We start from the raw sequence: 67984 nt of genomic DNA, 5'->3' as shown, positions 1-67984 counted from the left end.
CTTTTGCAACTGCATCGCACGTTGTCTGCTCCATCACTGGAAAAGGAAAGATGATAAAGTACAATTGACACTGTTGAGAGATTATGTTCTGCAAATTGTTGCGAAATAACAAAGGTCTGCTTGGTCATGCCTTTCATGGCAAAGGCTGAAGTTGAGAATTTGAGGATGTCTTCAAAGAGCAGATGAGTTGATCAAGAATTCTCTAAGCCTTGAATCATGCAGAATGTGCAATGAGACAGTCCATGCCTTCCAGAAGTTGGGCATAGATGACTTCAACCTGGACAATTTGCTCTCATAGAATCTTGATACAACACATCCAGAGAACAAACCTTGTAAACCTTCACAACCTAATTTGTGCCTCTACTTCAGGGGAATATAATATGGTACATTGTCGTTATTTCCAGCGGATATACATAAACTGTGCAATTAAATGCTTTGAGCTCCCTACACCAATGGCTAGCCACAGAATTCATTATCATGTTCATATGGCAAGAAATGCAAAAGTCATTGTTTCTGGAAGAATTTAGAACCAATGCTCCACTGTGTACAGCCCTATACAAGTGCTGTGACTTCAAAAACACATGCAGGGAACGAGCCTAGAAGACATTAACTAAGTAAATTTCCGATAAATTTTCGAGTATACCCACACGGCTAATATTGTTTATTTAAACTCCACAACCAAATCGTCTAAATGGGAGCATTTAGTCACTCAGACACAGTTATTTAGGCACTTTTGAAAGTCATTTGCTTTGACACCAGAATCACATGATTTCCCAATCACAAGTTTTGCCCAAATGCAATGCTCTTGAAGGATGTTTCCCATGGCAGCATTTTGCATTTCAATGTGGCAGTGTACCTACATGAAATAGTCCCGTCTATGCAATGATAATACTATTTATTGAAGTGATTGACTTCCACATATTTGTAGGTCCTACATGAAAGTGCTCCAGCATGCTTGAGTTTGCAGGGTAAAGATCTTAGCAGCACCAAATATGGGTCGAAATCCACATCTTGAATTTCAAGAGTGGCAGCCAATGCGAATAATCCATTATTACAGAATGTATGATTATGGTGCGTGTATGTTTGTAAAAGAATGTACAATGTACACCTCCATAAACATTGATATGCCTAAAAGTTGCTTGTAACCATAGATATTAGTTGAAAAGCAGCCATTTTGAATGATAAAATGGCAGCCTCAAAAATGATCTGCAATTTTAACGGAGGGGATCAAAGTGCATCTGAATGTTCAACATCATGAGCCTGGTTTATGCTCGGAATGTGAACTTTCTGTATTGTTTACAACATGAAATATTGGTCAAAATATGCATTCTGGTATGGTGGCCATTTTGAATTTCAAGATGGCCACCTACTAGTATAATATCAAAATGGACAGAAAAAGATGTTTCAGAAAGTCTGATAGCATACGCACGCTCTTTGCCCCTAGTTAGAACCTTACACACTGCATACAACTCCAGATATAGGCCCAATTACATATGCTATGGTGGCCATTTTGAATTTCAAGATGGCCGCTAACCAAAATGATCCATCATTTAAAACAAAATTGTATATATTAGCATGTCACATCATGTCACATGTCACTTGTCACATCGTAAGCATGCTCTTTGCCTCATATTTATACTTTCCATAATGCTTACAACCTGAGATACAGGTAAAAACACAGTTAATTATGGCGGCCATTTTGAATTTCAAGATGGCAGCCCTCAATTGTATCAAGACACTCTACAATATCAGGAATGGTGTATCAGAATGTCTGACATCATAAACATGCTTTTTGCATCAAATTTGAACCTTCATTGATGCTCACATTATGAGAACTGGGTCAAAATAACCGTTTGCTAAAGCGGCCATTTTGAAATCAAAATGGCGGCTGAAGACCGCGGTCGAAAAAAAATGGAACCAAAGTTTTTTGGATTCAGCACCCCAAAATTGACAAAGTTAGCTAAAAAAGTCAATTTTTGGCATGAAAATCTCACGGGATCCAATATTTCGACATGGCAGACCGTACTAAATTGTCGCATGGAATATTTCATATCGATATCAGTCATGTTCGTTGATGAAATGATTATTTTGTAACGAAATCACAACATTTTGTAAGTAACTGAACATTTCGTCCACGAAATGATAAATTTGTTAACGAAACGGTCATTTTGTCGACGAGATGACCAATGTCGTAACAAAATATTCCGTGCGACACTTGGCGCTCCATGGTTTTTGTCCATGCTTTAAAAGAAACCTGAATTCTAATATACATTTTTTGATGCCTACAACTGAAGAGAGGATTCTAAAACCCAGGATAAGCCTGTAATGATTTTTTGAAAAAAATGAAAACGAGCAAGCCAAGGAACGATCCACACAATTTGGCATACGTCACAGGTGCCAACCTCCGACTTTAGCAAAACGAACTACACACGTCAGTTTACTGATGAAATCTCACATGAAGTACTGCACTAAAACTGTTAGTTAGTAAAATTGCAATAATGGAGCTGAAATAAACATGTTAAACAATATTTATTAATTTTAAAAGGAATTTCTTCTAAAGCTTTTTATTTAGATAAAATTTGTGGGGAATATCCCGTTATGCAAATGAAATTGGCATCATTGTCCGAACATGCTGCCCATAGAAAACTGTGTGTAAGTAACGTTGCACTAACTATGCATATGAGCGATAATGGTTCGACAATTCAAACTAGATCTATCTAACGAAGATGAGGACCGAGTGATTCTTAAAATCTAAATCCAAAATATAGTCCACGGCAATCACGGTTTACGCCTAGTTAGAAGAAAACGGCACCCAGTACACATAGAGACTCTAGACTAGAACTAGACTAGGACTAGTGAGCAGTCAAGGACCGAGAAGATTCTACGTGGCAGTTCAAGTCTTGATGACTAGGCCCCTACACTGCCCTGCCGACAGCTGTGTGCACAGCGCTAATAATAGCACAGCAGAGTAAACGTTATACTAGTACATACCCCTGCTGCCAGAACTTGAAGAAAGTCCAGACGAAGTCCAGACTCCAAGGTCTAGCGTTGCCGCTAGATCTAGGCCCTTGTGCTGCAGGCCCTGTTGTTTCTGTGCTGAATTTTGCAGGTAAGGTATCTGCTTTATGGATTTTCAATGTTTTGGTAGTCGAGATAAATCCCATGGTGGTCGTATTAACACCAAGGACTAGATCTAGTTTTAGTAGGACCCATACCTCGGAAGAGTGGCCTGACCACGTAGATACAAACAGTCCCGCCGCTTCGCGATCCAAGCGCTGGTGTAGGTAATAGTGCTAGAGTACTTCCGTATCCATGTAAATATCTCAAAATTCACTTAACCAAATTGCACCAAATCACAAGAAATATTTTATGACTCATGTCCACTTGCTCACGCTAATTGGAACCAAATCGTAAGTCGGAGAAGCGTAAGTGAAGTTGTCGACTTTCCTGTTGTCGCTAATAATAATCTGCTCTGTAGAACCTCTACGACTAAACAAGAGTGATCGCGGCGTAGTAGCCCTATCTGCCTGCGCACGCACAGACTGAAGTTAGCCATCTAATATCATGAGACAAATCTTTCAAGTAATCGGGAGCAAAAAAATCAATTTATAAATTATTTGAGTTAAGTTGAATGAAAAATATAGTTCGTAAATCACACAAATCACCAAAATCATGACATTTTTTAGTTAGTTCCCGCGGAAATTCCCCGTTCGCACAGTACTAGTCGGACTAACTTTAGCTCTAGATTGTGCATGTCGCGTTTACCAAGATCTCTCGAGAAGAGTTAGTTTTTTTTTTTGAGTGACAACTTGAAAATCGGCGTCAATCTTGATACTTTCTCGATTACCGATTTCGTTCAAATATAATGCAGTATTTTGAAATATGCTTAGAAGTATGTCCTGTAATTTTGGTGCGATTTGTTCAGGCGAAATTTGAGACAGCTGCATGGATAGGACAGTACACAAGTGCCGCCTGCTAGCTAAATTGGGCCTAAGCGTCGTCTTGCTACTCGGCACGATTTAACGCACGCGTATGCGAGGGCTTGTAATCAGTGATATATTTGGCACCTGTGACATCACGACATCTGGGCTCGTCAGCTCATTAGCATAATTCTCACCCAAAAACGTTCCATTTTTAAAATGAAATTACGGACTAAATCGTTGTGAAATTTTTGATTCTGTTTGCACCACTGGGTCTTTTAGAATTAAAAGAACAACATATAAAAAAAATAAAAAACCGCTACAATGCCCTTTTAAACCATGCTTTCATTTATACCACCTTCCGTGAATTCAGGCCTTTGTGTAGAAATATGGTAAAAATGCTATTTTCATAATAATTGTTTTTATTCAAACCAATGATGTGACTTTAAAGGTATATGACATCTGCATGTATTATCTGGCCGTGTTCTGGATCTGACATATCTTGGGTATGTATCAGAAAAAATCCAGGAAGTCTGTGAACACATGAAATTACAGAGAACTGTTGAAATATCAAAGTCCTAAACAGATGAATGTCCAAAATACTTCTATCTCTATCGCTAGCTTGCAAATTCTACTTTGTTGTCCCAATAGTAGCGTATGCAAGAATTTGGTGTTCCACCTAATGTACATATCCTGCAAAAATTGTAGCTCTTCTGGCTGTACAGGGGACGTAACATTCTTTTATGTAAGATTATACTCAGTTTACTTCACGGAAGTATGTTCGCTCTGTACTAATAAGATCATAGCCCACTAAAACATTATTGGTGATATTCTCAGCAATAATCAAATAAGATCTATCCACATGGTAATATGTATGTTTGAATTTCTGTCCATCCGTTGTCAAATGCCAACCGAAATTACATTTTGTCAAGCCCCCGGAGGTGCAGGGAGACTGAGGGATCGCCTGCGCCGTCTGTCCGTCCGTCGTCCGTACCGTAACGCTACAAAACTTGAATAACTCTCAACTGAGGACTTCACTTTCATTCAAACTTGGAGGGAAGAATGTTTATACAAAGTTACTCATTTTACCAAACATGAAGGTCACCTCAAGGTCAAAGGTCACAGACAGGGGTCAATGAACTTTAGGACCCAATGTTAGTTTTTATGGCGCATTTCGATTATGGCTCATAACGTTTGATTTATGTGTCCATTTCTGACCAAACTTGATGGTAGATGTTCCTTTGGAGTTGAAGGTCATCACAAGGTCAAATGTAACAGGTGGGGTAAACAAACTTTTAGGGTCCAATGTTAAAGGGAACATAAACCCAAAGAGCAATGTGGATTGAGTGAAAGCAGCAACATCAGTAGAACACATCAGTGAAAGTTTGAGGAAAATCGGACAATCAATGCAAAAGCTATGAATATTTTACATTTTGGTGTTGGAAGCACTGGATGAGGAGACTATTACAGGTTATGACGTATGAGTGGACAACAATACTAAGGTAATATAAAGAAAATTCAACAAAAAATTCACTTTTCTAGCGTTTTGAAAGAGCACTTGACTATTTATTGACTTTCAGGAAGCAATGGTGATAATTGCTACCCTTAACATTTTCGTCAGTATCAAGTTGATGGAATTTGTAATTTCGTGAAAAATGAGTTCTGTGGAATTTTCTTTATATATTCTTTATATTGCTGTCCACTCGTACGTCATACCCTCATGTAGTCTCCTCATCCAGTCGGTTCCAACACCAAAACTTTAAAAATTCATAACTTTTGCATCGATTGTCCGATTTTCCTCAAACTTTCACTGATATGTTCGACTAATGTTGCTGCTTTCACTCAATCCACATTGCTCTTTGGGTTTGCACTCCAGAGAGGGTCTCCAATTCGGGTTACTGCCAATATGCAAATACCTTCCAGCAAGCCCTGTTTCAGATGCATTGTGGATGGCTTGGTGGCAAAGTTTGATTCGGTCTAGGATGCATCTCACCTTGCCAGACCAGCGCACTAAGGGCTACGTTCATGTATGTGACCAGGATAAGCTGGGGAAGAGTAAAGTAGAACTTGCCAACCAACCGACCAACCCATGTCATGTCTTTCATTTTGAAGATTTCCTTGCTTGTCATTGCTGTGACCAGCACATTGCAGCCTTACAGGGGAAACCACGACATAATTGACCACAAATCACTCAAACTGAAAAACTGTAATCTCTTTTATGCCACATTCAAATCGAGTAAAGAGTAGTAATGAACAAAATGCATGCACTGATTGCATTACATCGTGTGTGGACTAAGATGCAAGCTAGACAACTAAAAGCGATAATGCTACCAAGCTATCCAACAGTGCATCTGTGACAGGGCTCTACTACAGTGCTCTGCATATTGCCGGAACCCCATATTGTTGTAAGTTTAAATAATTGCAGTTATCATAATATTCAGCTGGAAAACATTCAATCAGCCACAAACTTTTGAGTGGCTGTTGGTGTCGGTGCAATTACTACAACCTCCAACACTGGCGTGATAATGGCTCTGGGACGGTTACATAATTTGGCTTTTTAAATCTACTACTCCAAAATTGACTTGCTATGGCATGGACATAAGAACAAGGGATAAGCACATACTTACAGTACATTACACTGGGTATTTTTGATACATACCATACACAGCTTAATAGTTTTTGCAGTATCTGACATATGTGTTCAAAGTTTTAAAGCGTACACAATTGACACTATGCGATTTTGTTCTACATGTTGTACGCTGTGATCAATTGGATGTATGTGGTGAAATACTGCATATGCCATATATTTAGCGAGTCTAATTTTCTGCGACGCAAGACTTCTTGACAATTTTGTATGTGGTTAAATTTGCGATTGTAGAGTCCAGTAATGAATGGAGAGATATATGTATACACACTGAATTCACGTCAAGATCAGAGTTAATGATTTTGTGTGTCGTTAATTTCAGAATTGCACCTAACTCACAAAATTCGCTGAAATAAAGACCTCACAAAATATATGGCGTATTCACTAATGGATCTGCACAATTCCAGAAACAGTACAATTGTTGAGTTCAGTCAAACAATTGTTAAGAAAAAAAAAAAGAAAATACAAATTCATCTGTAACATTCTGATAACCTTTCAACATCCAGCCAAACTTATATAAAACCTAGTAAATTAAAAAATAAAAGAGCCAACATCATAGAGTGATTGCCAAACTCGAGAAGGAATTCCTACTCGTCCTGGAGGCCAGGTATCAGCTACTTTGTGAAAAGCAGACAGGAGCCACACAGGCCCCGACGTCAGAAGCCAAGACCGTTACTGCTTCCTCCTAGATGGGTCTGCCCGTACCAACGGTGGATCTACGATGAAAGCTAGCCTGCTCTATGCATGGGATCCGTTTTTTTGTTAATCTCACACAAACTCCTTCTTTCTCTCTCGCTCTGCTCACTACACATTTCTCTCCCTCTTATATTCTCTCACGCTCCATCTCTCCGCCTCCACCCTCTCTTACGACGACGTTGGCAGGGCGGGCTGCAGCTCTTTGATCTGCTTGATGAGATAGTTCTTCTCGTCGTTGAACTGCTCGTCCTCACGTCCGAGTCCGTGTGGAAGTTGGTCAGGAATTCCACCAGCTTCTCCTTGTTCTTCAGCAGGATTTCCAGGATGGGCTTGGACTTGTTGGGTTGGCTACAAATACCTGCGAGGAATGACCATCGTAATTGAGATCAGACATAATCAAACAAATAATGCACATTACACAGGGCAGTAGTGAGAACTATCTGCCCAATAAAAAACTTTGGAACAGTCAGAAACACACAAGGTGAAGTCGACTATGTTATGTGCATTATTTGTTTTATAAAATGGTGACATGATTTGAATTCATTAGTGGAAAAATGAGCAAAGAAAATGGGATTCCATCGGGATTCGAACCCGAGACCTCCAGATACTAGTCCGGTGCTCTATCGACTGAGCTATAGAAAGCCCTAGTACAGTGTTCGTCCCAAAAACCCTAAATTCTCAATGCTTGGATGGTCAGAAGCTATGGCAGTGTGTTTGTGTGTGATACACACACACACACATGATTTAAATTTGAATAAAAATGAGCCAAGAAAATGGTTTTCCACCAGATATCAATCCCGACGCCTCCAGATTGCCAGACTGGTGCTGTTACTGACCGAGCTATGGAAAAACCCTTGTATAGTGTTCATCCTGAAACTCCTTAATTTTCACTTGCTTGTGTGCTCGTAGAAGCCTTCACAGACCTGTCATAAACCCAAAAGATAGAGATCAACTTGAATTTATTATGAATTGATTGTCTTCCTATCTAGGTGGGAGACCCAGCTTGGCACAAGCTTAACTCCACTGAGGACAAGTCCCAAGTATACGTTGGGCAGGTATCTATGGGAAATGCGTGCTGTAGCGCAAAATCAGCCTGTCCTCAAAAGGTTGAATATATTTGAGTGGTGGCATCAAAGATGGGAACAAAGGAATGAGACAGCTGTCACTCCATCTTTTGAATCTCTCGGTCCAGCATACATTGTACCTGTAGACATCTTCAAGCTTTTACAAGTGTGTGTGACTCAAATACATTGTGGACTTGTACGCTGTAGCAATCACACGCACACCTACATACACACACAAACAGCACACAACATACTAAACAGACAAACAGTATGAGATGACGCAGCCGTGCTCACCTTAAATACATGAAATGCCTCAAACTGGATGTTCCGGCTCTTGTCTCGCAGCATGTTCATCATGAGTTTGAGATTTTCTGGGTACTGATGTACTTGGTCATGGTGGTGAAGTTATGCCTGTCTAGCAGGAGCTCACCAAGAAGCTGTGAGGCATGAAAAAAAAAAAAAAATGGATGACAGTATGCTGACTTCTACGCCGAACAGAAAAAATTCTTTCATTACAGCAGATTTCGAAGGCTCCCACATTCTTTGATACTCCTTGAGGGATAAACGATTTCACATTCTTCGTTAAAGTCAAAATCTACCCCATGTTCAAGTTGACTTTTGTTTATATTTTCAGATGCAAACAAAAAACAGAGCAGAGTGAGGTGATGACATCAGATTTTGAGAGATATTGCTTCTTAGTGGGAAACTGAGAAACGTCTAATATTCTCCAGCCTTCTTTGTTTGCATGCTATCTTAATGGAACCTGTACACAGGTTTGTTTGACTTTACTATCAAAGTCACTTGAATGTGAAGTGCAGTTAAGGCTGCAGAAGATCAAAAGTTGCAGGCAGACACTCATGAACTTTCCTGCATACTTCACACACACACACACACGACACACAAAAAAAACATTCAGAGTGAGCCCTCTATGGAGGGACCTAATGCTCCCATTGGACCCAGCAGTCATCTTAACTCCACTCAGGGCTACCAACTCTTGTGTAACTAGCGTGAGGCTCACGCAATTCACCAAATTTTAACTGTCTCACTGTGACGAAAGAATTCTTATGCTGAACCCCAGACACAGAAAGCAAGAAAGAGAAATGTCCCCAAAATCCCTGATAACCCAAACACTCAATATGCCCAAGCCCAAATTTTACAGGTTTTCCCACACGCACACACTCTCTCTATGCATGTGTTGAAATCTTTACTGAAGTATGCATCACAGTGCACACCAAAATGGTAAAATCGTCAAGGCTCCCTTCAGTGAGAAGGGGGGCGGGGGGGGGGGGGAGAGACACTCCCCTTCCAAAGCATCCTAATGCCCCCCACCCCCCTTACCACCATTTCTTTGATCCCTTGGTTTGGTCACTCATTCCCTTACAGTGTCTCACTCCAAACTCTCACTCAAGGTTTGCAATGCCTACCTTTAGTGATTGTCTCCTTGTTACATAGTTCTCAGAGTTGAGGAGTGCTGGTAGTGGTCAAAGACCCTTGTGTAGTTCTCCTCCAAGAATTGAGCCGCTACTAACTTGTGTCGAGTCAGCAACTCCTGTATGAAAGAAAAAAGAATGACAAAATATGACCAGTGTTTTTATCAACAAAGAATTGCCAAATATGTTCAGCTGTGTGGAAAAACAACAACAAAAAAACAACACAAGGGTAATATTTGTTTCATTACAGGTAGCTGAATTCATTTGTGCATCATTACCAAGTTTCTTCCAAAATTCGATTAAACACTTGCTAAATTGGCAATGCACAACACATTTCTCCGTCAATCTCCTTTCACTGCGTTAAGGTCCAAAAAGATTCAAGATTTCATGGTGTCAGCAAACTGCCATTAACCCTAACTACAGTGCTTTGGTCAACAATTGAAACAGATGTCTGGAAACATGCTGTTGATGAAGAAAGATTACCTAATCCACCTAATCCACCTAATCCTTCTAATCCCTATTGTGTCGCCATGGTCTTCCTGCCCAACTGAGGCACAATGCTATACCTGAGTGGGCTTGCTAACTTTACAACTACAATGTAGGTTAAGTTGGACGGATTACTGAATGCTCATGAAAGAACTTTGCAAGTACCCGCTGAGTGCCTATGCACCTGAAGGGTTAAAAATGCAAAATACCATATGTCCCAAAAAAAAATCACAACGGGACCCTCCGCAATGACAACTTTTAAAATAGACAATAAATCCAAATACAATTTAAGGATATGTAACTATGACTCATCGCCCACATCTTACAGAAAACCCATTCGATTTGCTCCAGTGATCAAAGAGAAATGAGGAGTTTTGTAGAGCATGTCAGGAATCCTTCCCTCCAAGTTCTGTCCATTATCTTTACACATTAATATGCAGTTTCAAGAGCATCCAAGTGCTAAACTTGGAAGAATCTGACCCATGACATGCTTTACAAACAATCCACATTTCTGTGTGACTACTTAGACCAAATTGAATGGGGTTTTCTGCAAAATAGAGCTAAGATGTTATATTTTAAGACCCTGAAGTAGACGGTTTAATCACATTGGGAGTTATCAATGCCAAAATTTGATTGTAATTTTTTTATTGGGGGACATACTGTACAAGGAATTAGGAAGGGGTGAATGGACAAGGCTGTAAAAAGGTGTATTTATCAAACTCCCGAGATGAGAACCATGTTTCAAAACATATTTTGAATGGCATTTACGTATGAACATGGTTTGAAACGCGATTCTCAGGGTGCCACGTTTATCTAACCATCACATAATCGCCGATTTGAGTGTTGTCACTGCACAACTGCTTTGCGTTGTTTGACCCAGGACATACATGTAGAGGTCAACTGTGTACCACTAAACATGCTTTCATCATTCACACAACAAAACATATGGATAGAAAACACAAATGGCACAAGCTTTCTCCGCAGCCAGAAACAGCTGAAAGTTGATCTGGGCAGCTCAGAGATATAAACATGTTTCAAAATTTTAATTGCAGAAAGGGGATCTCAGTCTCGAATGTGTTTCGAAATCACCCTTTGAATGGCGTTGCAAATAAGCATTTCTAAACGCGTTTGAAAACACAGTTGCTTTTATCTATTGCCCGTAAAAAGTGATTGTGATTCTGCCTCAGAAAATTTTTAGATAAACATACCCAAAGTCATCTTGGTATGGGCGGGGGGGGGGGGGAGGGGGGCAGGGAGGGAGCACACCCTAGTTTTAACCTTGACGAGGAAAAGGCATCAGAAGCGACGTCAAAGGTTGACACCTCCACGTACTGGAAAAACTGTAGAAATCCTCGGACTGTAGGATCTCTTTGGCCATGGCGATCGTGGCGGATGCATTCCCGCAGCATGAGGCCAGAGTTGAGGGGCCACCTCCGGGTTCTCGTACCTGGGACAAAAATTCAAGGAGGGATTAGCATAATGGAGCATGTTTCTACTTGAATGAGTACAAATTCAATGAGTGATACGAGTGATATGAGGTGGATGCATGGTGATGTGACGTAACACCTCAAATTTTTCCTCAGGAGAAAGAAACACATCTGGTAGGTGGTAATGCATTAGGTAATGCAAGGTGAGCTTGTCACCCACCTCTCTTCAGGTTGTTAGACGAGAGGGATGATTTTCAGTAGAAACGAATGGATCGGACGTCCTGGACTCTCATTGGCTGATTCTGTGTGTTTTTCAGATGGATACCATTAGGCAGTGCGCCTGCGACCTTATCTGGGCATCTTTTAAATCCACAACTTTCTACTCTACAGCACTTTGCAAGTTCCCTCTCGACATTACCGGGCAATCACCGCATATTCTAGTTGCTCAGCATAAAACAATTTAGGTATAGTTGTAATAATACCATGTGATGCAGGCGACAAAGTCTGCTGAGATGCGAGGCAATTTGAGGTGTCCAGTACAAACCACCACATTAATACTTGCCCCACTTTGCCCAATGTCCAGTGGCTGCTTTTTCTATTCATTGTTGACATCTAATGTTGATGACAGACAGACTGAAGGCAAAGCTATTGAATGCTAATCTAATCTTTTTTTTAGGCCCATTTACACAGACCTAAAAATAAACACTTCATAAACACTGAATGTCTGTTTTCTAAAACATAATGAGCAGCCTGATAATTCTTTTGAAACCTCAGAATACTCTGCCACCTGAAATAAGAGTGAACAGAATGCAACAATGAAATACCAAAGTTCTTAAACCTATGCTTGGACTCGCTGCACTAAGCCAAGGGCCCCATTTCATTAAAACTTGCTACAATATACAGCAACTCTTTGCTGTAATGGCAAGTGTCGTGGTAGTGACAAGAATCCAGCTTCCTGATTGGCTGTTGCTATGGGAAGTTGCTATTCTCGCAAGAGTTGCTATCCTACCATCTTTTATGAAAAGGGAAGAAATGGTACCCAGGTCATGCTCTAATCACTGTTAAGAATAAACAGTATGGATATTTATCATGCTTTCCTTGCCATGAAATAATTGGTTTGTTTTGTTTTGTCTTTTTTTTTTTGCTGATGTGTGAATGGTGACAAATGACATTGATTTTAGCTTATCAAAAAACAAACAAACAAACAAACAAAAACAAAGGGTGATAAAAGTAAGCATGCCATCTAGTTTTCATCCATATCCATTCAGAACCTTGGAGTAAACAGAGAGACAGAAAAACAGATAAACAGATGGACAGATGGATGACAGACAGACAGACAGACAGACAGACAGACAGACAGACAGACACACACACACACACACACACACACAAACACACACACACATACACACACAGACAAACAAACTAACTCTGGCAAAACCGTAACCTAATTGGTGGCAGTGAGATATTCAATAACATGGCACCCACTTTCATAGTAGCTTACCCTGTGACCAGCATCAAGAGAATTTCTCTCTTGTTCATGATGAACTCTACGGTGGGTGACCGGGAGCCAATTTGGCGACGAAGGACATTGCTGAATATCTGTACTAAATCTTTCTTGGCCTGCATTTCAAAATGAAGAAAATAAACATGATACAAGAGAAAAAAAAAAGAGAAACACAATTAGAAACAATGCTGTCATCATAATAACACAAGAACATACACTGTAAGTATGGGTTCCTTTCTTGCTGATATGAAAATGTAAGAACATATCACAGAGAGAATGATGTTACAAGATTATTTACTGAAAGAGGCCTCCAAAAAGGAATACAAGCTACTCCTGTTATAGCAAAGTCCTTGGGAATGGCAGTTTTCTTTTATTATATATCAAAGTCTTGCCCTAGCCGTACAAATGAAATATATACAGATAACGATAATGAGGAGAGTGACAAACATGCCACTAGTACTAGGTTGTTTTGTTTTTTTCAATGCATTAATGATGTAAGGATCTAATTACTGTAAACATGATAAATTCGCGGCACAAAATTTTCGCGAATTGGAGCCAACGGCCTTTTTCGTGGCATGAAATTTTCGCGAATTGCTACTGGCGTTCAATGCATATAGTGTAGACAAGAAATTTCGCGAATCTTGGCGCTCGCGAAATTCGTGAAATTAAAATGCCCGCGAACATTCCTCGTTTTACAGTACTGAATAGCAATTACAACGTTTATACAAATCTTATAGTGTAACTGTTATATAGAGAAATCTATAAACAGAGCTAAAACTATGCAGAAATGTATGCTTTTTCTCCTTAAAATGAGCCATCATGACATTATTTGGAAATATTCCAACTATCATACCACCTAAAAATGGGGATAATTGTTCTTAAGTGATTCAAAACTGAATGAAAACCATTTGTCCTCATGTATTGTACATTCTGTAAGCATGGAACAAGCATAAGCACCACAAGATGTGGTCAGGGAAGGTTTTTTTTTGGCGGTCATCACCTCAAACTCGAGCCTGGACATGTTCTCGATGAGCGGGAAGAGGTACTCGTAGATCCCCATGGCGATCTGACTGACTATCTCCACCTGGGGATCCTGTCCATCTATCCCATAGAGGCATCCTTGATCTGCGACAATGTTTTCCCCATTTCCTCTGTCGCCTGCAGATGGAAAATGGGAAAATGGGAAAATGGTAAGACGATACGGGGGTTGAGTAGCAGCCACACATCTGGGGAAGACCTTTGTGCAATATCAGCACATGATATCAGCTAGTCCCCCTCAAAACACACATAGAAAAGAGACAGGAATAACTAGAAATGTCGCTATGGCGACTGATGCCTCCGCCATAATGCATGATTCTCCCAATAGTTGTATGGTACAATGTCTTCACAATGTGTGATGACAGTTTCACATAACTGGCAAAATACTGATATGACAGGTCTGTCAGAAATGTCTTGAATGTTCACTTTCCTCAAACTGGGTTTGCTATAACTGTCTAAGAGTGCAGGTACACATATTTGGGGAATTGAGGATTTTTACTTGACTTCTGACCAACCCTGTTATAAGTTTATGCATTGAGTAATTTTCAAGGTATGAAAAAAGAGTGTAATTACAGTACAAAATATTTTTTTTTTCATTTAAACCTGACCTTTGACCCTTAACCTTTGACCTTTGTCCTGCTGGCTGGAAATTTCCCAGAGAATCTCTATTAGGTAATACATGTATATATTAAGTTTTAAAACTAATAATGCTAGCATTGCAGTGTATACTAGTATATGAGGGAAATGGTAAAATTTTTGAGGAGTTGACCTTGACTGTTAACCCCTGAATATTGACCCATGACCCCTAAATTCCCTAGATAATCCCTGCCAGTCAGTACATGCATATGTACCAAGCTCCATGAAGATACATTGAACCATTTGCGAGAAAAGTGAAATTGCCACATTTTTACCTAACCTTTGACCTTTTGACCTTTGACCTTATGACATGAAACTCTCTCTGGAGAATCTTTACGCAGTAGTACAAGTCTACACTAAGTTTAAATAAAATACCTTCGGGCATTGCATAGATATGGGGGAAATAGCAACATTTTTAGCATTTGAACTTGACCTTTTGACCTTTGACCTCTTGCCAAGTCACTAAAATCTCCACAACTAATTGCCCCATCATACATCATCCTTGGACCAAGTATGGTGAAAGCTGCTCCATCCAGTTTTGAGTTATCACGTAAACAGATAAATTTTAGGATTTGACCTTGATCTTTGACCTTTGACCTCTGTTCGATTTCACCAAAAAACTAATCATGTAATTGTCCCATCATACATCATCCTCGGACAAAGTTTGGTGAAATTTGCTTGATCCAGTCTTGAGTTATCGCGTAAACAGATACAATTTCATGATTTGACCTTGACCTTTGACCTTTGGCAGATTTCACCCAAAATCCAATCAAGTAATTGCCTCATCATACTTTATACTTGGACCAAGTTTGGTAAAATTCCAGTAAATATTTCTCAAGTTATCGCGTAAACGAATGCGGACGGACGTACGGACGTACGGACGGACAACCAGAAAACATAATGCCTCCGGCACCACTTCGTGGCGGAGGCATAAAAAGTGTATTAGATGTACTTTGAAGATTACTAGAACATTCACTGGCATGTATGAATAGTTTCAGCTCTTGTCAGCCAAACCTGAAAAATGCCTAGATGCCTGAATAACACGTGCAATTTTCCTCATTCACTTTTTCACGCCGGGAGCTCATGAAAACTATATTACCTGAATTCTAATATTGTTATGGAACACTTCTTCCAATCCTACTGGACTTAGAAAAAGAAGAATAAAGAACTAGAAATGTCGCTATGGCGACTGATATGCCTCCGCCATAATGCATGATTCTCCTAATATGTTCAGTTTAAAAAATCTGAGCTGCATGGTCCTAAATGCTATCAGAATATCTGATAAGGTGTAAAAAATGAGCTGTGAAAATATTTTGCTTCAAACTTATCATTTAGTACTTCAAAAAAGTAAAAATTTGAAATCACCTCCATACACTACTGTGCTAGAATTATTCTCAGACCAAGAATAAATGCAATTATCATAGATATCTTCATAGTTAATGTGTTACTTTCATTAGTTTTGCATTCTTGTGTCATCCATCTGAACATAATTAGACTGGTCAGGCAGCTCAGTTTTATAATTTTTTAAATCGATCAAACACAATGTTAATAAGTGGCTTTCATGGGTCTAACATCTGTAATATTATACAAATATTTTATTTTTGTTATATCATAAGGACCTTTGTGACCTTTGACCTTTGACCCCAAAATACCAGTGAATATTTGTCTTGTCATACTCTACCCTCACACCAAGTTAAACGTTTATGTCTCATAGTATGTAAAATACTGTACCAAAAGTTTTTTTTCACAAAATAACCTGTGACCTTTGACCTTTGACCCCGTGACCCTAAAATCCAAACAAAGTATTATCCCCCCTGGATATACCCTCATACCAAGTTTGATGTAAAACCACCACACGGTTCTTGAGATATCGACAAAAACAAAACGGGACGGACGTACGGACGGACGTACGGACAGACGTACGGACGGACGACCCGAAAACATAATGCCAACGAAGTGGCATAAAAACCCCCCATAAAAACAACAAAATACCAAAAACAGTTGCAAGGAAATATGCCCTGCCCTCACCTTTTCAACCTTTTTTCCCGAAGCTTTTGTATCCGCCATTACACCGAGGCTCGTCCTTAGAGACTGCAGCAACTCGGCCGGGCTCATCTTGGACCTTCCAAACAGAGGCATGGTGGAGGTGCCTGGTTTTGTGTTTTATCGGGAATGACGAGAACACAAGAGAAGCACGTATCAAAACTCTTTGAAAATACTCATTTGTATGCATGTATAATATGTGTAAGTTTGGGGGCCCGTTTCATAAAACTTGTCATCAATGACAAGTTGTCATAGATGTGACAAGCTACTGAAATCCTTGCATCTGATTGGCTGAGAGCAAATTTGTCATAGAAATGTGGAAGTTGTCACTGATGACAAGTTTTATGAAACGGGCCCCAGAACACCATTATGTGGATTTTTTTAATTTCAATTATTATTACTATCTTTTTTTTACCTCCGCCACGGGAGGAGGTTATATTTTCATTACTGTTAGTTTGTTTGTCCGTGTGCAAAATAACTCAAAAAGCTGGGAAAGGATTTGGATGAAACTTGCAGGAAAGGTTGAGAATGATGCAAGGAACAGATGATTAAATTTTGGTAGTGATCGGGAAATTTGTATGGACTTTATGAAGGATTTTTGATATTTTGGCAGGTAGGGTCAATGAACATGGGAGTTCAGGCTGCGCGTATTTGAGGTTTGCATGTGCGCACTAAAGTGCGTGCTCTAGCTTCTGCTAGGGCGAGGCGCGCCATGCAGGTGAGGGTTTATGACGTAACAAAGGCTTCTATATTGGGAAATCGGGCGACTTTCAGCACACAATGCTATAAGTACTTATGGGTGGAAATCACTGATCTCTATGGAAGAACAAGATTATTGGTTGAAATTAGCTGGTTGGCGGAGGTCTACGCGGAGAGTGGAGGAGAGTGCTTCTCTACATTTGGTCATGGATTTTGCAGTATGGAACAGCTCCCATAGGTGCACAGAAAGAATGGGCAAAATATTCTTGTCTACTTTTATGGTGATGTCCTTCTGTAACTATGCCATCAAAAGTGATTTTTTTTTTTTTTTTTTGGGGGGGGGGGAGGGTTGGGTGGGGAGGGGGTATTTATGTGGTTTTTATTATTGCACAACAGCAGCAACACTTGGCATCTTTTCTACCCACTTTATCCAGGAATGACACAGTAAAATTATGTGAGTGCTTAAGTAAAGTGACGGGAGTGCAAACCATTTGCATTATTCCGAAATCAGCTTACGCCAGAGACATAAGCATATTACATAAAAACATAAATATTTCACCATATATAGTTTTACAAAACTGCATTTGAATTTTATCTTGACTAAACTGAGAAAATGACACCAAATTTCTATACAAATGAACCCAAAATATAAAGATTCCAGGCGTAGATCTTTTATTTCTACTTTCACCATCAAATTGGTAACAATTCCCCTAGTGCCACGAGGACGGATAGGGAAAATTCTGGCTAATATCTAAATTGAATACAATACCTGTGAGGGCGATACAATCTGCCGAGACAATCTGGTGGGTTGCAAGGATCTTGCCGCTTTACTCTGGGGGTCCGGGCACGTGAGGAGCCAGTGCTTGTGCCTAGCTGGAGGGAGCCCCTGAACGCAGGGTGCAGAGACACAGTGGCAGCTGCATGGAGAAACATGAAACAAGACATAATCATATTAAAATGCTGTGTGTAATCATATCGCCCCCTCCAGTACCGTATACAAAGAGAGTTTGGCCAACTTGGTTTTTAGCTTATGAGATGAGTTTTGCAGCCTGCAATTGGTCAAAAATGGTCCCGTGATCTTCGTAGAGCCATGTCGTTACAAAACTGTGCTCACACAGAGTGCCCACTGTTAACTACCCTTTAATTGGCTCGCTTTCATTATGACATCTGAGCATACACACTAACCTTCTAATGCACAATATGCTGAGTAACGAAATGACATCCAATTTTAGATAGTAGTTGTCTAGATTCTCTATACATATGGTACAGGTCCCCTCTCGTAAGAGGCTAAACACTCTGTCCCTTTGATAGGACATGAAATGGAGGTCACGTGTGTGAGCCTCACAACTCAATCACGTAAAAGATCCCACTTCATTCAGTCGTCGCTAAGAGCAAGGTGCACAACCCGGTGAAGTGGTCTTGCCATACATCTAACAGTACCCCACGGAAGACCAGCTAGTGCAGCTGAATATGGGCTATCCAGCCATCTTCTCAGATGGAAGAATGAAATGCATAAACAAACAAACAAACAAACAAACAAACAAACAAAAAACAATTAAAAGATATGCATTTAAATCATCTTTACCATCAGTTTTTGCACAGAATCATCACCAAAGCAATGTTTGGATTGTGATCAAAGTCTCACTTGTTGTGTGAACGCCTGGCAAGCTGGAAAATTGCGACTTGGATCATGATCCAAATCATACTAATTGTGTGATTTTTCCCAAATACAATGTAATCATGATTGCTCCACATTATGTCCTCTCAGAAATGTGATTTCAACATTGATGTTTTTTTGCATCAGTCTCACCACAGCCAGCCGATCTAGCCACATGTAAACAGGTCTGCAGTGAGCATATGCAATGCACGCTGATGATACTGTATGGGTGTGTGTGTGTGTGTGTGTGTGTGTGTGTGTGTGTGTGTGTGTGTATCCAGGCCGGGGCCTGTATTGAGGTACTCCAGTGTGTGAACGCATGTGACAAACACAATCGTGCTAGATGCCAGAGAGTAGCTCTAGGGCTGCAAAAAAAACACAAAAAAAAAAACCCCAAAAACCAACAAATAAACAAAGATATTGATGTCTTGACTGCGATTATTCAGTGGAATATTTCACTTGTTTGAATTTTCCACTCGTTTGAACAGTGATCTAGAAAGCGAGCTTTGGGTCTCGTCTCACTCCTTCTGCCATTGAAACACACCTACTGTAGTACACATTTCAGACTTACATGTACAAGTGTACCTCTATACCTGGCTGTTACCTCTTGCACTGTAAGCTATTCTAGTAGGAAGAAACTTTATCTACAGCAGGAATTACTCTGCTAACAACAATGCCTTTCAAACCAAAAGGCAGTCAAGCCGAATGAAAACCAGAAAGCAGAACATGTAAATCCCCTATTTCAGTCAAGTGTTTACAGTACTTCACCTAACTAATACTAGAAAATATATGGAAGCCCTTCCAATGACCCACTACAAAACTTTAAAGATAGAATGAATAAGGCGCCCAAGGAGGGTAGAGATTTTGCTTTCCATCTCAACTTTGTCCCCACCGTTTTAGTCAACGATTCACCAAGTGTTTACTTCATCTATTAAAGAAGTTGAAATATATGGGAACTCTTCTAATGACCAAAGTACTACAAAACTTGAAAGATAAAATGAATAAGGGGCAACCCTTCTCTCCTCATCCCAACACGTCTTCAAGGCAATGTCTTTGCAATTTTATTTTGGTGTTTCATATACTGTAAAACATGATATATTCGCGGCATGAAATTTTCGCGAATTGGAGCCGACAGCCCTTTTTCGTGGCATGAAATTTTCGCGAATTGCCACTGGCGTTCAATGCATGTAGTGTATAGACAAAAACTTTCGTGTGCATTTTAATTTCGCGAATTTTGGCGCTCGTGAAATTCGCGAAATTAAAATGCACGCGAAAATTCCTCGTTTTACGGCATCTTTTTGACTGTCATTCAGTGTACACATAAGCTCATTCTTCCATTCCTTTAAATTTCTGTTGCAAATAATATGGTCCCGTCTAGTCCTGAAATGAAAGAGGTCTAATCACAAGTGATATCAAGTCCAATCATTGTAGGTTCAGGTGAAAAAAGGTTTGATTACAGATTTATCTCAAGTGGCATGCAAACATCACATAAACATGTTTCAATATATCACTTTCATTATAGAGCTTCACCAAGATGGAAATGAATCAGCCAGATTATAGAAGACTCAGAGTGAGCCTGCACCAAATGATTATTCATACATTGTACATCCACACAATATGACTTGCGGGGTGCAAAGAACAAATCACATCGTTTCTATTTTTGTCACAGAATGGGGGCAGTACACTCGTGCCTGGTACCCGTCAGTTGTATATGGCACAATGGCAAGTAGCGGTAATCATTCATCCTACATCCATAAATATGTGTACAGTACAGCTCCTTTTCAATTTGGGCAAGTGAAATTGTCCAGGGCTCTATACAGCCGTATGTACAATGATAAGAGTCTTGATGCCTCATACAGACAGCACAGCCAAATCTGCTTCATTCTACATAGTGTGTATATGTCTGAATGTAACTGTAAATACAATGTTTTGTACAATGTATGCACTGTACATGTATGTACATATAGTATGTAAATGTATACATGTACAGAACTGTATGTACATTTGTACAGTGTATGTATGTATCTCTGTAGGTAAACGTATTTATCTATAGATCTATTTATCTTATCTATCTGTCTGTCTGTCTGTCTGTCTATTCTATTTACCTATCAATCATCTACACGTATCTATTACTGCGTATCTACCTACAACTTGTATCTACAAATGTAGATCTATAATGTATCCATCTATTATTGATTAAACATGTCTGTATTCAGTATGTATACAATGTGTTAACTTATATTAGTACACATACATCAAATGTATGATACTCAATTTAATCCAAAGACTATTTACAGTATATGGTCTCGGAATGCCAAGGAGTGGAAAGTGCTCTGCGTGTGCATACCGAAACCCCATTTCACCACGCCCCGTGGAGTTTAAATTTGGCCAGGTACACATTTGACGCTTCCGCATGCCAGCAGACTGGTGCTGGGTTGATTATGATGTACGATGTCGGGCAAGAATGGTAACCATTTGTCAATGAACATCTGATTAGCCTAGAAAACATGTGGCAGCTCCACATGTAGTCTCAAACAGGCAGAACCCATCTGTGTTTGCTATAAACAACCGCTTGAACACAACAACACATATCCCAGTATGTACTTTACACTTTGCAAACGACATAATTAACCATTTGCAGATGAAACAAAAACCCAGCTTTAGTGCTTCAAAATAGTTATTAAGTGTGAGTTAGGGATAGAAACAACCAATGTAAAAATTTCAATCAGTATAATCAATGTGAAGTATTGTTAAATACTCAAAATGTGAACCATCTACAGTTATGATTTATTGAGAAAAATAGTGATATCTCCTTAATATTTTAGGCTTTATTGCAAAATTTCAACATGGTACGATGTTTTGTGATACAGCTGACCTACAGTACACATATAATGCATCAAATGTGATATCTCAAACACTTTTTAAATCACTGTTCCCAAAGGTAAACAGGACCTTTAAGTGTATGAAGAACACAACTTGCTGACATTTTCAAGTCAAGCTTCAATAATTCATGACTGTACTTTTCATAGCATACACGTACAATATGTAAATTGAATAAAAATGCTGCTCTGATGCCATCAAACAGGCTCTCATTACTTTGTCGTGTCAGGAAAGTTGAAAAAAACCCTGTCTATTGTTAGATTTGTTTGTTTGTTTGTTTGTTTGTTTGTTTGTTTGTTTGTTTGTTTGTTTGTTTGTAAATACTTTCTAGGGGCAAAGGGGAAGATAATAATATCCAAAATATTGACAATTGACTGTCTACAATGCATTTACTTTGCCGGTGAATGATCATTGAATTTTGATAGTTGGTGCACATGTATTCAAATGCTTCAATGTGTTAAAATTCCTTTCCTTTGAAAGTACAGTGATGTATAATGTGCATATTTGTCACCAGAAAATATCTGAGAGGCTTTGAGCCATCTGGTCCTACAACAGGGTAATTCTACTGGAGATTTTATCTTCTTTTCCTCATGAAATTGCCAACTACATTAATTTCACTACACATCCTATTAAAACATGAAAGAAGATAACCGGCAGATGGAACTCGTTAAATTAATTAATTCAGTATAGAAACAGAAAAAACAAACAAACAAAAAAACATGCTTGTCTGAAAGAGAAACACCTTTCGGTACTCCTTGAAAATATGTTGCCAAATTAAGGATCAGTTACAAATTAAATGATTGAGGGGCTATTGAGAATCATGCAACTGAAATAGATAGTACATACAAACGATGAAAGATGGTTACTATATGATTAAGAAAAAGCTCAAATGAAGGAAGATTTTTCTTACAATTGGATTTATAGTAGTTAATATTAAAGAAAAACTATTAATTATACTTTTAAAAATATACATGTATGATAAAACCTACAGTACCAAACTACAGAAATGTGATTTCTTAGACTTAGGCCCATATGTAGGACCTAATGGATCAACCCAGTGTCTGAAGCAATGCCAAACATCTTAATAATAATAATAATAATAATTGCATTTATATGGCGCTTCATACTGACGTATGGCTCACATTCAGACTCAGACTTAGGGGTCCTAGGGCAGGAGTCAACACTTCAAAGCACTTTAATAATGAACCCAGATAGTGTTGGGAGATACAAGTATTTACCGCTGGGGGCAGCTGTAGGGACACTGTCTAAACTCACCAATAATTCATCATGCTCATTCCAACAGAGAAACATTGCAACCAGGGCCGGGCTTTTTCTTTTGCTATATCGAAATTTCGTTATAACCGAACAAATAAACAATGGAAAAAGATGGAGAGCAGATAATGTTGCAGCCCGAATATCAACTTCATTGTAACGGGAATTTCGTCATAACTGTGTTTGTTATAACGGGAGTGCACTGTATCAGTGAGAATGACTCCCTTGTCTTGCTACACTGTAGGCCAGTACAGGGAGCATTTCAGACTTGAAATGTCAACCACAATCTACAACTTGTACCATGCACACAGGTACAGATGCAAAAAGTCAACACTACTGATCTACTGAACTTGTGAGAGTGTTGCACTAAAATGATATCAAATCCATATTTTAATAACTTGTGACCCTCCATTTACTTTCACAGTACGGTACCATCTTTGCATTCCACTGACAAATGTTGCATGCATGCAGGTTATGATTGGAAGTCACTGGCTTTTAATAATGCTAATGATAATAATAATATTAATAACATGAAGAATTTATAGAGTGTTTTTGCCTAAAATGTTTCTATGCCCTTTACAATTAACAAGCATTAGAAACAAACATATTTTGTTATAGACTTTGAGCACAAATAATCCATAAATTACATAATCATTGATATATCAATAAGGAAAGAACCTACATGTACAATGTAACTGAGACCTTGCAATTAAATTGTGTGTCAGAATCAGTGAAGTAGAGCCGTGACTTTGCACTGTCAAAACCCTTTTTCACACTGATGTGATACTGTACATCAGTCTCATGAATCTCTTAACATGATGAAAATGTTCATAACAGGTATGTACATGTACAATGCACATATATACATTGTACATGTACTTGATGACAAATGCTTGTCTTCATGTCTTTGCACACAAAGTATCAATATTCTCATTAAGGAGAAGGCATTTTATAGAAAGAGCCTATATTAAACCATTTTCACGCTTACAAAAACCCTTACATTACAATCAGCATTATAATAAAGGGGGCGATAATGGATTACTGCACCATAAACTATCCTCACCTTACAAATGACTGAAAAAGACCAATTACACAAAGTGCACACATACACATGTAGCAAAAAATCTTGTACTGTATGGCTAAAAAAAATCCTGTTACAACCAGCCATGCTACAAAGTACATATGTACATTGTACAGTTATATGCTTAAAGGACAAGTTCACCTTCACAGACATGTGGGTTGAGTGAATGCAGCAATATTAGTAGAACACATCAGTGAGAGTTTGAGCAAAATCAGACAATCCGTTACAAAGTTACTAATTTTTGAAGTTTCTGCTCAGTCACGGCTGGATGAAAAGACTACTATAGCTTGTGATGTCACATGAGTGCAACGATATAAAGAAAGAATAAAGAAAATTCATCATATTTCCATTTTTCTTGTATAACAAAAGAACATTTGACTTCTCTCTTTCAGAAGGCAGGGGGAATAATATTACCCTTTACATACATCAGTAGCAAGTCGAAGAAATGTGCGCTTTATTCAAAAAGTAAAGTTTTGTGAAATTCTCTTTTTATTTTCCTTATTAAATATAGTTGTACGCATGTGATATCATATACTGTAGTAGCCTTCTCATCCAGCAGTGACTGCGCAGATACTTAAAATATTCGTAACTTTTGAATGGATTGTCCAATTTTCCTCAAACTTTCACTGATGTGTTCTACTAATATTGCTGTGCACATTCTCTCAATCCTTATGTATATGAAGGTGGACTTGTCCTTTAAAGTCATGAGTCCCTGTAAAATCATGAGACAAAATCACTCAGGACAATGAAAACATACAAACTTTAAATTGGAAAATGGTTCTCAATAAAGAGATTCTCACGTAATCATCCTTTCACTGTATACTCTCCCTCATAATCTCACTCATTATACACATCAAATGTATTATAATACATGTATGTACAGTGTACATTCACTGTCCATACCCACACAACCATCACACAAGATTGCTATTGTCACCCGTTGTAATGCATCAAAATTATATTTCCCTGATTTACTGGATTGATGGATCTGGGAGGGCATTTTACATCTATACGATCAATCGCACATTTCCCCACCACATGGCTAAACACAGTAGCTATAGTTACCAACTAATAATTCCACAACTAAAGGTCATTAATACATGAACTTGTATAGTGACACAGAGTAACTGTGGGTAGGATATCATGTTTCTGTAAGTGTAAGCCAATTGTTAGCTGTAGACTTTATATCACACTTATTAGCCACAAGGAAATGTAAACCATCCGAGTTCCATATTTCTTCTAATGGGCCAGATGTGAACGCTGACGCTTCAGAGTCAAGATGAATTATGGAGGCACAACTGCCCCTCATAAAGTGGTATCACTGCCACTCTACATTCAGCGCTCCACAGCTGAGCGGCTTTATACAGATTAGCACTCCATGCACACATCAATCTAAGATATCTGCTATTAAAGCCTTCCAAAGTCAGGCAACTGAAACTACCATGTAGATTAATTGCCATTGATTTCAGACTTGACATGCACTGTAAATTGTAATAATTGGCATTGCAGGAGATCACACAGCTACTTTCAGAATATGGGAATCAGAACTGTTCGTTACTTGTCAACTGGTCTATGCAGTAGTACTAGAAGCCTGAATTTCTGGCCAAGGAAGATGGGTCTAGCAGCCCTTGCTGTGTAACATTGACCGTTTTTTACACACAAGCAGAGAAACTAAATTGTAATGCTGTTTTACAATTACACTAATATTACAATTATCATTTGCACACAAAACCAAGTAAGGCTTCAAGGATTGTGAAGTTTCAAATTTTTGCATTTTAAAGAGATCGCATAGTTTTGGTCAAAACCTAACTTCAGGTTTCTAATATTTTTCGTGAGATGATGAGAAACCTCTCATAAAATGTGAAAGAGCATGTAATTCCATGAGGAATTCAACATTTATTCGATGAAAATTGGTTTTGAAATGGCTGAGATACCAAAAACAGAGCAATCCTAATAAAAGGTGGAACCCACCTTTTATTACGATTGCTTTGTTTTACATTGTTTTTGGATGTCTCAACAATTCCAAAACCCATCTTCATCAAATAAACTTTGAATTCATAAATAGAATGGTATGCTCTGACCTATTTCATAGGTGGTTCCTTGGTATCTCGCAAAAAGTTAAAAGCCTTATCCTCATCTCCATCAATACTATACTATCCCTTTAAAAGGGAGGAGAGGGGGTGTGGCTTCTTTCCCGGTACCCATCAATCACTCTTCAACAAAGTTTGCAATGCCATATGAGAAGTACAAATTTAGATTTCTCTTTTTGCTGTTCGGCAAGATTCATTAGTAGTTGTAGCAGAATATACAAGCAGACTCTAACTTTATTGACCGCAGTATTGCTTCTATTGTTCGTTCTTTCTTTCATAAAGAGGTAACTAAAAAGGCTTTCATGCACAAAATTCAACATTCATACACACATGTATTAAAATCTGATGACACCAAAAATCAGGCTCGGCCTCCCAAGTCATAATACCGCACAGCTGCACAGCTTCGCATGCAGTACATGCATTTGATGTGTGCGGGTTTTTTTCTACAGAAGTGGTTGTAAGGTCACTGTAAGCTCCGCCCCTTAAAACATGATTTGGAGGTCAATCCCTACACATGACTGTTTCATTCCGTCATTCAGGATCATCTTCACTGGAAAACAACTCCAGACCATCAATTGAATTGCGCGATACAAATCACCCTCCGTGATACTAATTTATGCACACAAGGCCAAAATACATCATAAGAATGATGATTATAGTAAAATATACTGTAAAACGAGGAATGTTCGCATGCATTTTAATTTTGCGAATTTCGCGAGAACCAAGATTCATGATGTTAAAATGCACAAGAAAATTCTTGGCTACACTACATGCATTGAATGCCAGTGGCAATTCGCGAAAATTTCATGTCGCGAATATATCATGTTTTACAGTATTCACTAGAATCATCATCTGTCGGATAGGGCTGAAGAAGCAGCTAAAGATATATTGTGCCACAGTTCTCTCTCTGGAGTGGACCCTTTTAAAGGACAAGTTCACCTTCATAGACATGTGGGTTGAGTGAATGCACCAATATTAGTAGAACACATCAGTGAGAGTTTGAGGAAAATGGGATGACCTGCTCAAAAGTTATGAGTTTTTGAAGTTTCTGCACAGTCACTGCTGGATGAGATGGCTACTGCAGCTTGTGATGTCACATGTGTACAACGATGTAAAGAAAACATAAAGAAAATTCAACATATTTTTACTTTTCTCACATAATAAAAGAACTCTGGACTTGCCTCTTTCAAAAGGCAGGGGGAATAATATGACCCTTAAAATACGTCGGTGACAAGTCAAGGAAATGTGAACTTTTTTTCAAAAAATAAAAATATGTGAAATTCTCTTTATATTTTGTCATGTTGTTGTACGCATGTGACATCATACACTGTAGTAGTTTTCTCATCCAGCAGTGACTGAGCAGACACTTTAAGAATTCATAACTTGTAAATGCATTGTTCGATTTTCCCCAAACTTTCACTGTGTCCTACTAATATTATTGCATTCACTCATTCCACATGTCTATGAAGGTGAACTTGTCCTTTAACCAGACAGAAAGTTATCAAAGTTAATAGATCAGACTTTTGATTTGATCTAATCCCTTAAAAAGATAGATATTATACTTGTAATTTTTCCCTTACCTTTATAGAATTAAATAGTGTCAAATGTTTGAAGAAAGTACATGTCCTTCCAGAAGAAGATTTTGTGCTTGTAAAATCATTGCGCATAACACAAAATGCATCCCTAATGAGATTTATGGACTTCACAAGAGACATAAAACAATTATTGTAGTATACGAGTACACCATTGAAAAGCATGTCCAGTATATTGATGAAAAACTCCAGTGAATGAAATGGATTCATCCTTTTCAATAGCAAATTTGACCACTTGTGACACTGCCATATAGCTTTCATTTTGCAGTCTATCTTATGCTTGAAAAATACAGTGGATGGCATCATAGAGTATGTTGCATGTGACTTCTGTCAATGTAACACATTCTTCTTCTTTGTTTAACTTTCTTTTTTCTTTCTACCATGCTGTATTCAAAGTATTTCAAATCTGGAGACTTTAAAACGCATCTTGATATTTTGAATCTATAATTTTTGCAGTTTGGAAAATTGTTAGAATCATGAAGTGATGCACAAGATGACAAAACGATCAAGTTTTTATCGATCCATGTACGTACATGTATGTGGAAATTTTGTTTCCACTGGCTATACGTGGTACTAAGCACTACAGGAGTTTGGAAAAGGAAAGCTATTTTAAAAGGCCTAAACCACGATAAACATGCCAACGCAACTCCCAATTTCTTTTAAAATATGTGTGTGTGTGTGTGCATCTTTAAATCTCTAATGTGATTAGCGGTGTGCTCATAATCCAAATGAAACTTGACACGAGGATATGCCGACTCTCATCCTAGATAGAGTCGGGGCAGGTAACTTGTCTGTCAGACAACGCAACACCTTTTTCCATATATACACATTACAACTTCTAGGGTGTGTGTCTGTGTGTGTATGTGTGTGTGTGTGTGTGTGTGTGTCTGAGGTGGGAAACTGATTTGAAGGTTAATGGGAGTTCACACCGAAGAGTGACGGCTGACTAAAAAAAGCCGAGAACCACATGGATTATGAATCATGTCCTGGAAGAGCACAGACAAGAGCTCGGCGTTTTAGTGGGTACTTGCCTCTCATTTAGGTCTCGCTTTACTCACTTTCAAGGATGCCTGGGCTTACAGCTGGCTGCTTCGCATGGATCCTCGTGAAAACGATCATTAAAAATGCCTGCAAGCACTCATTTTTGCGTTGCAACCATACACCCAATGAGCAGGCAAATTATTAATATAGGCCTATTAGCATCATCATACAGGTTGTATAAATATAATAATTATTTTACATGACTATCTGTTGGTCACAAACATGAACATACACCTCAAAGTATGATCCCTCATTCAGGTATATACCTAGATACAAAAACTAAGCTGGTTTTCAACGATGAAAAAAAAAAAAGAATGATTTTCTCCTTTTTCCTACCCCCCCCCCTCCCCCCACCCACACACACACACACAAATATAACGTTATATTCAATATACAGTTGTATTAAAGTACAGCAAATGTTTACAGAAAATCTGTAAAGTTTTTAATTGTCCATACAACAATGCAAAGAAAAATAAAACAAAACAGAACAGAAAGAGCAAATTTATGTTCACATTTACACCTTTGGAGAAAGATGATATCTGATACAACCATGTACTTGTACTTGACTATAACTGACACATGTAGGCCTATAAACAATTATGATGCAGGCTACTCTAGGGGCACTGGGAAAAATGGCTATGGCTATAAATGTTGAATTAGATTACCTGGTAGGCAAACATAAGTTGCACAGCAGCCTAGCCATGCATAGAATGCTATGGCAATTAAAGGGATAGTACAGTACTGGTGGAGATGAGAATTGGTCTTTTAACTTTTTGCGAGATACCAAGAAAACACTTACGAAATAGTACAGAGCATACCATCTTAAGAGGAATTCAAAGTTTATTTGATGAAAATCGGGTTTGGAATGACAGAAACATCCAAAAACAAAGTAAAACAAAGCGATCGTAATAAAGTGTGGGTCCCACACTTTACTAGAATCGCTCTGTTTTGGATATCTCAGCCATTTCAAAACCAATTTTCATCAAATAAACGTTGACGTCCTCATGGAATTACATGCTCTTCTTATTTCATAAGAGGTTTCTCATTATCTTACCAAAAAATGTTAGAAACCTGAAATTAGGTCTCAACCAAAACTATACGATCCCTTTAAACCATTGGTCAAAGGATTCGTCCTCCTCCTCCCCCCCCCCCATGCACTTGTTCGTCCACATGCCAGGGGAAAAGAAAGCTTGACTAATCTGATAACTAGGCACTGTCAAAACTCAGCTCGGCAGTGACTCATACCTGATCCTATCACTAGGTGCAGTGCATTCACACTGGAATGACCGTGGTACTAAAGGAAAACCATAGTTCTCACACCATCACATGCCGACAGACACTGTTGAATTTCACTAAAAAATGGAGACTATTATATGCATATGAAATGAGTGAAATCACGCTAGGTGGTAACAAGATTTCAGTCCGGTAACAACAAAAATGTGAAATATTACCTAAAAATATATACCAGAAGTATTGCAATCTTAGAGCTTAACCAATTGTGGTTGCTACATGTTTTATATTCCATCACATTGATTGTAATATAATTGGGCCATAACAGCATCCATCCCGCATGAGTGAATTACATGCGGCAGCTTAATACAATTTGTACACGTGTAGCTGTACATGTACAGCCTGTATGTGCGATTCAATACTAGTTACTGATACGGCATGATCTGATCATCATGTACCAGTAACATTCTATCGACCCACTGCTGAACAGGGAGGGCACTTCAGGAATAAAAGTTGTGTCCTACACTGTACGTCAGAAATTATCTTTTACTCTTGACCTAAAAATGCTCCAAAACAACTCATTATCCTGGCAAATCGCATCACCCATTTTTTAGAATACATTGTAGCCTTTAAATATAATACATAGCATGCACATTCCAAATTGTGGAAGATAAATTTTGAGCCCTACTGAGAACTACTGTATGTTTAAGCTTTAAATTCCATTGCTCAACAATCTATTGTCACTGTTCCCATCGCTGGCCAATGTGACAGTAGTAGATTTGTGGTATTTCAGTTTGTACCATTCTCATTCACGAAACACTAATGTTTGTGGCCCAAAACACACCTCTACAAGCATTCTTGCCACAATTATCCTAAGAAGCATGTTACCTTTCTCTGAGGAAAATGACAATTTTGTACAAGGATTTTTTCTTTTTCTTTTTCATGTCTTTTTTTGTGTGACTGCCACAAGTACATGATATACAGCATCTGACCTCCAACTCCATACTCATACACAGTTACACTTTCTGAGGTTGTCTTTGAAACAGAAGATTTGCTTTGCATGTTGTTTTTTTTTTTAAGTGTGACTTGCTAGAGTTGGATTGTAGGGCTTAAAGAAAATATAACCTTGACCTTATGAATGAAAAGTCACTCCACATTCAAACTGAATTTCACACACTATACAGCTGAAGTGTGAAAGGTCAGCCACAGAATAGCAAAGGTCCATTATATTCATAAGGTCAAGGTTATTCTGTATACGCCCGATATTTCGCGAGGTTTTTATTTTCGCGAATTTCGCAAGTCAGCTGCTATTCGCAAAATTAAAAACATGTGAAAATATTGGCCCTGATCCCGATATGAACGTGACGTACGCGTACACATTTCTCCGTTCAGTACAGGACTCCACGATCGCGAATTTAACCACTCGCGAAATAGTCGGGAAGTCTTGATTTGCGAAAATTTAGACTCGCGAAATATATGGCGTATACATTTTTTTATATAACTGAGACGTGTAAATACATCAAGGATGATAGGATGATCGAATACTCTTGTAAGAATATTTACTGACTGCCATTCTTACTATCAAACCGTTATCATTGAGTTGTCCCTTTGGAGTCTGGAAGAGAAGGGCCTTAAATCTCTGCATTGAGTTGGAGAAGATGCCATAGATATTTTGTGGCTCTATGTAATGCAATCTAAACAAGATGTTGATTTGCACCCATGCACAATCAGGGAACATCTGGTACATGTAGCCATGGCTATAATGAATTTTAAAGTTGCTACACTCTAATCCCTTGATTGACATACAAAATGTGTAGCTCCTAAAACTCTCTTCCCATGTTCACCTGTCCTGGTACTCTAACCCTCCATAATCTCCATCACGTCATTTGTGTTATATTCTTAAAGGACAAGTTCACCTTCATAGACAAGTGGGTTGGGTGAATGCAGCAATATTAGTAGAACACATCAGTGTGAGTTTGAGCGAAATCGGACAATCCGTTGAAAAGTTATGAATTTTTGAAGTTTCTGCTCAGTCACGGCTGGATGAAAAAACTACTTTAGCTTGTGATGTCACATGAGTACAACAATATAAAGAAAGAATAAAGAAAATTCAACATATTTCCATTCTTCTTGCATATCAAAACAACACTCAACTTCTCTCTTTCAGAAGGCAGGGGGAATAATATTACCCATAACATACGTCAGTAGCAAGTCAAAGAAATGTGCACTTTATTCAAAAAGTAAAGTTTTGTGAAATTCTCTTTTTATTTTCCTTATGTACAGTTGTAGTTGTACGCATGTGGCATTATACACTGCAGTACAAAATGTAGTCTTCTCTTCCAGCAGTTACTGCGCAGATAATTAAAATACTCGCAACTTTTGAACGGATCGTCCAGTTTTCCTCAAACTTTCACAGATGTGTTCTACTAATATTGCTGCATTCTCTCAATCCTATGTATATGAAGGTGGACTTGTCCTTTAACATTACCATGCATACTTTTGTACATGTTCAGTAATCCTACACGTACATCGTCAGAAAGGGAACAACAGCGTGTCATCACCTGTCACTAAAAAGCAATGTTATCAATAACTATCTTAACCTGTTCCTCTTGAAATTCTAGAATGAGAAACTTTAATGTCCCCAAGCAAGATTCTTTTTGCCCGTCGACAAAGAATGGATAGATACAGTACAGTATGTACAGTTGTAGGTAATCTGCCTACTGTGCAAAAGCAGTCAAGTGGTATGCATTCCCTTTCCACGGTCAACTGCATGGGCCATCGTGCAATGCGAAATATCAATCAGATGTGAGATGTGAATAAAGTGCGCGCAAGGCTCGCAAAATCTTTTGTTATAAAATACACTATGAGGGCACCCGAATAGGGTCAGCAAAAGTCAAAATCTAGTGAGCTCAGCCTCAATACCATGTCTTCATATAAGTTTTGGAGTAAACAAGCACACAAAACGTATGCAAATTCAGACAATCAATCAGCATACAATTTGTACACCAGTAAGCCACCAAATAAAATGTATATTTTCAACTACTGCTCTTCCTTGATTTCTATAGAGAATGTGTAGGCTGTCATAGAATATGTGTTATTGAGCATGGCTGTTAAGTTATGATACAACACTAAAGAATGATCTGTGCAATAACACATTAAATCAACAAACATCAAAGCAATGCAACAAGTCTCAAAAACTGGGAGCTCTGTACCACTTCTCTAGCAAGGAGAACTAAAATCAGAAAACGGAATATTATAGAACCTTCGAAGGTATTTCTTTTTTTTGCCAAGCACCAAAATGCAGATTGGCAACACATTGATTATCTACAAATTTGTACACATACAAAATTTTACCTGTACATCAACGTAAGTCGTAAATGTTTTTTTTTTTTAAATGCATTACGTGGTTTTGGGGGGACATTTTGGTAATTAATCTTCAGTAATTACATGTAACAGTGACTGAGAGAAACTCACAAATTGTTTTTCCACATGTGATCACTGATGTCTCAGCATGCTGCACGTGAATTTTGAAGTCATTTGGTACATTCTTTTAGAAGTTGTACAACAGTTTAAAGTGAGAAAACCATAATTGCACACCCTGATTGTGCTTACACAATTGTATCACCACAAGTTGTACAGTACATCATGTTTCTAAGAAGTGAATAGAATATCAGTCACATGAAAGGCAAGCTCAGATAAAATAAAGATTAAAGATAAATATTTGCAAGCATTAGAAAGAAACAAAGACATACAATGTATGATTTAGCATTATGCAAAAGCACAGGTCTAATAGGTCTGTAGATTATTATTATTATTATTTTCTTTTTAATGGTTGACACTATGACTGAAAATGGTGAGTGGTTCAACCTGCCATAATGAGCCCACCCTGCAAACAAGTACCTAATACAAATGTTCCTTGTATCACCGATATTCACTTTCTTTCGCTGGCGATAACGTCACACTATATTTAATGGAAATAAAGCAAATTCAAGGTGCCCCCTATACACCACCAAAAACTAAAGCATGGTCCGTCCAACCCAGTTAACCAACACATGTGATCATGTATGGGACTATGCAATGTGCCAAAGTGTGATTACGGATACAATACAATAATCTGCCACCCTGCATGCATCACATTCACATTCTCTCAAGCAAGACATTCACATTATCTCACGCAAGATACATTTATCCGCAAGATACAATGTCTACTTTATGTGTGAATGACAGCATCCAACATTAAAATTAAAATTTATATTCTGCATCTATACACACACTTAATTCGCATATTCTTCATAACTCTGACACAGACCTTGCGTCACTGACTTCATACTAGTTAAACTTTAAATGCAACAAACCCCTGAAAATTTTTGTTAGTATGCACAAACGAGTGAAGTTTGTTATCAGAATTTGGATGAGTAACGAGTAAAATCTTATTGTATTTTTTTTTCTTTGAAGTCGCCAAAATCTGGATGCTGCCATATTTTATCTTTGTCAATTTCATAAGTCTGCTGGTGTTCCAAGATATTTACAACACTCAACACGATGTAATATCCCCCGTTGAAAGCCACGAAAAAGATAGCCGGGCCACTGATTGGCTGATCGCCCGGCCGTCCGCTTCCCTGCACAGTGCAGTGTGCGAGATTCACTACTCCATGGATCAGTGTGGTGTACACAATGCATTGCACTCAACATGCGTGCTTGCCTTCGTGTTACGTAGCGGTTATGGCGGCGACCTCAGCTGAAGAGCTCCCGTCAGTACACAACGCTACACAAAGTTCACAAACCATACAATATGGCGACCAATTTGCATTGTGGTGTTGAGCTTCTTATGTGTGTCCCTCCACACCCGTACATGTCGCTACCATATATGGTACTGTAAAACAAGGAATTTTCGCGTGCACTTTAATTTCGCGAATTTCGCGAGCGCCAAGATTCACGGAATCAAAATGCACGCGAAAGTCCATGTTTACATTATATGCATTGAATGCCAGTGCAGTGGCACTTCCCGAAAATTTCATGCCACGAAAAAGGCTGTCGGCTCCAATTCGCGAAAAATTCATGCCGCGAATATATCATGTTTTTATATCGCATGCATTGATACACACACACCAACGAACACATCGAACAGCTTCACAAATTCACACCTTAAAATCATGTAAAAATATGACTTATCAAATCTCTAAACACGATAGCTTCACTGAATGTATAGCCACTTTATAGTATATAGGTCTACATGTACTTTCAACTTTGCCCACATTTTTTACACCACTATCACACAAGATTACCTAGAACTGTAACGCTCGCCAAAGTGTGTGGACCTATAGGTCCTGCACTGACTGTTGGAAAGAAGTGATGCGGATTGGATGGTGTGGCATGCATGGACGCTTTGGCTGCATTCATAATCATATCGTGTGTAGATTGCAGAGCCAGAGTTCATGTTATACTGCATGATCGAAACACAAATTTTAACGTATGGGACTACATACGGATGGGTGTAATCCCTCAATCTCAAAGGACTGTGTTGACTTTACCCACTTAAACCAGAGTCGGAGGGGGCTACAATACAGTAGCTGAGTACGAAACACACCATTTGATAATAGAGGTATTTACATATCTTAAAATTTGATATCGTTTACTCACGAGTTCAGATGATTCAGGCATCAAAAACAGTCATTCAGAGAGACCGACAGGACAAATGCAAACGGCTAGATCATCGGCGGTACGGCGGCACAAAACCTCCCCAGTGACGTCATTGAATGAGGAAGTGTAGTTAATATTTTCGCTGACGTCAAGGTGCAGAAAATGCGTGGAGGAGGTCCACACGTCTGTACACCATGCATAGATATATAAGGAGCTAGCAAATACAGAAGAAAATTTATGTTTATTGCAATTTTATTTGCATAACAGTGCATGCATTGCTTTGCGAAAGTGTCGAGATTGATAGAATGGACGATACTGGAAGACGTCGACTGTGGATAGGAAATCTCGATGAAAGAATATCAGAGTGAGTGCGCAAAACGTTTAAACACTTCAATGCACAAACTACATTCATTATTTTTGAAATGCTGAGAAGGCGCCGTTCATTTTAGAATTATGTGTTCTGCTGCATGTCTGTAATTGTACGTGTGTGTGATAGTCCCACATATTGTCCTAATTGTAAGTTTCTAGGAACTTGTCAGATACAGCCATACAAAAAGTAACATGACTCAAATTTAGTCCCTTTAAATTGTAAGTGCGACTCAGAGTCAGACGTAGTTAGAGTTTTGTATATTGCTGGCAGTTGATACAGCCACATGCATGTGTCTTTCTACCATCCAACATTCCAAATGAGATCTCCAACTTCCACAACCACACTGACGAAAGTAAAAAAATCCATGGCATTAGCATTAGGATAAATTTACTGTAAAAGTGGATATTTTCGCGCGAGTAATTTTTCGCGCTCAGTCGGGTAAGATGGATTTCGTGTGTTTTTAATTCCGCGGAATCAGGACATCAACTACTGGGACATATGGCATGCAAAAATATTGGCGTGCTTTTTTTTATTTTTGCGCTAGCTTCTGGTTGCGCGAAATGCGCAAAAATTTCCACACCGCGAAAATTTCCGCTTTTTTACAGTAACTATAAATTTAACAATAAAGCTAGTAAAACGATAAGTTGCAGCAAAGTATGCAGCTTGTTGCAGATTGTCTCCTTGTTGCTTGGGTAAATTTAATCAAGACGCCCATTATTCGACGATATTGCCATCCAAAGTTTGACTGTCGGCTACATGTTAGAACCTATTATGGCTAGAGGGTCTATCCCTTTTGGGCACATTCAGATTTTGATATTTTGGCACGTCACAGCTGGGAGGTCAAACCTCTGGTGCATTTTTTTTTTCTGTTCTGTTCTGTTTTGTTTTATTTTTTACAGCTGTAAGAAGTTTCCTTGATTCTTTGTCTCTCAGTTAAAAGCCAACTGGTGTTAAATCAATGATTACATACATAGGTTCCTGCTGTGCAAAGACATCCAGGTATTTAACAAATTTTATCAAAGTCTCACTCTTGCTGCTGATGCTGAAGACAATAAATGAGCGTAACATTGCAGGTTTGCTCCAGTTCAGATGTCTGTATTCAATTGTGAGGAAGTTTTCAGTCACATTCACAAGCAGTCAGAAAGCAAGAAAGCACAGATAGGGAATCCCACTGTGAACTACAGTTAAACTCGCCTAAGTCGACATCGCATATGTCGAATAATCGCGCATGTCGATGATTTTAAAAAGTCCCGATTTTTCCCCATTGACTTACGTGTATTAATTCACTCACAAGTCGAATTTCGTAAGTCGAATACTCGCCTAAGTCGATGAAATTGCAAGAACACTTTCACGGAAAAACCATTAAATTCACTGTGCCTAAGTCGAATAAGATTTTATTGTGCAATAAAGCACTGTCAAAATCACGAGACGCCAGTTTTTGTTTACATAAGAACTAGCCCGACCAGACAGGTGACAAAAAATGATCTAAAGTATCAAAATTCAAAGCGATCGCATGCGATTGTTGAACTCTCTTCGTGTTTGGAGGTCCGCTGGTACTACCCTGTCGCACTAGCGCGTACGTACGTACAGCAGACAGCTACTGGGCTGTGTATAGTTGTGCGTACAGCGACTGGGCTGTGTATAGTCTGTGTATGTTTGCAGTCTGCGCTGTGCAGTGGATGGATGAAGCTGCTGAGTTTTCAAAGCGGAAAGTAGGGGGAAAGTTACGGGCACGGGTAAATCAGAATTACACCTCTACACGCATTTCAAGCCACGGTATGGTAAACTGGAATCAATCACTGCTCAAACATCGTTCATATTCACTTCCTCAAGGTTTAACAAGGGTGTAAAGTAATCGGACCTGTGCCAATACTAATGCACTGTCCATGCAAAGTTCGCCTTGGCCCTGCCGGGCGACCCGTGCTGCGGCACTCCTCTCCAGCTCTCGGCTCCAGAGTAGACAACATACATCTATACATAATGTACGTGTGGTGTAACTGTTGTTAAGTCAATTTTTTTTCGACTTACGCACAAGTCGAAAATCGCCTATTAAAGTCTATGTGTTTTGCTCAGTCCCGAGAAGATCGACTTATGCGAGTTTAACTGTATACATACAATGTAGGTATGCACCCTCACAATTTGACTACAAAGAGAATCTCTTCAGATACGGGTAACAAAATCCTTTGTATTTTCTGCAATGATTCTATTTTTTATAATGTTTCATTATCTAGTTGTATTTCTCTAGTGGTGGTCGCTTGTCATTTATGTTGATGATTGGTGGTTAAATTGTGTTTTGAAGAAGTGATATGCCAAAAGTCTAAAAGATAAGTAGCCATGAATTTAAGAAAATACACACTGAAATTGATGAAGTAGTAATATGAAGATACCAACATTGGTTATTCCTTTTCTTATCCCATCTGCTGAATCATGCGGATGTAATCTTGGATGGGCTTGAACTAAAAGTGTTTGATTTTATGTCAAACATTACCTTCACACGTAGAGCTTTACTTGTTACTTCCAGAAAGTTGGGACGTGTAGAGAAAAAGACCATGAAGTGAAACAAATTACTTAGCATTTTACAATGAAATATTGTTCATTGACAAGTTAATGATTACATCAATCCTTTTAGCCATGTATGCATATTGTATGCTACACTCCATCATGTTTTGTTTTGTTTTTGTTTTTGTTTTTTTGTTTTTTGATAAGCAGGCCCTTTCTGTCTTGTCAGACTACCAGGTAATATAGTTTCATTTTGATTTGATGTGATTCACAACAAAATTTTTCTCTGTTTTGCTTTTGCTCTTAAGGTTCTGTCTGCTGAAACTGTTGCAGAAATATGGGAAGATTGAGCAGTTTGACTTCCTCTTTCACAAGTCTGGACCAAATCAAGGCAAACCTAGAGGATACTGCTTTGTCAGTTTTGAGAGGAAAACGGTGAGCACAAGTTCAAGCATGGTGGGGTCATTCTCAAAGGAAATTGAGTTATGATCCACTAATGAAAGCAACATTGAGTGCAAAAGATGCATGTCTGTTCAAAGCTGTTTCTTTTTCTCCTGCTCCTCTCCCTCTTCTTCTTTTTCTTGTTCTAAGTTCTTTTTTTCTCTTCTTTTTCTTCTTTGCCTTTTTCTTCTTCTTATTCCTCCTCTTCTTTTTCTTTTTTTCTTCTTCTTCTGTTACAGGCGTGGCGATACGGTGCGATTAACTTGCCAAAAGCATTTCGACCTTGAAGCCTCATTTGCATAAAGTAGACGGCTTGTGTACGCAAAACCGCTGAGGAAGTGTTGCAGGACAATCGCAATATCTCACCTCAGAAGCCATCAAATGATTAAATCTATACAGCAAATTGAAGAAGAAACTATTCTCTAACTCGCAATGTTAGTTATTTTGGGTTTTATTGAGGATAAACCTGTGAAAATAACGTCGAAACTTAGCTTCCAGAACAGAAAATTTGGTCTCAAAAAAAGGGTTATTTTTTCACATTTTCCTTCGTAGCTCCAAAATGAAACTTCGGTATATGACTTATGGTAGTATACCCATACTGTGTTCCAAATATCTTTTGTGTATCATTTGGCGCGCGGATATGTCCAGAAAAAATTGAGATCACTGTCACTTGTGACCCACGTAAAACCCATGGCGTAAGCAGTACGCAGTTCGATGTATCAGTTTTCATGCTGCCTGAAACAATTGAAGCACATTGCAGGGTTTCTCTCTTGCCCACTCACCACTTTGTGGACTGAAAACCAAACCCTGTCGCATTGCACAGAACCTGACACCGCTTATTGGCTAAGCGTGCACTGACCAGTAGAGAACGCATGCGCAGGAGGATGATTTAGTTGTGCATGTCCAGTATTTTCTCTTAAATTGGGTTTTCTTTTGCTCTTATTTTCACGTAACTACTAATTGCTCCAACACGAAACTACACAGGTAGTGAGTCTGGTGTATACAGACTAGCAATATGTTAATCAAATACATATTCATGCAGGCACAGACTTATGTCCAGAAAAAATCGTAACCCTTTCCCATGGTCGACTCAAACAGAAAAACACACATATCTCGAAAGATACATGAGCATTTTCGTCCCAAAATCATATGTATATCCATACTAGATATATATGTGTGAAGTTTCAAGGGATTTTGTGCTAAAATAAGGGAGATACGAGGAGGTGAACTTTCGAGATATTTTTTAGTCCTTCCCTCCGCACAGTGCTCGATGACCTTTGTGAATTCAAAAGCTTTGGCCTCTTATCAGTGAGTTAATTGCACCGTATTGCCGGGGCTGGTTACAGCCATTCCAGAATCAACTAAATTACTGTAAAACATGATATATACGCGGCATGAATTTTTCGCGAATTGGAGCCGACGGCCTTTTTTGCGGCATGAAATTTTCGCGAACTGCCACTGGCATTCAATGCATATAGTGTAGACAAGAACTTTCGCGTGCATTTTAATTTCGCGAATCTTGGCGCTCGCGAAATTCGCGAAATTAAAATGCACGCGAAAATTCCTCGTTTTACAGTATATAGGACAATGACATTTGTTTAACTGTACACCATATAGGTGCCATGTCTGAAATTCCAGTTCAAACCTCTCATACCTCATGGCAGTGAAATATCCAACCATACAATTCAGTGATAGAAGAGATTACTTTGTCAGGTCACTCCATTGCACATTGAGTTTAGACTGCCAATAGTTTGCAATAACTGTAACTTTCATCTTTGTTTCAGTGTAGAAATGTTCTTCAGGTAGATACAAGTGCATGAACTTGGCTTGCTCCGTCATTTAAAATGTTAATTTACTTCCAAGTACATAAAATATTTGTACAATCTATATTGTAAAATAATCAGTGACATGATGCCGTTGCATCATGAAAGGTATTAAAGTTGGCTTGTCTAATTTGCGTGATGCAATGACAATTGCCTTACATTGTATGTAAATATGTATAGGTTTGGTAGAGAATGTGTTCTGTATAATTTATAACACACAAGTGTTCAATTTCCCTCTTGCTGAGCGGTGGTATTTGTGACACATCATATTATCACTTTCATTTTGTTGTGTAGTAATGCCTTCATCATGGATTTCAGAATAAGGAGCAGGTGTTGACAGAAAGACCTGCAAATCATGGATGATATTCTAAAGGTAGCCTTTCAGCCACCCAGGTGGACTCCTCATCCATATCAAATCTTGTTTTACTGAAGCAATATGCTGCAGTGTCCATGCTACAGTTTAATATTGTTCCTTGTTCAAATGCTCAATAAGTGGTAGTGATGATATTACTAGCTGGCAGAATCCATGCATAACAATGAGATTTCCATTGGTAAAACATATTTCTGATTCAAAGAAATGGTCATTTCCTTTCAACTTTCTTCCCTATTCTAATGTGAGAGCAAATGATTTTGTCTTTTCTTTTATTTTGTTTTTTGGTTTGTTTCTTTGAATTGTAAATCTCTTGCATACCTCTCTCCACATGACCATTTTCATTCAGGATGCAGTGCATGCGCTTCATGCTTTAGATGGCAAATTGGCCCTGGGGAAAAAGCTGGCAGTCAAATGGGCACACTCACACATAAAGGTAAGATAACAAGGGACTGATCAATTGCTGTGGTGGTGCAGACTGAATCCTTGCGATTAGATTTTGCAGCTAGCTCAACTAATGATAATACAGGGGAAACTCGGTATAACGAACACTGCTATAACGAGATATCGGTTATAACGAGGAAATTTTCCCGGTCCCAAATTTCCTTCCACACAAGTCTATGTAAAATGCTACTCTTATAGCGAGATCGGCTATAACGAAATAACTGCTATAACGAGATAAATTTTGTGACTTCCAAACAAAGAAAAACATAGCCAATCAAACCTGCTATAGCGAGGTAAAGCAAAATGCCTTCGGTAAAGCTTTACTTCGCCTGTGCTATCATCTTCCGAGATTGTAAAACTTGATGCGCCAAAAACAGTCTTGTACACTAGTCAGTGCACTCCAGCTAGCACTGCATGTTGTACGTGTAAGTGTGTGTGTGCGCGCTCACTGATACATGCAGAAAATGTGGTGGGACGGCCATAATGTATGCATGACATCATCATGACGTTTAGCAGGAATGAGACAATCTGATGCTGTGATTGGCTTTCTACATAGGGAATTCCCCATCTTCACACACACGCAGTCATAGTGTACATACAGAATGTGTCACATACACACACAACATTGTGCAGCCCATATTCAAGCTTCCATACAACACACACCCATACGATAACCACATACCAATCCACATACGATCTTGATACAATCGCAAGCTTTATAAATTTACAAATTCAAACATCTACAATTAATAAGAAACACATTCATGACTTGATATTGGATTTCCTTGGCGAAAAACATCTTCTTACCCATAAAGGTGAGTAATTCCCTCACACACAATATCAAGTTATCAGTATTGATTGAAATATGATGGGTAGTCCCACATGTGCAAATTAATGTCTTTATGTTATGCCTTCTTTTATGCCTACTGATATAACGAGATATCGGCTATAACGAGGAAAATGACTCGGTCCCGACCATCTCGTTATATCGAGTTTCCACTGTAGCTGAAAGGTGATGAGTTAGAGTGTCTGTGATAGGAACATTTATTTTGGCACCAATCACATGAACGCAATGCGGATGCATCTACAAGTAGGGAACTGAGAAGTGGCCTGTGGTGACCTAGCATTTTGTCAAGGCTCTCTCGCTGTATGGTGAAGAGAGCCCAGCTGAGTGGGGTTGCCTTTTGAGATCTGCTTTGCATCCTTTTGTTAGCCCTTTGAATTACCGACTTTTGCTCCCTGATTTCGGGAGCAAAAGTCGACCAATCAGCGTGTCTGTCTGCTCGAACCCGATTTGAATACAGCGAATGCACGCCACAGACCTCCAGTCAGTGGTCAGTGATGCATGCGAACAGGCATGACAACACAAAGGCTGAGGATGTGGGGAGCGCGCCATTCCATTGGTCAAGCGGAACCCGTTAATATGAATATCAAGTAGGGTTCACGTGTCATGAATAATAATGTTAGGAAGCAGACCTCAAAAGGCCCTCGCGCTGTCCCGCTCGACTGGGCTTGCTTCGCTAGCCCATAAATTACAGCGAAAGGGCCTTGACAAAAGGCTAGTGGTGACCAAGGATTATGTAAGTGATATTTTTGAAACATACACAGTATGAGCAACTGAACAAGCCTCAAGACGTGGTACTGTAAACTTGGAAATTTTCGCGGTACATTAATTTTCGCGGATTTCGCGCTACGTTCGGCTAGCGTGAATTCAAAAACGCGCGAATATATCTTCGCAATTTTCCATGCACATTTTGAACGGCCTGAATTGTGTGTGCTTCGTCGATGATACTGCTACGTAGTACAGACATGTTTACGCATATAGCAGTATCATCGCACGCACCGCACGCACCGAGCCCAGGCCGATTGGTGTGCTACATCCCCGTGACTACAGTACTAGTACTACAGTACATGTATCGAGTAAAATCAAAGAGGTTAGTTGAGCGCTTGTACTCACACCACAGAGTGACTCACACTCGCGCCGCTCGCTACGTCGCTTATCGTACGCTGGCATCGCTGGATGAAAACAGCGACTGTGTATTAACCCGCTGCGGAGCACGAATTTAAGAACCTGCAAATATGTTTTCGAGCCGCTCAGCGCGAAAAACTAATCGTGCGAAAATATTGACGTTTACAGTAATATGGAGAAAGGTTATGGCCATTTCCTTGCTTACTTCATTCACACTTGAAACAGTGTGGACTGAACTGTCACAAGTCAATCCTGATGACCAGATTATCATTTTGTTTTTGTCTTCATGTGTACAATGTAGACTAACTATCCACAGCCCAGTCGCTGTACGTAGGTACGTCGCATGGCGTACTTACAACGTCTGGTCGGGCTAAATGTAGACACGATAGTGCCTCAACCTTAATTGTTTTGAACCCAGTGAATGCTTTGTACTCACTCATTTTTTTTTCATATGTTTTTTTTTTGTTTTTTTGTTCATGTTTATCAGGCTCCCAATGAACCTGTGCCGCTGGAGCCGGTTATCAACCTCCATCCAGACAAGATACCCAGCAGCTTCGGAGGCCAGTCAACCAAGGTGCTAGAGGACACCGTAACAACAAAGAAGCGGATTATAAAGACGAGGTTGGTTGTAGGGTGTGATCTAATCCCCTCCTCCCCCCTTTTTTCACAGAGAAAAAGATAGAGTATCTATCAAGTATCAATTGTGCCAAATTTCTGTTATATTTTTTAATGGTTTCAAGAGTTGTTACATTTTGTGTATGAAGGAGGCCTGCTGTACATATCCCTTTTAACTCTTTAAAATCGCATTTATTTATACAATGTATCATACAATCTATCTACCTATTTTCATCTACGTAATATTATTTACCTACCTATCAACATGCATACATTTTTAATCTGCATACATTCATGCATGCACACACACACACACAAACACACACACACACACACATGTACGTATTTATATAGTATCACGAGTAGCTGGTGTGTTCCCATTGAGTACTGTTTACTGTGTTTATTAAAAAAAAAAGAAAAGAATTTTGATTAAAGAGATAGATTAAGAAGAAGTGCATTTTTTGCATACTGTATCAGCTTTGTAATGTTTTGTATGGAAACTTTAGTAGCACTATTTGTTCTGTTTATGATGTTGTGCTATACAAAAAGTGGTTCTTTTACTTGGCTTAACTGATAACTCTGATCATGGTAAACTCTAATTTTTCCCACTTACACGTGAGTATCGTTGGCTTCTGTTACTCTGTGCAGAATTTAGGAAGTTATGATTTTCAATTTTCCATCAATTTCCACGATTATCAGCCCCAAATCCCAGCTTGCCTTTCAGATTTCATTGTGCTTTTTGTGTGACCATTACTGAGTTTAAAAGAGAGAGAAGAAAATGGATTAGCATTGAAAATATGTGTCGCTTTACATTTCATGATTCTGATACTCATTGAATATGAAACTAAAAAAAAGCAAGTGACATATTTGCAAACTTCATCTCATCTTCGCTCTATGCAGATGATTTTTGTCTTCTGTTGTTTTTGTGTTAATTGTTTCATAACACAGATTTTATTTTTCTGTTGAATATTAGTGTGGAAGCTCAAATCAGGGCTATTGAAGGGAAGTTGAAAGATATGGAGAGGTCGTCGACATCAACTACCTTCAAGCCCGTCCCCGTTTACATGTCGAAGAAACCAGCACCCCCAACAGAAATCACCGAAAAATGCTTGCCCAGTCTCATGTCACTGCCAGTTGAATTGCCAACAACTACATCATCATCATCATCTTCTTCATCATCATTGTCGGTGTCCTCGTCAGCATCATCTTCAACATCACCCTCGACAACAGTAGCATCACAGGCAGCAAAGCCGACTTCGAGTACGAGTCCACAGCAGCCTTCAGAAGCAGCCTCATCCACTGAAATGTCCTCATCAACATCGTTATCATCAACATCAGAGTTAACGTCACTGTCAGTTTCGTCATCGTCGAAGGGCGTGTCAGCTGCCGGTGCCCTCAAATCTGAGCAGGTGGTTGTCAAGCACCCGGGAAAGTCAAAGCAGGCCAATAGAGCAAAGCCTTATGACAGAAGATGACCCCCTTTTTCTGAGGAGGCCCCTTTTTCTGAGGAGGGCTCTTTGCGAAACACTGTCCAACTAGTTTAAAAGAGTTGGTGTGAACTCTTTCAGCATGAAAATGAAGCAAAAAAAGTAAGGGTTATTCACACTATATTTCAGAACTATGGATGTAATACATTTTTCTATAACTTAGAAAGGAATCCTTTCCCCTCCATACTGGTGTATCCTCACAAGGTCAGAGAAATTATTAAATCTATGTATGGATTGTGAAAGGGAAAAAATGTCCGTCTTTGATTTTTTCGTGTACAGCAGAATAACAGCAAAGACACAACAAAATCTTATACAAGAAAGTAAGCGCATTGGGACTTGTAATAACATGAGCCGCAGTGTGAGGGTCTGTTACAAGTAAGATGTGCTCATTGGGGAGGTTTGTATAGAGATCAACTTGGTTTTAGACCTGGCATTGGCTGATTCCAACACCTTTTGTTGAGCAAAATTTAGCGTAATATGCCTCCATTTTGCCCCTTTAACCCGTTGAAGACAAGTCCCGAGTATACTCAGGCAGGTGTCTATGGGAAATAAGTGTAATAGCATAATCAGCCCGTGCTCAATGGGTTAAGATGCGAAGGAAACACTCTCTTACTTCTGATGTTTGCCTTACTGCGTGGTAAGGTTGTTTTACTGTTAGTGCCTCAGATTTGATAGGACAGGAGACCAACATCTTTCAAGACTATTTGTCCAGTTTTTATTTTTGTGATGTCATATTAATGATCGCCATGGTGCAAGTGTTCATCATTGTAGGTGTACATGTATGTGCATATTATTACCTTGAATTTTAAAGTAGTGAACATCTCATATGTGTTTTTATGGTTGAAATTTATTTTTTTGTTAGATGGTTATCTGTCATTGGCTTATGTACAGAAGACATTTTTTGTGCAGCATTTGTGATTTGAGTAGTTTCGCTACAAATCATCGACCCAATCTTTTATATTCAAGCAATTTTGCTTGACATCTGTATGTGTTAGAGTTGGATGTAGAGATTTTTTTTTTTTATATATATATATTCTTGTATAAGAGATCTGCAATATGCACATGTACTTTGAGAATGGTTTGTTACAAGGTGAATTTTATTTTATAGAACTCTGATACAGCATAGTGTGTGATGCAATCTAAAGTACGCAACTGTACGACTTCAAGAATCATGCCGATTTGCAGAGCTACATGTATTACCGGTATGTTTAATTTGCAGTGCTCCTGAATTTTTGGTGTTTTTTTTTCAAGGAGTAATTGAAAGATTTTAGGTTTTTACAATGCTTAATACTCTACAGTCATGGTTTTTATTGACAGTCATAACTGTCGACTTTATTGTTCTCGTTTAATTCAAGTCCCAACAGATCTGTTCTGTGATTTTATGCAAAACATGAGTGATTTGAGAATGAACTGTGCGTGAGTGGGTAATGTGAAGACTGAAATTTATGGTAATATATGTACGTTATACAGATATTGCCTTGTTAGAGGTGTAATATAACACTTGACATCTGTGTGGGAGTTAGATTTCCTCCAAGAGATTATATTCTCCCAAAGCATACAGAGTGAAGGGAAAATATTTTCTCAAGGGGGCAATATAACCCCAAAGGCACTGTCAAATATATATTACAACGATAGACAAGGCAATATTCGTTCTTTTATATGCCCTACGTAAAAACACATCATTTCATTCTAGCCTCATTGGCAGCCCGTCAAATTCTGGAAACGCATTACCGAATGTGATGTCACTGCATGTAATATATTGATTATAATCCGTGCTGTTTCAGTCACATGATTGTACCTTGACCAATCACTGTCCAGTATTTATGTGGACCATTTAATATCAGTCGTTACTCTGACCAACAGTTTGCCTAAACATGCTCTTGAAAGCATACGCAGTTTCATGTTCTTTTGGAACATGACAAAAGTCTGTCGTGCTTGATATAAACAAGGCAATATGCATAATAGCACAATGAAATGGATTAATATTTAATAGCTGATGATGAGTTTAGAAAGTATGAACTCGGACACTGGTTTTATTACATACTTGTATCTGTGTGAACCAAGGCTGATTGTGTCACACTGCCAGATATCTCACGCATTGCTAAATATACTCTGCAGAAAATCATTCCTCAGTGCAAATGATTAGATTGCTAATGTATACCTTAATCCCAAACAATGTTTATGGTTATTTACTGAAGAAGGGTGTACCAGGAGCCGATGTTTGAAGCTTTTCTAATGCTGCTTTCCTCTCCATACTTTGTAATTACGTACCAAAGCACATTCCACACAACACATGCAAATACGAGAGAGCTAACGTTGTGAGATGAAAAATATTTCAGTGATAAAATTACTACACAAGCCTACACTATATCTAACCTACATTAGCAGAATAAGAAAATCACATTGTAAGCAACTGCCGTACAAATTGTATGTATTGGGATGTGTAGATGTTAATCTATGACTTGTTACAGATCACACACACACAAAAAAAGGGAATTTGTTCTGTTTTACTTCTTTTAGTAGATATTCTATTAAAAGTTTAAGTGACAAAAATCATGGATTTGTTGACAGAATACAGGTTATCATGAAGTATTTTATAAAATGATATAAAATGTATGTATGTTATGCAGGTATATACTACCTTTGGTGATTTATTTCTTCTTCTTTTTTTAATGTAGTACCTTTTATTCTTTTTCGAATAACTTCTTCTTTCTTTTTTTTTTCAAATTGCATAAAATGTGCCTTCAGCTTGCCAAGCTACTCGTCAATGAATGTGTGCAAAACAAAATCTGGTTGAAGACAAACCAATCAGCAGGAACCACAATTGAGTTTACTGAAAGTAAATTGGTCTATTGTTTACTGACCATGGGTGGTCCAATTGAATCGGTCTTCAGTCACTGCCCACCAGGGTACATTAAAAAGGTACAAATAGCATCCATCAATGAATGTGTGAATCAAAGCGTACACTCATCGGTAACGGTCGACTCCAGCCAAGATTCTTTGGCTGTGTGTGTACTTACATAGGGATCAGTGATAAGGTTGTATACAATTCATTATGGGGATTCTCGAAAACTGTACCTCTGAGCCGAGTAAGCCTTCCCACTCCGTGGTGTTCCCATGGTAATAGACTTAAATAATAATAATAATTATGATAATGTCTTCATTAAACCAACAACAGCAAAAAACCCAACTGCCTGAGTTTTCATAAACCTGATCATTGTTCTTTCTCAGCAAGACCGATAAAATAAAAATTAAATGATCATGTGTTTATCAGACTGACTTTGTTGTACCCCAAGGAGTGTTAGATGTAGTGCAGCATATGTTATAGTTGTATACACATCTAATCATTGCTTGTGTGTTGTCACTGCACTTCAACCAGAAATGGAAACGAAATGAGTACTGTAAAAGTGGATATTTTCACACGACTGATTTTTCGCCCTCGGCAAGGCAAGAAGAGTTTCGCGTGTTTTTTATTCCGTAAATCAAGACATCAACTACTGGAACATACTGGCAGCAGAAATATTTGCATGCTTTTATTTTCGCGCTAGTTTCTGGTTGCGCGAAATATGCGAAAATATCCACTTGTACAGTAGTTGAGGTGTTGCTACAGTCAACCTCACCTAAGTCAACCTTGCACAAATCCTAACTTCCGCCAAGTCAAAGAAAATCATACTCTGGATGGATATAAACATGTGCTAGTTCTGTTGTGTAGGTTGAAATTCATGCAAGTCAAGGGATTTTCTGCAGTCCTTTTGGATTCAATTAAGGCAGAGTTGACTGTATTTATGAAATTTTGTAACATGGCAAACAATTTGCAGAGTAATGAAGAGCTATTTGTTTTAATGCTGCCTGTTATGTCGTGCAAGAGGAAGGTGATTTGAAGGAGGAGGAGGAGGAAGAGGAAGAGGAAGAGGAGGGGAGGAGGAGGGAGGAGAAATAGAAGTTGATGAAGGAGAAGGAGAAGGAGAAGAAAAAGAAAATGAAGGAGAAGATAGAAGAAAAATAACAACAGGAGTAAAAACAGAGAAAGAAAAACAAAAACTGGAAGGATGGGAAAAGAAGAAGGAGAAGAAAAATGAGGAGCTGGAGTATCCACATTTGGCCAAAACTTTACATGGTCTATTTGTTACATCTAGTAATCTTATTTAAAAGCAGATCTTAGATCGGCGAACAGGTATGTTGTATATCATTTGTGTATCTCGTCTCAGTATGGACACATTGTTTAATGAAGAGATTGTACTACAAACTCTAGAGCCGTACTTCATAATATTTTGTTGTTTATTCTGTCACCTTACCAGAGCTCCTGGTAAGTGCTTTTGTGGATTTTTGTGAATAATCGGTTTTGTTCAAATTTATATTTTGTCTGTGATCGATAAATGAAGTGGGTCACATTGGTATCCAACCTGTATTTCACCTTATCCGAGGATTGGGAATAATAATGTGTTGTGCCATTCAATATTTCTTGATATAGTTGTCTCTTTGTCTATTTATGTATTTATGCAACAATGTTGTTCTGTAGATGAAAGAATAAACATAATTTTTTTGTGAATTTGTGTAAATATGTTATTTCTCATTTATTTCCTTAAAAAAGGTTCTGTAGCATACCTCGGCCCTGTTGCAAAAAAAAAAAAAAAGAAGCAATCAAGCATAAGTCAGGTATCAGCCAATCTCAATTAACTATGTAGAGACTCATGTTTGTTTGTTTTTCTATGTTTGATCTCAACTTTTATACAACAGGGCCCAGGACATATGGTTGAGCGCAAGTGTAGGAGTATCTATTTTTGATGGGTTATTTGTTGTTTTAAGGCTGAGAAGCTCCGTTTCTTCAGAATTTCAGCTTCAAAGAGTAATCTTTTGTAGCACAACTACAGCATATTTAGGTTTTTTGTGATGCAGGGTCACACATAGATAAACAAAGATACAGTATCTGTATGATGGTTGTGAATAATGTGAGTGAGTGTGTGAACTTTTAAGTTGCAAGCAAGTACGTGCAAAACTGAAAATGTCGGGGACTTCCAAGATGGGTGGAGAGAGGAAAATTAAGGCAAGTAGGTCCTAATCACAATCTTCTTCAGTGGAAAATGTGTGAAAAAAATGAAACATGAATATCGATTTCATCACACTCAATGTTGTACATGAATATTTATTTTCATTTTTGTTAAGCCTATAAGCCTTTGCACCATCTCATTTTATTATTTATCTCACATAATTTCTCTCTTGATTTTGCTTATTGCTGAGTTGACATTCCTTAAATACAATACAGATGGATAGATAAATAGATAGGTTGACCGATGGATCATTGAAATCTCTGAGTGAATCAATATAAAACAAGTCAAGAAAAACAAATTCAGGCACTGATACAATACATTGGTCATCAAAACTGAAAATGTGTGTGTGTGATTGCTTGTTTGTTTGTTTGTTTGATGTTGTTTTTTGCGGGGGAGAAGGGGGTGGAGTTAAGATATAACACCAGCCTTTGTGATCTTTGAGGAGATTGCTGGTTTATTCGCCAAGGGCTGAAAATGAAAGATGGAACGGATTAAGAAATAATCTCATTTCCATTATTTTCGTCTGTGACCAAATCCCTCATCTGGCAAGAGAGCATTTACTATCACCAAGTTTGTCGTAGGTGGCGTGCTGCTGAACTCGAGACGGCACTCACCGCATACTTCACGACTTCGCCAAGATCCATCGGGTTGTTTGCGGCTTTTACTTTCAGGCACTCCAACCAGGGTCACCTCCCTGCTACAACTGAGACGCTAGGCCTTTTTAAAACTACCTGGATATGACTGACACTGAAAAAAAAAAAGCAAACTACATAAACAAATCCATAACGCACCCAGTCTTCTTTTATCCTTCCTTCCTCTTCTTTATTGTCTTCTTCTCCTTTTCTCTCTAAAATCGTTTACATAATGACAAAAGCTACATGTCATTCGTCGCTGGTCAAGGCATTAGGTGCGATGAGAGAGCTTGTTATGTCCTACATTACACCCACTTTGACATGGACAAAATAATCTGACTCAATTTGATATTTGTTTTGATAGTTGGATGTAAACTCCAAAAGGCTTTCATATACCCGCGCAAATGGGTGAGAAGAACGGGCGATTGCAGAAACATGAAAGCAGTTGATACCAAATAAATTGCACATTTTCGGCAGACAGACTGCAAGAAATTCATAGCAGTTAGGACATTTAACAAACGGATTTTCTCATGGAGATTGTTTCTATTCTTTCAATTAAAGTTTTTTTTTTGTTTTTTTTTTTAGAATTTCCGCTTCTGTATTATCAATATGATAGGGGATTTTGTTGACCTTTTCCAACCACTAGCCTCAAAGGAGTCCCCAGTGACCTTTTGTTATTGTGGCTAGCGGTCTGAAGAATCATCATTATCATTGATTGAGCAGTTGAGATTGACTTTGTGCAAACTGAAGAATGACTGTGTGCACGGGAAGACTACAAAATTCCTTCCTTGCCTGAACAGAACCGGATAACAGGTGTAATTCGATTCATTGTCACCAGAATTTTGCTTTGATCATGTTGCGAGAGTAACTCAATTTCTTCACAAAGACATCGATCCCATAATATGCATAATTTATGACGGCAACTGGCAAGCATTGAAGACGTGTCAACAGCGTTTTATCCTACCGCCCGTTTTGCAGGACGACCTATTTTTTCCCGTCTGGTTCCAGACGTTTCATTGATCGAAAGTTTTTCTGCTGTTGCTATGTAGGCGTATCACCGCTAAATATTCATACGCGAAAGGTTCGCTTTGATTACAACTTTATCGATGCGGATATTATGCAAATGAAACCAATCTATTATCTCCTCTCATGACATTTTGAGAAATATTTGGAACGTTTATAGCTATTTTAAGGACTTGAAGTAAAAACATAATAAGATTTCTACTTCGCGGATTAATATCTCATTGACTCTCACGAAGAATCGAAGAACGCGAAACTCGAAAAAGCGTTGAAGTTTTGAAAACATGAGGAAGTTGGAGAAAAACAATGAAAAAAGGTAGGAGTCAGCCATCAGGAAGAGATGCCAGGGTGTATATGAATTTAGTGCTGCCAAAGAAAGCAGGTGAAGAATATGGAACTCGCCCCTATGGAGGTAGGAAAGGTGAGTGCAAAACGTAAAACGTAAACAGCGTTACGTTACTTGGTCCCACATGGAGATTTCTGTGTGATATACTCGAGCACTAACTGCAGCGGCGACCAGCCCCGAACGCAGCGTCCGGGCTCCCGCACTGCACTGTGCAAAAACTGTGTAGAACATCTACCTAACCACTGTTAGATAATGCAGCGCCCCGGGGGTAGTGCCCGTGTACCAGTACTAACCAATCATGCTTACCTCAACTACTTGTTTCTTTCCTTTCTAGCATAATGATAGACCATGCTTTTGGTTGTTGGGCTGTGTAGAAATAAGAATCTAACGTTAGACGGGTCTAGCCTGTTAGAAAAGACAGTTTCTATGCGGAAAAGGGAAAGGCAAAACTTTTCAGGGATTAAATTTAGTTTTTGTGCCTTCTCTTTTCTAACGCACTTGCACTTGCAATCTATCTACGTGAAGATGGAGGTGTGGCACTTCATCTCCAAGGTAAATTCAAGGTAAAAAACGCGACCTACAGAGACTCCAACCCAAAGTACCTTCTGATCTGGAGATTCTCCCGACTGAAACCCCGAGCAAACGGGAGACTCAAAGTTGATGTGTGCGAAGCGCGAAATTCCTAGGGTTCTAGATGCTCTCTGGTGCTATCTAAGGCTTATTTTTTTCAACATACGATAGAAATATGCAAGAAATCCTTTCCAACGGGAGACAAAGAGCCAGGGCGGGAGAAATTGAATCTCAAACGGGAGAACGGGAGATTTTGCAAATATGGGTTTTCGGCGGGAGATCTCCCGTCGAAAACGGGAGAGTTGGAGTCTCTGGACCTAACGAGTATAGTGAGGTGCCCGCACCTCGTCAGGGGCCCGAATACCGTCACCCCACTTAAAATTGTTTTGAGCGCACTAAACAAAAATGTAATGTATGCCCGGGACTGTGTTCTGTATGCTTGAAACTTGGCAGGGCTACCACAATCAAGCAAATTGTGGTGAAAACCGAACAGTTTTTCGCGAAAATCTGAAATTTTCATAGGGCTATAGGAATACGTGTTAAAGTCACCCGCACGCATCTTTTACGTGTATGTCTATGGGAACATCACTGTCACCCGCACACGTCTTTTACGTGCTAAGTCTATGGGAGAGCGGGTGACGAGTTGCGGGCCACTTCCTTAGTGCGCAACTTTTTCGCATCGTTCGCGTTCGACGACGATAGCTGCAAATTTTCAATATCGATCAGTGAACTTGTGATTCCATTGGAATTTTCAGCATTTTCCCTGTATGTGAGTTGGATTTCAAAAAATTTCAGTGACGAAATGTGATTCAAATATGGGCAAACATTAACTATGACGAGGTGCGGGTCACCCAAGTATACATGGTAACCGATTACACAGTGTAACACAATTACGTACAGTTAGATCTGACACATCAAAGTTTTGACATCTCAGTTGCAAAATTAATTGTTTTTGGTACATCCTAGCCTAGAATTATTTTAGAGTTCAATGGAATTTTCAGTTTTTGTTGATTTGCTTCTTTTTACAGGGCCGGCGCACTGTTTCCAAAAGTGTGGGGGCCCACTTCCGGGTTTCATGAGCTAACAAGCAAAAAAAAAAAAAAAAGGTCCTCAGCTCATATCCCCGTCCCCGTCCACGGGTTTCTTCAGCTGACAAGCAAAAAAAAGAAAAGAAAAAAGGTCCTCAGTTCATCTCTCTCCGTCCACTTCCGGGTTTCTTCAGCTGACAAGCAAAAAAAAAAAAAAAAAAAGGTCCTCAGCTCATTCTCTACCCTCCCATTTTAGTGCCACTTACGTACTTCCGGGTTGAAAAAAGTGTGGGGGCCCAAAGTGATGACACCCTATGTATTCCTTTGTATGGTGCACAAAAAGTGTGGAGGCCCGAGCCCCCACGGCCCCCACGGCTGCGCCGCCCCTGTTTTGCTAAATGCTAATCTTCCTAACGTTAGACTTAACGTTATTTAGAGGTCGTAACGTTAACGTTAGACATAAAGAATAATCTATCATTGGCCTAAATAACCAAGATCCAATTATAAACCAAGCTCAAATCCATCATCTAGCAATGTTTTCTCAAGATATAGATGTCTAGTCTCTAGAAACCCTATGACTATGTCTTATGTGTTCATCATTTAATTATTTTTGCTCTGAAGGCAATTTAGCATTTGAAACTTTATAGACTGTTCTAATTCTGTTCTATTGACAAATAAAGTAGAATCTGACTTCTGTTTTATTGAAGTAGATACAGCAGGCCTACCTGTTGTTTTAGCCTTGTAGATATCTAGAAACACTAATACTTTTCAGATTCTATTTTGAAACTATCAAAGAATATTCTCCTAGAGTTCTATTAACATTGCAATCATTAATTTTATTTCAGTAAAATATGAAATTAATTTCATTATGAATCGTGGAAATCACAGTATCAAATTGAAAGCCAAATATCATGGAATGTCAGTCATCTATCTATGCCCCCCCTTGACTGTGATTTCCACACCACAATTAGGTATTTCCAACCACTATCCACCATCCATCAATGCCTTCTCGTCGGATCGGCCAACCGACTTCCTGTGCGATGTGAAGGAGATGGTGTTTAGGCAGATGGAGGTGGACAACAAGCATGGCGTCTCTCCACACTGGATCAGCAAGTATAACAAGGAGCAGAATCACACGGGAGAGCAGCCCTTAATGGTTCAGCGATTTCTTGGCAGCAACAAGGTCTGTGGTGAAGACATCGATTGTTTGAGTTTTGCCATCTTTTGAAACAATAAACCATTAAAGGTGAAGTGTATATTTTTATGTGTGCTAAATCATGTGTATAAGCTGTGTCCCTCTTGGACGGTGTGATGACATCTCAACTACATGTGAGAGGGCTCAAAGCAACATATGAATACAAAGACCCTCTATTGTCTAAAACAAGATTATTACAAATATGCCATAATCTTTGCCTAGAAGGGAAGGGAATCTGGCATGAGAACTTACAAATATGTGTGATTTTTTATTCATGGTCATAGTACTGATGGTGGAAAGGGGAGTATCTGAAACTACATGGTTTTAAAGAATTTATCTTTTACACACATTTACAATAATATCTAATCATTTCATTATTTCATTAGTACAATTAAAATTGTGCCATGAGAATCCATTGGAACAGGTAATAAAATGTTGCTCTTAAATGTTCATTTGGAAAATAAATAGATTTCATCCTGAAATGCCAAGATGGTCATTTTCTGTTGAACCCAACTTTGTCAATGAGAGTGCTTTTTGTAGTATAGTATGAGTCTTGCTAGATTTCGTGACCATTGTGTTTTGTTTTTGTTTTTGTTTTTGTTTTTGTTTGTTTGTTGTTGTTGTTGTTGTTTTTTTTTTTTTGGGGGGGGGGGTTTCAAGCCATCTGAAATACTGTATTGGCACTTATTTTAAGTAAAATAGAATAGCATTATATTTTCGTCATTGATTGTTTTTCTCCATCACAGCAAGAACAGCAGGATGGTGTTCTTCCGGTCTACCAGAAATCACAGTCCAGGTTCCATGTTGAGAGATCAGATGAAGGAGGCGAGAGGGAATACCAACAAGGCCTCAGCCTCCACCAGTACCTCACGGCCACAGAGATGCCCGGCCAGTCCGAGAAGCTGGTGGACATTCGACACGGGAGACCTACCCGCACGAGGTCTGTGAACCGGTTCCTAACAAAAGTTTGTGTGCTTGAGGGAAAGAGAGAAAGAGGAGGAAGAAAAGGAAGAAAAGGAAAGAGAGGTTGAATGCTGTATAAGCTGTTATTTTCAGGAGGGTTTAGTTTTCGCGGTGTTTGCGAGTAACTGTTGAACTGCGAATTTAACAGCAAGCAAAAATGCTGCCATGTGCTGGGGTAATAGCACACTTATGATAGCATCGGTGTCCATTCGCAAAAATGTCTATGATCTCCTTATTCACAAAAAATATATGTACACGAAAATAACAGCATATAAAGTGGATGGACAAGAGGAGATTGCAAGGGCGGATCCAGGAATTCTGTAAAGAGGGGGCGCAACTAATATTTCTGGTGCCACTTCCGGTTTTTTTTCTTTTTATTTCTTTTGTATTTGACGAAAAATAAAGGGAGGCGGAGGGTTGCGCCCCCCTCTGGATCCACCACTGGATTGGGAGGGGTAATGAGAGAAAGGAGTAGAATAGAAAGTTGGATGGCTGTCGGGAATAGTGTGGAAACAGGATGGAGGAAGAAGATGCAGAGGCTTTGGAGGAAGAAAGAAAGGGGAGAAATTAAAAGGATGGTATAGTTTTGGTCGAGATGGGGCTTTAGGTTTACAACTTTCTTTTTTTTTTTGCGATGAGAAACCTCTAATTAAATATGAAAGGGTATACAATTGTAGAGGAATTCAAAGTTTATTTGATGAAAATTAGTTCTGAAATGACCGCAAGATAACCAAAAACTAAGAGGTCCTAATAAAAGGTGGGACCCACTTTTCATTAGGACCACTTTGTTTTACTTTGATTTTTGATATCTTAGCCCATTTCAAAATCAATTTTCATCAAGTAAACTTTAAATTCCTATTAGAATTGTGTGCTAGTTAATTTTCATAAGTGGTTTCTATTGATCTTGCAAAAAGAGTTAAAATCTTAATCCCCCGTCTCAACCAAAACTATACCATCTCTTTAATAGGGAAGAGATTGATGCATCTGACGTCGCTGAATTTGAAATTGAAGACATTACAGCACGTCAAATTTGAAGCTGAGGATATTGCAATACGTGAGCCCATGCCTCGTAGTTCCCATGCCTACAATATCATTTGCTCTTTGTGATACCTAGCTGATACCGTAGTTATTTTGAACCACCAGTTGACACTTTTGCCAAGCACTGGTATGCAGCTTTAGTTGTGGTGAGTCTGTTCAAATTCTCATTCTTGTTTGCAGCTTGCTGAGGGCGAGGCACAGATCCAGGTCGGCCCCTGGGCCGGAGAAGGCCAAACTGGAGATACGGGATGACATTCATTTTCTGCAGGAGCAAGCCCTAAGTGAGTTCATTTTTTTTTTTTTTTCATTTTGTCATATAGAAAAATGAATGAATGAATGGAGGAATGAATGAGTTGGGGTGCATTGTCTCCATGTAGTCAAGAAAGCTTTACAACAACTGCACCAAAGCAAGAGCAACAAAAGCTACATCTCTGATACCAGTTATGTCAATATGACAATTAATCAGCAATTCACCTTCCCCATTAAAAAAAAAAAAAAAAAAAAGGATCAGTGCCCCCCTCAAACAGAAAAGAACGAAAAAGGACATGATTACTAGAATAAACAATGAAAGTGAGAAAACAGATATCATGACTGACAAATGGAAACTTCATTTTGCAAAGTGACTGAAAATAGACACAAAAATGTAATTTCTGTCACGCACCATGTGTAGCATGTCTGCCATAATTTCTGATGCCAAGTCTTTCCCCACATTCTTGCCAAGAACACTGAAAAAAGGGATAAAGTAGACTGCCCTGGAACTGTAACGCTGCCAAGGATATTATACAGGTGTTGTTGTTATCATGTGCCATATCAATGACATCTGAATATACACAATGTGTTGTTGCAAGGTGCATACCGCTGTGCTCAATCTGGAAGCAAATATAAAGCACAAATAAATCGCCCTGGTATGGTAATGCTGCCTTACTGGTGCCAAGGATATTATACAGGTGTTGTTGTAAATCAAGTGGTGTATCAATTGACATGAATTCACACAATATGTTGTTGCAAGATGCATCCTTTTTGCTCAATCAGGAAGCAAATGTGAGAAATGAGGACACATAATTTTGTTTAAATAGAAATGGATACTGGACTGCAATGCATTGTGACTCTCTTGCTTCTATAACCCTAAGTGAAACAAAATTTGGCACCAAAGCTCTGATTGTTATTATACCTTCAATTTTGATACTCTATCCACAATATACATGCATTTTCATGTCTCAGATTAGCTTCAACGATACTTCAAAGTGCTAGTTAAGTTAAAGGGAAGGGGTAGTGGCAGACATGTGTATGTACGTGTATGTGTACAATCAATGTGCAGTGTGTGCACTTTATTCCTATAGTATTTAAAACCTCCTTTGCTAGAAACACAATAATGACACACAAGTGTCTTTTGTTTATTGCTGTTGCAGAGAGGGAAGAGAAGTACAAGTCTGTGGATGTTCCAGATGAGTAAGTGTTTATCTCCATACCTCACTCTCACTTCCATTAATTCAAGACTCGGCCTACTACCATCATTTAACCCATAACCCCTTCAGGAGTATAATTCATCATAGGGAATATCTATGAGGGACATTTCCTTACCACACACGTTGCCATAGACTTACAGTTGAAATCAACTTTATAATCAATTTTAACTCTTAATAAAACAGAGCTCAGGTCCTGTAGCTAACGGGTCCAATAGTAATCTTGACAGGCCAAAGTAGCATGGGGTAAAGTTTTGAGAAGTTGAATGAGCAAACCTGTTTTGGAGGCTAACATATTGGTCACATGTTTCTTGTGTCTTCAAAAAAAAAAAAATCAATTAGATGGTTAAATGAATAAATAAGTCATAATTGCACCAACCATAAGAGCTTTTTGAAACTTTTGAAGTATTAGTTCACTGCTCACCCTACTCCATGGCTTCCTTGGGAAAGATTGGCTACTCCTGAATTTTTCCTAGCAAAAAATCCAAATGCAAAGTCAAATATGACTAGGTGGGACTACCACGGTAGATGTCTTGAATCCTTCTTAAGTTTGTCTTGGTTAATTGGATCTTGAAACTTGCTCAACTTTGTCTTGATTTTCCTTTTTCACTTAGACAAGTTTGTCTTGGTTTTACTGTGTGAAACTTACTCAAATTTGTCTTGATTTTTTATTTTTTTTAAAACCTACTCAAGTTTACAGCCCCTTACGGAGGAGGGAGAGACCGTTCATCAGTTTCTGGTTGGAGCGAGATACAACAGGTACTGTTAAAAATGAAAGCTTTCACATGAATACAGGTAATTCTTCATGCTGAGCCAATTTTAATGAACTCTGTGTGTTTCTGACATGGCAGATTTTTGGACAAATTCAATTGACTTTTAAGGTATTCATGTGTTATTGTTATTTTTGCAGTAATTTGAATTGTCCAAGTTTTAAGATTGTCCTGTTGTATTTTATTTTGTTTAAATATAATTTGGTTTATGTGACACTTCCTTGTCGGCCCATCGTGTACTTAATATTTTATTGTTTTTCTTGATCATATGATTGCTGGCGAGCTGCAGAATAAAAAAAATAAATCTTGGCTATTAGCCAGGCAAAATAATCTCAAAACATCTCACAGCTGTGTCTCTATCTTGTTTTGTTTTGATTGATAACAACTCATGTGATTTCTTTTCTTGCTTTCTTTTCATCAAATGCCACAAGATCCTGCTTAAAAAACCAAACAAACAACATTGCCATGCAGGTCAAATGTAATTTCACATTTTGATGTGATCAATAACACTCTTTTTCATCTTTTCTTGTAAATGACACCCGAGCCTAAAGTAAAAAATATAAGTGAAACATTTAACACAAGAATATTATTTTTCAATCAGTAATATTTTGTTTGTTTATTTGAAATACAATTCAACACCATGTTCAAGTTGGTTGAGATGAACAGAGTAATGTCAAATGAAAGAAGTTTTCATCTAAATCAAACCTGAACTGAAAAATCATGGAATTGAAGTTTCACTTTTCCTCAAAGCAGTGTATAGCAACTATATATCGCTGTCGATGCGACAAAACCTCGCATCTCAAAATTGTCAGAAGTTCAAGAGAGTGAAAACACATGGCAGCCAAACACTTTAATAAATGGGATTGCCATCCTTTTGACAAACCGTGGAGGTTTTATTTTGGGGGGGCTAAGCAGCTAGGATTTGAATAGGACATCACTTAACTGATTATCTGATGATTAATTAAAAAAAAAAGTGATTTTCACCAAAATCTGAGACTCAAAGTTTTGTCACCCTGGCGATGAAATGCTATGTTAACAAGATGAGGTAGTGCTGTTGTGGTCCTGAATCTATACTGCTGTGTGTGTCCCATGGTATTTATGTCAGATGCACTTTTGCTTTTGTTTTGTTTTTCCACCAGATCCTACTACAGGGACTCTAAGTGTTACAACAAGGTTGGTCTGTACGTCTCTAGGGACAACCCCCAGCACTGCTTCCTGAAGCCGGGAACAAACCAAGAGTCCCTGCTAGGACACAAGGGTGAGAAAGAAAGGAAGATGCTATTACCTGGAATGAATTACGCGGTACATATCTCAGTGCTGAGACTGGGGTGGCAGTTTTGCAACTTTAATGTGGTCCGTTCTTTTCTTTATGAGTGCAGTCAATGCTCAAACCAGAGATAGGGTTTAACATGGATATTTTGTGAAATCAGCCATAGAAAAGATTTAATAGTCATAGGCATCATGTGACCCACTACAACAAAAGGATCTGAAACTCGGGGAAGGTCGATTTTCTGAAAATGAAAATTATTCCCTTACTCTTCCGCTTTAATTTCATAGTGTTCTTTCCAACGCAATCGTAATCAAGGGGAGGTAAGACAGTTTTCATCTCTTGACAGTAGAAGGCATGCTCCTAGCAACCTCCGCGATGTTCATTCAAGCTTAGCGCCAGCTGTCTACGCATAACCAATCAGTATAAGATGCCATGCACTGACCAATAAGATCTCTCCCTCATTGCTAGGGGCATAGTCTATCTGTGGCGCAAAATCCAAATCTTCGAACACGTTTCTGATCCGTTGAAAGTCAGAAAATCGTGGCTCAGAAAAATGCTAATTTGCTAAAATTGCCTTTTCTTTGGTCATTTAGCTTCGAAATTTCAGCACATGATAGACGAAACATCAGACTACAAAATTATGTCAAAAACAGAAATGTGATGGTTTTGACCGATTTTGATGATCTGACCGTAAACTCAATTTCCCCGGCTCAGCCGTCAGCGACTTTCGGACCCTTTTGTTGTGGCGGGTCACATATGCTAATACGGTATTATGAACTTTAAAATGTGAACATGTCAGTGAATATGCTGTTGCTTTTGCCCTATTTTAGTCAGATTGTTTAAAGACGTCTACGGTGTAATGTGAAGCTATTTACTCGTGTTTATCATGTGTCCACTGTTCACCAGGAAATACTTCCTCCAGTGCTGGCCATTCTGAAGTGTCTGCCTCAGAGCCAAATAGCCTCTGCCAGTCCACATCCAGTCTTCACAGTCGCAGTCACCTACAACCTCCTGCCAAGGCCCGACAGGCATGGGGCACCTCTGGCTCCATCGCCAGTGCCCCCAGCCCCACTCCGAATGAGAGCCGGGAGTCTTTCTTCACCGTCTCCACGCGAAATGAGCCCCTCCCTCGCTCCGCTGTGCCCGGCAGCGAGCCCTTCGCCGGACCTGCCACACCCGGCAACGAGCGAGACCAGAAGTCACGTCTGATGGAAGACAGCGGCATGCTCCAGACGAAGCCCATCCAGTTCGGCAGCTCAACACCACAGCAACGGAGCACAACCAGCTTGACTAGGTCCGGGGTCAGCAGCTGCGACTCCTGTGTTCTCTGCCAGGAAGGTGCAGCGGTCAAGAGCGGTGTCCCCGTCCACTTCCATGGCCGCAACATCAAGTCAGCACCCAACAGGAGGAAGTGGACACATGGCGTCACAAGAGGGCGCTATTCAGATGAGCCTGAACACTGTCACGGACAGAGGAACAGCAGGAAAGAAGCAGGGGATCTGATGCTGGTTCAGCAGTACCATCTCCGGATACTTGGTAAGTGCTTAACATCTTTCTAAATCAAAACTCTCCCCAAAGAATACAAGCAGTCACAAAAAATTCCACACAGTACTGACCATTGGGTGTCATGTTACAAGATCTATCCACAAGTATAGATTCTCGTGGGTTAGGTGTAGATGTGCTGACTTCTTCCTCTATGTTTGCATAGTTTAAATGCTTTATATATGTACAATCACAAGCTGTACGGTAAACTTATATTAACCCACTGAAGATGGACTAATTTTCCTACAACATGCATTTAATTCCCATTCACCCCAGCCCGAGAATAATTGAGACAATTAAGTCTTCAATGGGTTAAGTGCTTGTTTCCATTATACACCAGAAGGATGGAGACAAAAGATACAGCATATAAAGTTCTCACCACATGTATAAGTGCCGGGTTTGGGCCCTCCACAGGATTTGTGTTCTGAAAGATTGGATCATGAAATTGTACTGCTAGAGAGAGAAGGAAAATATTGATGCCAACTCTTTTCGGGATCTACTTAATTGTGTCAGATGCTATGAAATGCTCACCATTATAAGTGAAATCTATACACTTGACATGTCATGAGACAGCAGTGGTGTCGAGTTTTGACTGTTTATGGGATAAGTGATTTTTTTTTTTTGTTAGTTTAGTCATACCAAATAACAAACAAACAAGGCAAAAGTGCAGTGACTTGAAAGTTGTGTACATATCTATTCCGATTTTTGCACCTTGTACAGGCACACAGATGAATATGATGCAGGACAAGGGTCACTCGCCACAAAGCAAAGTCCACTACAGCCCTAAGCAGTCTGGTGTGACACGCCCCAAGACGGCAGCAAAGTCAGGCCGACGGTCCTCCCTCAAGGGCCGCAACAGAAATAACAATAACAAGAGCAAGCCAGAGGCAGCTGTTGCAGAGACATCAGCAGAGGGGATGAAAGAGGACGTTGCTGCCAACAATAAGATCTCAGTGCACATAGATGGTGTCTCGGGCGGAGATGAAAAGATGGATTCCCCCCACACAGAAGGGGATGCGGATCCCACCCCTCGCAGCCAGGAGGTGGTGGTAGGTAGCCCACGGGAGGACAAAGAGAGGCTGATTGAGATGGAGCCGGAGGAGAAGGAGAAAGATGTGGAGGAGGGTGAGGAGCAGTGCAATCAGGAGGAAGCCGACAATCAAAATGTGCAAAGTGAGCATCAGGAGGAAGCGGCCACGCCTATAGAGGGCGCTGCAGCTATCAGCCAAGATACGGCACCAGCACCATCCGCGGAGGAAGGAGCCGGGGAAGGTCGGGAGGACGAGGGTCTCTTGGTCTCCGAAATGGAAGAGATGACTGTGGGCGAGCTGGAAGAGGAGCCACGGGGCCAAGACGGAGGCGAAACGGCGGCATCCATGGAGGTCACAGAGGGAGAAATGGTTCCCAAGGGGGAAGAGGCGACACTAGAGGATTTAAATAACAATGCTTTGCCCACCCCTGGAGGGGAGGATGTGGTAGGGAAAGGAGATGTATCTGGGGGTCAGGAAGAGGTAAGCCATAGCAACCAAGACCCTGATGTGGAGAGATGAGTTTGCTAACCACAACAAAAAGAAAGTACATTCCAAGGCTAGTATCAGTCGTGCAGTTTATCTGCTTGGGTGATATTCCTTTTTTTTTTTTAACAATCAATTTGCAGTACCAAAGATATTCTGGAGATGTCAAATGAAATATGCAATATAGACAGAAGTCATGTGATGAAACCTTTTTTATGCCTTCTTAGCCCAAAAAGATGGTTTTGGTATTATTTTAAATCTGTGCATTAGTAATGTTGAGAGGTGTTTGGGAGCGTGGTAGTGTCAAAAGGAAATTATTTGTTCTGTGTTGCTAAAGTTACTTTATTGGAAGCAATGATGCAAATGAATTTAACATTTACTGCGGAGTACTCTATATGTGCCATGAGAACTTACACAAAGGAAAATATTTTTTTCTTTTTAATTTCAACAAAAGGTTTGACTCTGTCTGTCCTGGTAATGTGTTGAAGAATGAAGTTGTGCCTACATCATATGCAGAATCAGAAAGAAAATGTTTGACCAGTACACAGCATGCCTTGTGACGTATCATATGCAATATGCAAAGCTTAATCTATAGGGAGTCTTGAGCAAGTGACTTTTGTCACTTGCAATTGTAGTCATGATTAAAAGAGAAGATATGAAACAGATGTCAAGGAGCCAGTGAAGATTCAGGTGAAATCAAACAAAATCAACAAGGGTTGCCACACCATTAATTTGGATTTCACTTAATCGTATACAGTTTCAGCATGGTGTCCTAAAGAAATCCTGAAAGAGTTGTCTAGTGTTGTGGCTTCTTGATGTCAAGATGACAAAAAATGTATCTATTAATTCTGATCAAAGCAAGGCACACGATCTTATTTGCTGCTTCCACTTTACCTGTTGAAAAATGATACTGCCAGTAGGATCAATATCAAGAAATTAGATGTGACTATTTCATTACCAGGAGCATGCTGTAGATGGAGGCAAGCAATCTTGACTCAATAGTTTTATGGCCTTGTTAATTTTTTTTTTAAATCTGTGTTTGTACCTGCTGTTGTTGGACCTACGTTGGGGTATACATAAAGCAGGGCTTGACATTATTTTTTTTTTCTCCGGTGACCCATTTGGACCACTAAAATCTTTGAATTTGAAATTTTGTTGGCTCAAAAGAGAAATGTGGCCTAAGATGATAGGAAATATAAAAATTCATTTTAGATTCTAACTGCCTGAGCAGGCCACCCAAAGATAAATGTGGTGGCTGGATGTCAATTTTTAGGGACACCAGGCCACTGCGCCACTGGGCCACTGGGCCACTGTAATGTCTAGCCCTGCACAAAGTGTAGTTTCTCATCAATCCAGACAATATAGGTTTATACACATAAAAATGTATATGTGTATGTGTGTATCACACGAGTATCCACACATGCATCCACACATACACACACTTTCACACATACATTTGTACACACCTGTAGATGGTTACAAAGCAGTCATTTTTTTTTTTATTTGGAAGGGGATGTTTAGAATGCATATTAAAAGCTTACTACATAACATATTGCTGTAAGTTGATATGAGAAACTGTATAGTTGAAATATTGAATCTGAGTCATGTTCTTAGAAGTAAGCTTCATGAAAAATTTGCACTTGCCTGAATTCATGAGAAAACCAAAAGAAGTTAGTGAGCATGTTCGGCCTTTGCAGACAGATAGTGCATAGGTCTGAAATTTGACAAAGGTAACTCTACATGTATTGCTGTCAGCTCAGTTTTGTCACATGAAATCTCATGGACATCCAAAGAAATTGTTTTAGGATAAGAAGAGTTCCTTTCCAAAAGGTGTTAAATCCACTCTTAATGGTAAAGAGAAAAACCTGGATTTTCACTTCACTTCACAAGCTTCTAAGTGTTTTTATGCAATGACTTTAAGTCCCAAATTAGTTTTCCCATAATGGAGTGAAGATATTGTGCCTTTGAAATAGCTACGTTCTGTACCTGTATACACTGCATTTTAAAGAATAAATATTGTTGTAGTTGGGTTTTTTTTTTTTGAGGGGGGGGGGGGGGGGGTGTGAACTTAGCACCTTTCGGAACAAAACTTTCTGCACGGAGATGTACAGCATGTAAATGTTGTTTAGCAACTGGTTTCTGCGACTGTGTGTATTTTTCTGGAAAGGTTTGTTCACTCTACACATTTTCCTCCTGCCTTCTCCATCTCTCCAAAGAATTCATATTCATAGAAATGAAGCATTTCACAGATTATAATCAAGCAATATGTGTGTGTGTAATCTGGAAAGCTACACAAAAATTAATAGGAGGCTAGCCAGCCTGGCATTCCTGTGGGGGCAAAGTGCAGTCAAGCATGCAGACCGGTTTCTGATTGGGTCCCGCTGGATTTAGCACCTTCCGGAACGATAATCATTTTTTGTTGCCCGATTTCCAAATTTTCTCATGAGAATTTGAGTACTTCAATGAGTTTACTGTGTGGGACTGCTGTAAATGTATACATACAGTTCTGTGAAAAGGTGAAATTTGCTGAAAAATGGATTTAGTACCTTTTGAAAAGGAACTCTTCATGTATGCATATTTTCCTTCCTGAAACTACTGAATGATGTGAACTGAAGCAGACTGTATATTGTAGAATGCACGACACACTTAAGCACCACTTTAAGAATGTCCCACTAGTAGGACTGCCTGTGCTACACCCAAGCAAAAGAATAGAGGAAGGAAGGAAAAAGAAAAGAAAAAAAATTGAGTTGGAAAAGACCTTGACTGTTAAAATTGTGTGAGAAGGGTGACAATGCCCTCGGCGTGCTGGCTGAAAATCAAGAGATCTACAAGTGTTTGTGTGTACTGTAATCCACCGCATTTCACACGCTTCATCTGGCTCATGTTATCGCATTTGCGTGTTGTTGTCATTGTAGGAAATGAACAGTATTAGACACACCTGCTTTTGGCACTCCAGCTCAATTCTGATCAAGTTCTGGATGTCCATAGTCCAAAGTTTCAATTCTATCTTGCCCGGTCTGACATTCTTCATGCTGAAAGGAAAAAGAAAGAATGCAGGCACAATGGACAACTTTGAGAAGAAAATCATTTGTGTAAGGTATTTTGAAGAAAAAAAACATTAACAACAACAAACACAACCGAAAACATCTAATATGCATGAATCTCCTTGTATCTCACAAAAGGGCCACATTTTGTCAACAAGAAGGCTTGAGTACATGCAGTATGAATTAACGCAGAGTAAAGTAGGATCTGTTTATCGTTAAAACATCCAAAGTAATAATGACTAAAAATGTTATTCCACATTACACGTTCAAGTCGACTGTGTAATTGAATGGGAGTCAAATAAGCCAGTCCAGGGTTAGCTCATGTGCACGCACATTGGTACAATTGACCTTTCTGTATTCTAAGCTGGTTAGCCACTTCACTGCTCTTTAAAGCAACATAATGCATAAGCTTGCCCAAAGTAACAATTTATGACATTCATCAATCATGTT

The 67984-nt window shown here is 39.0% G+C and overlaps 3 protein-coding genes and 1 pseudogene across 3 annotated transcripts; 3 read left to right on the top strand and 1 right to left on the bottom strand.

Annotated features, from left to right (window-relative positions):
• Positions 1 to 7428: 7428 nt before the first annotated feature.
• LOC139741758 (protein Mo25-like) lies at positions 7429 to 36152 on the bottom strand (annotated as a pseudogene).
• Positions 36153 to 36352: 200 nt separating this feature from the next.
• Positions 36353 to 43381, top strand: LOC139741757 (probable RNA-binding protein 18). Its single transcript, XM_071652341.1, has 4 exons — positions 36353 to 36437; positions 39251 to 39377; positions 41926 to 42012; positions 43325 to 43381. Exons 1-4 carry the CDS (start codon positions 36379 to 36381, stop codon positions 43379 to 43381), a joined length of 330 nt encoding a protein of 109 aa, XP_071508442.1. The 5' UTR covers positions 36353 to 36378.
• A 99-nt stretch (positions 43382 to 43480) lies between these two features.
• Positions 43481 to 46179, top strand: LOC139741755 (uncharacterized). The gene is made up of 3 exons (XM_071652340.1): positions 43481 to 43600; positions 44477 to 44610; positions 45578 to 46179. The coding sequence occupies exons 1-3, from the start codon at positions 43481 to 43483 to the stop codon at positions 46077 to 46079; spliced, it is 756 nt and encodes a 251-aa protein (XP_071508441.1). The 3' UTR covers positions 46080 to 46179.
• A 6918-nt stretch (positions 46180 to 53097) lies between these two features.
• On the top strand, positions 53098 to 64526 carry LOC139741754 (uncharacterized). Its single transcript, XM_071652339.1, has 9 exons — positions 53098 to 53212; positions 55707 to 55918; positions 56677 to 56870; positions 58112 to 58212; positions 59341 to 59380; positions 60088 to 60153; positions 61304 to 61441; positions 62357 to 62970; positions 63697 to 64526. Exons 1-9 carry the CDS (start codon positions 53098 to 53100, stop codon positions 64524 to 64526), a joined length of 2310 nt encoding a protein of 769 aa, XP_071508440.1.
• The last annotated feature ends 3458 nt before the right edge of the window (positions 64527 to 67984 follow it).

The sequence above is a fragment of the Diadema antillarum genome, unplaced genomic scaffold (genome assembly GCF_040938485.1).
Source record: "Diadema antillarum isolate AM-2024a unplaced genomic scaffold, OU_Dant_1.0 seq00000951_RagTag, whole genome shotgun sequence".
NCBI classification, from domain to species: Eukaryota; Metazoa; Echinodermata; class Echinoidea; order Diadematoida; family Diadematidae; genus Diadema; species Diadema antillarum.
This window is presented reverse-complemented; position numbering and strand designations above follow the sequence as displayed.

Bases quoted from the DNA above. Each gene is read 5' to 3' on its own strand.
- LOC139741757 (XM_071652341.1), top strand. From the start codon at position 36,379: ATGGACGATACTGGAAGACGTCGACTGTGGATAGGAAATCTCGATGAA. The intron at 39,378-41,925 runs GTGAGCACAAGT...ATTTTCATTCAG, and splicing joins TCAGTTTTGAGAGGAAAACG to GATGCAGTGCATGCGCTTCA. The intron at 42,013-43,324 runs GTAAGATAACAA...ATTTGAATACAG, and splicing joins GGGCACACTCACACATAAAG to CGAATGCACGCCACAGACCT.
- LOC139741755 (XM_071652340.1), top strand. From the start codon at position 43,481: ATGTTAGGAAGCAGACCTCAAAAGGCCCTCGCGCTGTCCCGCTCGACT. The intron at 43,601-44,476 runs GTAAGTGATATT...CATGTTTATCAG, and splicing joins TAGTGGTGACCAAGGATTAT to GCTCCCAATGAACCTGTGCC. The intron at 44,611-45,577 runs GTTGGTTGTAGG...GTTGAATATTAG, and splicing joins AAGCGGATTATAAAGACGAG to TGTGGAAGCTCAAATCAGGG.
- LOC139741754 (XM_071652339.1), top strand. From the start codon at position 53,098: ATGAAAAAAGGTAGGAGTCAGCCATCAGGAAGAGATGCCAGGGTGTAT. The intron at 60,154-61,303 runs GTACTGTTAAAA...TTTTTCCACCAG, and splicing joins GTTGGAGCGAGATACAACAG to ATCCTACTACAGGGACTCTA. The intron at 61,442-62,356 runs GCTATTACCTGG...TACTTCCTCCAG, and splicing joins GGTGAGAAAGAAAGGAAGAT to TGCTGGCCATTCTGAAGTGT.